Source organism: Silene latifolia, chromosome X (assembly GCF_048544455.1).
Source record: "Silene latifolia isolate original U9 population chromosome X, ASM4854445v1, whole genome shotgun sequence".
Classification (NCBI taxonomy): domain Eukaryota; kingdom Viridiplantae; phylum Streptophyta; class Magnoliopsida; order Caryophyllales; family Caryophyllaceae; genus Silene; species Silene latifolia.
In genome coordinates, this window is record NC_133537.1 from 221508645 (window position 1) to 221580733 (window position 72089).

General features: G+C 39.7%; 3 protein-coding genes and 1 non-coding gene across 4 annotated transcripts; 1 reads left to right on the forward strand and 3 right to left on the reverse strand.

The window, feature by feature from the left end:
• The first annotated feature begins 8171 nt into the window (after positions 1 to 8171).
• LOC141625341 (small nucleolar RNA R71) lies at positions 8172 to 8278 on the forward strand. The gene has a single exon (XR_012535127.1). It is a non-coding gene; the product is annotated as a small nucleolar RNA R71 (small nucleolar RNA).
• Positions 8279 to 15868: 7590 nt separating this feature from the next.
• LOC141619373 (uncharacterized) lies at positions 15869 to 17173 on the reverse strand. The gene has a single exon (XM_074436393.1). The coding sequence runs from the start codon at positions 17171 to 17173 to the stop codon at positions 15869 to 15871; it is 1305 nt and encodes a 434-aa protein (XP_074292494.1).
• Positions 17174 to 49545: 32372 nt separating this feature from the next.
• On the reverse strand, positions 49546 to 50538 carry LOC141619376 (uncharacterized). The gene has a single exon (XM_074436394.1). It carries the CDS (start codon positions 50536 to 50538, stop codon positions 49546 to 49548), a length of 993 nt encoding a protein of 330 aa, XP_074292495.1.
• A 6784-nt stretch (positions 50539 to 57322) lies between these two features.
• Positions 57323 to 57958, reverse strand: LOC141619377 (uncharacterized). The gene has a single exon (XM_074436395.1). It carries the CDS (start codon positions 57956 to 57958, stop codon positions 57323 to 57325), a length of 636 nt encoding a protein of 211 aa, XP_074292496.1.
• Between the last annotated feature and the right edge of the window lie 14131 nt (positions 57959 to 72089).

Below are 72089 nucleotides of genomic sequence, written 5' to 3' on the forward strand. Positions count from 1 at the left end.
AGGATTAGGGTTACTAAGGGCTTAAATGACGATAAAGACCCTAAGAGAAGCTTGATAATTTGCAACTCCCGAGGGACATGCGCTGATTGAGTAGCAACTCCCCAAGGACACGCGCGGATTGGCTTGAAGCATGTTTGGTCCTGTGAGCTAATCCGCTCGGGCTGACTATCAAGACACTCGGATCCTTGATCTGGGACGCTCGTCCTGAGCTCAGGACGCTCGGATCCTGGGACAGGGTTCTTTACTTGTTCTTAGCTCCCTAACAATCCGTGGGGACTGTCTTAGGGACACACGGATCTTTCATCATTACCCAATTCACTTCATTTATTTGCTTAGGCTTCTAGTGTTGGTCTCCTCTTCGATGCTTGGTCATTAGATGCGATCTATTTAGCTCCATTTTGCTCCATAAATGCAAGGCTAGCAATCCTCTTCTACCAAGGAAACAAAACCTCAATAAATATGCAAAATGGGGAACTAAAGATAATAAATGACCCTAATAGATGCTAGAAAGCATGGGAACGAGGTTAATTCGGGGACTAAATGTGCTCAAATATAAGTCACATCAAACATCCCCAAACCAAACCTTTGCTCGTCCCGAGTAAAGAGGTGACTAAAACTATGACCTTTATTTAAACTAACCTATTAATATTGCCGATATGAGACAATTAGCGGGTCTCACTCCACTCCTTCAACTCATAACAAGACACCCATGAGGTAAGATGCCTTCTTGCAAGGCAAGGTGGGGCTTGCCAAAATGGCGATACATCCAATCATTAAGCACACAAAAGCAAGTAATGGATGCATCTTCAAAAGAATAGCCACTTTTATCATCTAAGTGGTGGAAATTATCTAAGAGGGAAGCAATCTAAGGGTACACACTCCATTATAGATATGGTTTTTTCAAATTACTAAGCCTAGGAGGATACCAACAAATCACCTCCAAGTTGTGTCAAGCTAGGGTACCTTTGTCCTCAATTGCTAAATGCTTTCGTCAAGAGTAGACTCCCTATGGTGTTAGAAACACTGTAGGATCGCGGAATTCTCCTTCTTGCCTAGACAAGAAGAAGGGTCGTTCCCTCTCCCCCATGCACAAAAGTGGAATCAATGGAGAAGGGGCTAATATGATTTTGAGTTTCATAGTGGGATTTTGCTTTTGATTTTGTTATTCCCCCCAATTTCTTGTGGCATTTGACATTTTTAAGAACAATTTCTTGCCATTTCTTTGATGTTTGGCATTTTGATACTTGGCAATTTTCAATTTTTGCAATTTTTGAACATTTTTCAAAGTCACCCCAATTTCTAACGAGATTGCTTTTATTGAAGCATAGGAGTTCTTATTTTTGTACTCATCTTTTCTTTGATGCAATTTGTGCAAACTTCTTGATTTTCATTTTGATGCTTGAACTCAAATTAAGAATTTGTGTGCCCATTCCCCTTTTTGTCGACAAAACATAATGATAGAAGTGGAAGATGGTTGCATGGTTTCAAGGATCACCTTGGAATAAACGGTAGCCAAGGAGTTATCACATCACAAGGTACTCTTGACTAGGCCTTAGACCACGGGTTAAAGGATACTAGCATGACACATCCTAGGGTGTTTTGGAGGTATTCTAATGAGCAAAGTCTCAAGAAGAAAAGGTATCTACAAGGGCCTTATATACACTTATCAAGCTTCCCAAATAGATGTTTTCACAAAATTTTCCTAAAATGCAACTACATGTCATGATGCAACTAACATATATACAACCTAATGCAAATACTTCTATCAACTAGTATGCCATATAAACTAAATGCAACTCCTAACAACACATTGGTTTGTACCGCATCAACCAAAATAAAGTCACATTGTCATTAACATATAAAAGGAGGAAGGAGATTCGGAAAGATCATACCATGCGGTCTTCTATTTCCTTCATGCCTCGAATGTGGCATAGTCAATCCAATGTGATAAGAGTGACAAACAAACACAAATATATACAATATATACAACTCTACACTACAAAGGAATGAACATGTTTTTGGATTTTTGAGAAATTTTTCAATTTTTATGAATTTTTCAAGTATTTTTCAATTTTTATCATTTTTTGAATGGAAGGTTAAGTTAGAATTTCCCATCCCCACACTAGTATGGGCATTGTCCTCAATGGCCAATACGATAAGAAATTATGCAATGCAATCTATATGAATATGCATGATTTCTAAACTAGTATGCAAACTATATGACATATATAACAAGTGATGCAATCTAATCTATCTTATATGATGCATGCTTTCGATTGGTCGGAGAGCTAATTTAGATTAACTAGCATCCCTTGTGAGTGAACTTCCCTAAACCGAACAAGACACTATTTCTAGTGCAAAAAGAGGGGAGAGTTCATGCACAAGACAAGAATGCAATGCATGAATTCTAATTATCATTTTGGATTTTGCAAATGGGAACAAAATATTAATCATCACCTATATGTTGCTAAGGTGGAAAAATAGTCCTTAATTTTTACAAGGACGCCGGTAGAATCGAAACAATTAATAATAAACTAAGTTAGGAAGGCATGTAAAATTTTGAACATGAAAAAGTGAGAGGGAATTGAAGAGCATTACCTAAGATATAGTGGATGCCTCTTGCCCGCTCCACCAAGCCCATGAACATCTTCACTAGTTATCATCCTCTCTTCCAAGATCGTCATCCCATTGTGTTCTTGATTCATCACTTTCATAAAAATCTATAAATTCATTACCATCACTATTGACCTCTACCGTGTTGCCACCACTTGACCCCGCTCCTTCTCCATTTTCATTGCTATGTGCTCCACCATTTGCATGTTCCGAATTTGAAAAGAGAATTTCTTTTTGAGCCCAAGAGGGGAGCATTCCCTCTTCATTAATGTGCCCTTGATGAGCCATCCGGTGGAATTGAGGATAAAGAGCATAATAGTTATCCACTCTATCTTCATATTGTTGGCGGTGCAAGGCTTGGAGTAGACCCGTTGCAAAATCATCTCGAGGAAGGATGAAGGGGTTAGGATGATTGTAAGGTTGATATGGAAAGGGGTATGGTGGGATGGTAATCTTTTCCTTTTCATTCACTTGGGGCTCACTTGGTTGTTGTTGAGTGGGAGGTGGGGCTTAGTTTGCTTGTCTTGAATTAGTGGGTACAAGGTAGGATGGCACTCGAGAAAGGGGACCCCTTCTAGGTAAAATTCTTGATAGAGCTTCTATTGGAAGAGAAAGAGGGGTGCTTCCCTTGGTGAGCCACTTGATTCTTTGTTCATAGCCTTCATAAACAATCCAATGGTGTTGTCGGAACATTAGCATTTCACTGATTTTGGTAGGGCCCGGGAGAGGTACATACATGTTGTTGTTGTTGAAATTTGGGTTAAAGAACTTGGCAAGTCTAGTTACTAATTCGCCATTGACAATGTGGATCATTCCACTATCATCTCAATTCCGAAATTGCGCCCACCTCTCAAGGAGTACCAATGTGGCATTGAAATGATAGCCACTCTTTCCTTGTATCTTCAAGTAGGATTCCATAAAGATTAGATCAAGTTCGTTTACGACCGTGGGATTGCGGCGAGCTATGAGAGTGCTTGCTATGAACCGATAGGTAAGCCGGATGATGAGATTTTGAATAAAAGAGGCCGAACAATCTTTGATTTTGGACAAATCGCGACCCATCAATGCTCGCCAAAGCGGTGCTACACTATAGTTCCGGGGTTTTGAGGAACGAGTAGGTGATACATCAAGTCCCAATACATCCGCAAATTCTACAAGGGTCATCATTCTTGTTGTGTTCTCAAGTCGTAATTCAACACAAATCATCTTATTTAAGGTGGAGATTTTCAGGAAACTTAGGAATTCAAGAACTAATGGTCGATATGTAAGCTCATGCATGTGGAATAATGTAGAAAGACCAAAAAGTTCAAAGAGTGCCTCGGTTTGGTGGTATATCCCTAATTTCCTTAATGTCTCATGGCAAACAAACTTTGTTGGGAGAATATTCTTACCTAGGAGACGTTGAAAGACGATTCGTTGTCCATCATTGCAAATTCAATGTTTGAGAACTCATTTAACCTTGAAAGATAGACGATTTCTTCATTTTCCCTTCTCAATGTGTTGAGATGAGAGCTTGAAGAGCTTCATATGACCCTTGTTCTTCTTCTTTCTCTTGGTAAGGTTCCCCTTGCTCTCATCTTGGAAGTAGATCAAGAGTTTTGCTTGTCTAAGATGGAAGATTAATCTTTGTATTGTAGATCGTTTTGAAACCCTAGGTTTTGGGTATTTTTATTTGAAGATACAATTGGGTGTTTTGAGTATTTGGAAGAGGATTCTTTGTTTTATTTAGGAGGAGGGGGTGATGTGTCTTAATGTGTGTGGTGGAAAGAAGGGTTTGTTTTTTAGAATAGAAGAGTGGCACGGGAGGGAGACGGGTGGATTGCTGTCGGCTCGAGCGTCTTCTTTTTTGTAGAGAAATTATACGAGCAGGTAGGGACGCGCGGATCATGGTCGGGACACGCGGATTTCCTTACACGACATTCTGAGAGAGCAAAGCAGGTCTGGGACGCGTGAGTTGGGCTCAGCTCGAGCGGATTTTTATTGAGACGCTCGGATTATATTGGGGACGTACAGATTTTCTTAGAGGACTTTTTCCCACAATTTGAAGCCGTCCAGATCTCACGTCCCGACAGTAGGATGCGCGGATCATCTCTAGAGACGCTCGGATTGCTCTCAGCTCCCACGAGCTCAGGTCTGCTCGTGGGGATCCTCCTTTTTACTCTTCTTTTCCATTTCTTTCATGTATTAACAAGGCTTCTTCCCCAAACTAGAATCGTCATATCTTTCATTCATCAAACAAGATTAGTAACACTCCCTCACTAACTCTCATGCCAAAATCATGCTATAGGGAAATGAAATGCAAATGCAATAAAGTTGAAAAATATAAGTAAGAAGAAGGTGGATTGGGAATTAAAAGGACTGCTGTTTGGAACATTACTTCTGTGGCAAAGCTTGTTGACTGGTTGTACTGTAAAGCTGATAGGCTTTGGATTAGAGGGTAAACCAGGTTCATATCAAGGGAAGGAGTTGGCATGACTACCAACCTCCTGCTGATGTAGCTTGGTCGTGGAAAAATGTCTGTAAATTTAAAGAGCTGATCAAGGATGCTTATGTTGAGGATCAATGGGCTCTTGATAGTAATGGCTTCACTATCAGGCGCTGCTATGAATGGCTAAGACATAGAGCAGCTCCTCAGAATTGGGCACCTGTTGTATGGAACTCATGGAATGTCCCTAAACACTCCCTTATCACATGGATTTCCATGAACAATGGTCTTAATACTAGAGCTAAACTTGCCTCCTTTGGCGACTGTCAAGAACAGCTCTGCTGTATCTTTGAGAGTTCAACTGAAAATCAAGAGCATCTCTTCTTCCAGTGTGAGTATAGTCAGAGAGTCATGCAGGAAATTAAACAGTGGTGTGGCTTTCGTGTTGATGTTACAATGGCAGGCTTGGGAATCACTGGTACTAGCATGAAAAGTCTGAAACAACAGGTGCATTGTCAACTTTGTCTGAAACAACAGGTGCATTGTCAACTTTGGACTTCCTATCATTACCACATTTGGTTTGAAAGGAATAGTGCAAGGTTGAATGCAGTTATTACTCCTCCTATTAAGCTGGCTGAAAGAATAATTGCTGAAGCTAAAACAAGAATATTGAGCAAGATTGGCAGCAACATATGTGGTCAGGATAGAGTTTGGTTGAGAAAATGGAATTGTATGGTAACATGAATGTAATTTTGCTCTTTTTCACGCTTGTTCCTTGGAACATATCCTTGTATATTTATTTTGATTCTTAATATATTTCTTACATTTCACCAAAAAAAAGGTTAGTATATTTACAAGTGGTGATTTAGGGAGGACTCTACCAAACTCTCCTTCTTGTGAGAGGTATCAAGGGGGCAAAGCCAAGGTGTTGTTGATGTTGCTCAACACCTTGTAGAAGTAGTCAAAGGCTTGCTCATTTTCATGATAAAGATCTTGCATAGATCTTTGTGCATCGTTTTCTTCATTGTTGTAGTCCGAGTCAAAGTGATGACAAGGATCAATAAAGCCTTGGTCCAAGGTCATAGCATTTCCAATATAAGGATTGACCAATACTTCAAATTCATGGTCCCATAGACCACAAACTTCGCTTGCTTGTTCCCCAATGATGTCATGAGCTGACAAGAGCAACTCTTCTTTCTTGTTATCATGGCCAATGAGGCCTTCTTCATTACTTATCATAATGGGTGAGCTATTCAAGCTCTCATTGTTGTTAAAAATTTCATGCTCTCCGAATAGAGATACTTGAAGGTCGTCCACTTTCTCCTTCCATATGGGTTATGCTTCTTTACCCATGGCTTGATCTTTGCATAGAGATTCTAACTTCTTCCTATCACTTTCTCGGCTATAGTGATCGACCATGAAGCATGGCTCATGTAATCGGGGAGCTCTCCTTGTTTTGTCAAGATTGAAAGTAATTGTCTCATCCCCTACTTCAAATGTGAGCTCTCCATGTTTCACATCAATTACCGCTCCGGTGGTATGCAAGAAAGGTCTTCCTAAGATGATAGGAATGTTGGAATCCTCCTCCATGTCTACAATGACAAAGTCTACTGGGATGAAGAATTTGCCAATTCTTACGGGCACATCCTCCCATACCCCTAAAGGTATCTTTGTTGATCGATCCGTCATTTGAAGAGTAATTTTGGTGCATTTGAGTTCTCCTATTCCTAGCCTCTTACATACCGAGTATGGCATGACACTTACACTTGCTCCAAGATCATACAATGCTTTGTTGATTGTAGTGTCGCCAATGGTACACGGAATAGAAAAACTTCCCGGATCTTTGAGCTTTGGAGGGGAACTCCCTTGAAGAATAGCACTACTCACTTTGGTAAAGGCAATAGTCTCCAACTTTCGGATGGATTTCTTCTTGGTAAGAATATCCTTCATGTACTTTGCATAAGCCGGAACATGATTGATCAATTCCGTGAATGGGATTGAGACTTCTAAGTTCTTCACAATTTCCATAAACTTTCTAAGTTTCTCATTAAGCTTAGACTTAGCTTCACGACTTGGGAATGGAAGTCTAATCACAATAGGCTCCTTATCATCATTATTAGCCTTTCCTTCATTCTTCTTCTTTGAAAGTTCGTTGGTAGTGGGTTCTTCTTCCTTAGAGTTCTCCACAACTCCTTGCTTGCTACTAGTATCCATAATATTTTCATCAATTGGCCTCTTCGGCCCCTCATATCTTGTACCGCTCTCAAATGGATGGCACTAACCGTCTCATGTCTTGTGGGCGGGTTACCTTGAGGAGGTAATTGCCCTTTTTGTCTATGGGTGCTAGAATATTCTAATTGGGTCATTTGAGTCTCTAACATTTTGGTGTGGGCAAGTATGTTGTTGATGGTGATTTCTTTAGCTTGTCTATCTTTTTGCATTTGGGAGAAGAATTCTTGTTGGTTCTTTTGCATTTGGAGGACCGCTTTTTTAACATCAAAGCTTTGGTCATTGGATTGGTTGTAGGAAGATTGATTTTAATATCCTTGGCTTTGGTTGAAAAAGGGTCTTTGAGCTTGGTTTCTCATTGGAGGTGGAGTGTATGTTGGTTGAGGATTTTGAACATTTTGGCTTTTATATGAGAGATTTGGATGGAATTTGGTACTCATTATAGTAGTTGGAATAAGGGGTACCACTCTTGTATGCTTGGAAAGCATTTACTTGTTCATTTGTTCCCCTACATTCGTTTTGATCATATCCCAAGGTTCCATAACTTTCACATACTCCATTTGGGATTGAGGATGATGCGATCATAGCATTAACATGTTGTTTGGGTGATTTGGAAGCTTCATCAAGCTTAGCCATGGCCTTCTCAAACTTCAAGTTGATGGTGTCGATATGAGCACTTAGTTGAGCACCCAATTGAGTGATAGAATCTACCTCATGCTTTCCTCCTCTAGTGGCCTTTCGAGGCCTGCTATATTGGGAATTATGAACTGCCATCTCTTCGATTTTGGCCCATGTTTGGTTGTCATCAACTTCGGTAAACCTCCCATTGGATCCCATATTAAGCACATTGCGTGAGTCTTCATATAAGCCGTTCTAAAATTGTTGCACAAGGAACCACTCACTAAGTCCATGGTGTGGACAAGAACGACAAGTTTCCTTAAATCTCTCTCATGCTTCATATAATAATTCCTCATCCCTTTGCTTGAACCCGGTGATTTGGGCTCTCAACATATTTGTCTTCTCCGGAGGATAGAATTTCTTGTAGAAGGCAAGTGCTAACTTCTTCCATGAATCAATACCAAGGGTAGCCTTGTCTAGGCTTTTCAACCATTGCTTTGTGGTACCGATCAAGGAAAAAAGAAACAATACCCATCGGACATGGTCTTGAGTAACTCGGTTTGAGAAATTGCATCACAATAATCACAAAAAGTCTCCATATGTAAATGAGGATCTTCACTAGGCATCCCTCCAAATTGACTTCTCTCAACTAATTGTATGAATGCGGATTTGGCAATGAAATTACCGGTTAAATGTGGTGGTGTAGGAGTACCGTTTGGTAGGTTCTCTTCGGTTGGTACGGAATGTGATGAAAATTTAGGCATTGTAGGTTGATTTTGTGGTTGGTTTGGAATTAGGTTATCCTCTCCTTCTCTTGCAAAAGGATTAAAAAACTCAATGTTATTTGGTTGAATGTCCACAATTTCTCCAATACCTATGACTCTTGAAGTACCTCTAGCAACTCTTCTATTGTTGGTTAAGGTCCTTTCAATCTCAAAATCAATAGGTAATTAATTACCTTGTGATCTCCTAGTCATGTAAAATATCAAACAACTAGAAAACAATTAGAACAACCTTGAGGAGATTAACTTCCCCAAGGTAAATAAAGACACAACTAAACACAATTAACGAAAATCAAATCAATTGAACACCGTCCTCGGCAACGGCGCCATTTTTGGTTCTGATATTTATCGTGTTATGCTCGTCGTCAAAGCTATCAACCAAAACAATATTTATATCTCTAAAAACTACTCTTTAGTGGAGTGTTAAGTAATGGTCGGATCCCAAGGAACGGGTATTGATTTAGGATTTCAATTGTAAGTAGTTTATGTCTTAGGGTGTCACAAATTTGGGTTGAGATGAGATGTAATCTAAACTAATCAACAAGATGAATGTAAATTAATGAAAACAAAGTAAACCAATAAAAGGGGTTTGTAAACAATTGATTAAAGGCACTAGGTTGTCATGGGTTCATAAGGGAATCATGGAAGTAGATCATACAAACATGTTCTCAAATAGATACAAGCAACTTATTGTTGTGATGGAATCGAGTTAGTGTATATCTTACAATTCCTAGGAAGATTTAGGTCCCGGAGCCGAGTCGATCAAGACTTTACAACACCTACAAGTCGACTTAGTCTCTTCCTATTCAACTCTATGCATGGTCTAACAATGCTCGAGTTGATTTATATCTTACAAGCCTCATTGAAAAGATAAGAGATGGGTAAAAAATGCAAGGTTTCATAGTCTACCATTTCATCAAACATAACATGTGCATAGGTTGAAATCACAACAACCAAGCAAGTAATTATGAAAACATATTAGATTAAGCATAGACCAATTCCCATGATTACTTCCCCTAATTCCCCATTAACCCTATCTAAAGGACTATTCACTCATGATCAAGCTTAACATGCTAATAAGGTTGTCAATCATACTAACAAAGCAAAACATGATGAACAAATGACGTGGTTAACAATAATTAAGCAAAGGTAAAAAGGGATTATACCTACTTGAGATGATCCAAATAATAAATCAAAGAATAATAGAAGTAAAATTGATGATTGATGGAAGGTTGTCAATCCTCCAATAAACCCCAAATAATCTTCTAATTACCCAACTAAAACTAAGAACAATTGAGAGATTAAGGAAAGATTAAGATGTGATTAATATTGAAATGTGTATTACAACTTTGATTAAGACTAAATTAAGAGATTGATTATGATAAGATCATAATCTATCTAGTACAATAGGGTATTTATACTAAAATTAAGTACAAGGATTAGGATTACTAAGGGCTTAAAAGACGATTAAGACCCTAAGAGAAGTTTCATAATTTGCTACTCCCGAGGGACATGCGCGGATTGAGTAGTAACTCCCCAGGGACACGCGTGGATTGGCTTGAAGCATGCTTGGTCCTGTGAGGTGATCCGCTCGGGCTGACTATCTGGATGCTCGTCCTGAGCTCAGGACGCTCGGATCCTGGGACAGGGTTCTTCTCTTGTTCTTAGCTCCCAAACAATCCGTGGGGACTGTCTTGGATGCACGGATCTTTCATCATTACCCAATTCACTTCATTTATTTGCTTAGCCTTCTAGTGTTGGTCTCCTCTTCGATGCTTGGTCATTAGATGCGATCCATTTAGCTCCATTTTACTCCATAAATGCAAGGCTAGCAATCCTCTCCTACCAAGGACACAAAACCTCAAAGAATATGCAAAATGGGGAACTAAAGATAAGAAATGACCCTAATAGATGCTAGAAAGCATGGGAACGAGGTTAATTCGGGGACTAAGGCCCTGTTCTTTCTGGCTTATTTTCAGCTAACTTCAGTTCAGCTCAGCTCTATTCAGATTCGATTCAGCTCATTCGATTTATTTCAGCTCGATTCGATTCATTCATCTCACTCTATTCGATTGATTCACTCACTCAACTCCATTCGATTCGATTCAGCTCCACTAAATTCAGGCCATTTCAATTTCGAACATCTTAAACTTAATAGTTTTTATTAATATTTTTAATATTATTCATTTATTTATTTATTTTTTATTATAATTATAATTATTTTATTGTTGTTGTTGTTATTATTATTATTATTATTATTAATTTATCATTAATTAATAATCCTCATTATTGTTATCATTTTGAATATTATAGTTATTAAAATCAATAATATTCATATTAATAAAATTAATAATATTACTAATATTATTATTAATATGAATATGAATATTAATATTAATTATTAATAATATGATTAATAACATTGTTAATATTAATATTACTATTATTAATACCTAATTGGTTTTTCATATACGAACTTTAATCTTTCACATAAACTTTTTCATAAACGTTCTAGTTTGTACCCTTTTCACCTAAAACTGAACCAAATAGACTCTTGAATCAATATTTTTCCTTAAACCTTAATTTAATTGCTCAAATGATTTAAAACTTACAAGATGGATTCTAATTTATCAAATAACAAATTAATTTACTTGTTTATCAATTATTAATATTATTTGTTTAATTTTAATTAATCAATCAAATTTTATTTGTTGGTTAAAGATAAAATTAGGGCCGCCTGTCGATTTTTATTTATCTAATTAATAAAATTAGGATTATTGTTGCTTTGTGGTGGCTACCTAATCACTCACATCAGGATGATATATGGCTAGACTTTGAACAATATTCTAGCAAATCGGTGCTCTATTATTTCACCTAATAAAATTGATGGTGTACTGTGGTTCATGGTGGCTACTTAGTTAATCATTCAAATTAGTATAATTACTAGTATTAATCTTAATTTAATAATCATAGTAGTAGTAGTAGTAGTAGTAGTAGTAGTAGTAGTAGTAGTAGTAGTAGTAGTAGTAGTAGTAGTAGTAGTAGTAGTAGTAGTAGTAGTAGTAGTAGTAGTAGTAGTAGTAGTAGTAGTAGTAGTAGTAGTAATAATAATAGTAATAATAATAATAATAATAATAATAATAATAATAATAATAATAATAATAATAATAATAATAATAATAATAATAATAATAATAATAATAATAATACCGATGACGATGGCGATGACGATGACGATGACGATGACGATGACGATGACGATGACGATGACGATGACGATAATAATAATAATAATAATAATAATAATAATAATAATAATAATAATAATAATAATAATAATAATAATAATAATAATAATAATAATAATAATAATAATAATAATAATAATAATAATAATAATAATAATAATAATAATAATAATAATAATAATAATAATAATAATAATAATAATAATAATAATAATAATAATAATAATAATAATCCGCATTTTTATAATAAAAAAACAAATAATATTAATAATAATAATATTAATAATAATAATAATAATAATAATAATAATTTATTATTATTATTATAATATTTAGTATTAGAATTAATATTAATAATATTAATATTAATATTACTTTAGTTCTATTCTGCTCCAATCACTCACTCGGCTATTCAATTGATTGATTGCTCGGCTCCATTGATTGATCCAGTTTAGCTTAGCTCCATTCGATTCAGTCAGCTCGATTGATTATTCTCGCTCCATTTGATTCGTTCGGCTTAGTTATTTCACTTCATTGATTCAAAACTCTAAAAAGCCAGAAAGAACAAGGCCTAAATGTGCTCAAATATGAGTTACATCAAAAGCAAATGTAAACAATTGAACAAAAGCAAACAAACATGGCAACAAACATTTTATAAAGATGAACAATTACTAAGTAACAAAAGGAGATATAAACCATTGAATAAACAAAGCAAATAAAGAAGAGAATTATACCAACAATTAGGAGAAATTGCAACTTTGATTGAATTAAGGAATAAATTCTTCAATATCTTCAAAATACAACCCAATAACTAATTGTAAACAATTGACATTAACTATTACTAAGCTAATTTTGCTAAATAATTAATGTTGATTAAGAAAAGATTAGTGCTTTGATTAAGGAAAGATTGCATAAATTAAGGGAAAGTTTCAGATCTAGGGTTATGTGTCGAATAAAATTAGGAGAGGGGTATTTATAGTTTACAACCATTTAGGTCAAAAATTACAAGAAATTAAAAGTGCGGAAATAGGGGTCTTGGCCGGTCAACCAGCCGCCGGTCTAGGACCGGCTGAAAAGTTCCTGTATTTTTCCGTCCAAAATTAAATAGCAGCTCCATTGGGCCGGTGAACCGGCCGCCGGCTACGGACCGGCTCCTGGAAGGGCTCTCAGCCGGTGGACCGGATGCCGGTCGACCGGCCGGGAGTCCTTTTTCGCCTTCCTTCAATTTTCTTCCCTATGCTTGTTTCTTGAGGTCCTTTGCTAGCTCATTTAGTCCTCTCGGGCTCACACCCTGCAAGGAGAGACATAAAACTCGTAGAACGGGACTAAGGTTGTAAAATGCAAGCTAAAGAGGTCAAAACCGTCTAAATTGGGGACAAAATGCAAAGGGAAGAAGGGGAAATGGTACAAAATAGACACTCATCAAACATCCCCACACTTAACTCTTACTCGTCCTCGAGTAAGTAACCTAAACAGTATCAAGACCCCTATTATTATTAACCATTTGCACACTTTATTCATAATAGCCGAATCGGGTTTAGCTTCACCAGGTGCCCTTTCAACTCGCAATTTGACATTTCATGAGGGGAAATGCCCTATTGTAAGGCAAGTGAGATCTTGCAACAAAAATTTTGATTCAAAATGGTGCTTAATCACCAAATAGAGCAAGAAAATGAGCCATTCAAAAATGTAAATGCACTTGCCTCATTCAAGTGGGATTTCCACAAAAACGGGACAAAAAGGGTCGATAGTGGAGGATCCTGACTCAAGGTCTTACCGGGGTGTCAACTCCCTAATTCTAGCCCAAGTAACCAACATAGACAACACGGATGCCTAAGAAACAAATTCTAGGCGGGAAAGTTGAAGCACGTAGCCATACTCCCAAGGTTGACACGACAACTCAAGATTCGACTCCATATCAAACCTTTGACCAAGAAGGGACCTAAGTTCAACTCTCTGGGTTTCACTAGTCACTCAAATGAAAGAACGGGGTGATTTTTGTGACAACAAGCAACCAAAATCACTCTACTTATATCGACTCGCGAAGTATGCCCGCACTAATATGGTACCTTATCCAATAACCGCAAGAGAAAATGTCAAATGATGCACATGTAAGAGACAACCAGGTTGTAATGGGGCTCGGTTTTGGAGAAAAGGGGTCGGTGCAAGCATCGTTTTATGACATATGGGGCTATCGGTTGAGTAGTCATCACATGTAATCAAGTCACTAAAACCTAACCATGCAAATGAATTCTTCCTCAAAACCTGGCAAAGAGTTCCATTTCTAAAAATTAGTCAACATTTTCAAAACTAACATTCATTTTGCAAATTACAAACCCTTTATTTGACAAAAAAATTGCATATTCTTTTCTTTTTCTTTTTCACTTCATTTTTCTTTTTTTCTATTTGTTTTTTGCTTTCTTTGTTTCTTCTTTCTTTTCCTTTACTTGTATCCTCCTCAACAAAAGCAAAAGCTTGCCAAAAATTAAGCCTCATTTCTCTTTGTAACTTTTATGACCGTACACTTCCAATGAAATGACAAGGCTAATCTCAAAATGGGTGAACAAAAGGGAAACATGATCAAACGAGTGAAAAATAAGCTTATTTGGCAATGAGGGGCTACTTTATTTGAACAACATTGTCTCAACATGCACATCGACACTTCTGCAATAAGGAATGAGCACCATACCTATGCGTATTGAAATAACATACCACGTAAGGAGAACTACTCTCAAGTCCTAATCGGGACCGGTTTGATGGACCGGACATATGAAGGCTATATCCTCACATTTAAGTAGTTATATCTCACCTAGGTCGGGTCTTAGGCTCAATACGGTCTCACAAGGTGGCCGAAACTTGGTCGTTAAGCTAGACTCCCGGGTTTTGCAAGCAAAACCCTAACATGTGTCATCAAGAGGTGCGATCTACCAAGAGGGAGAAGACACGGGCAAAACAAATTATCATCATTGTCAACATATCCCCTCCACATTTAGACCCTCGATGCAAGTATTTACAAACAAGATGCAAAGTGTATGAATGCAAGCTACTCATATTGACAAACTACGTGTATGCAAGCGTGAACAAGTATATACAAGTCTATCTAAATGCAAACAAGTCCTATGACTACCACACGTAATCCACAGACACCAATTATTCCCAAAATAGGGCATCCTCAACAACAAAATCCCATCCTCCTTCATACATAAATGTAAAAGGAAAAGAACGGTAAAGGAGAAAGAAATCGGAAAAAGTATACCGAGCGGGTCTTCAATCTAATAACGTCTCAAATGCGCCCGGGTGCGTCTGTGGACTAGGTTAGACCAACATATATATACAATGCAATGTTTTTTAAATTTTTGAATTTTTATTTTATTTTTAGTCATTTTTTTGAAATTTTTATATCAAATTTACAAATATATATATACAAATATAAACAAATATACACAAAGAGGATATTTCCCTCCCCACACTTGAAATTTAGATTGTCCTCAATGGAACAAAACATAGGGAGTGAATGGGAGAAATAAGGAAACATATTTTTGAGTTTTTGCAATTTTTCGGAAATGAAAAACATATTTTTGTTGTTTTTAAATTTTTTTTTTCTCTTGAAATTAAATAACATGTTTTTTTTTTGCCTCCTCCCCATACTTATTATTTAAAACATCCAATGACAGATGAAGTGTGGTGAGAAGGCAATTTTTTAAATTAAAATAACATATTTTGGATTTTTAAAGTTTTTTCGAAAATAAAGAACATGTTTTTGTGAGATTTTCTTTTTTTTTTGGTGAAATGTAAGATATATATTATGGATCAAAAAAGATATACAAGGGTTATGTTCCAAGGAACAAGCATAAGAAAGCTAGATTACATTCATGTTACCATACAACCCCATTTCTCAACCAAATACTATCCTGAACACATATGAACTTGCCTATCTTACTCAGAATTCTCGTCTAAGCTTCAGCGATTATTCTTTCAGCTAGCTTGATGGGAGGAGTGACAACTGCATTTACCCTTACACTATTCCTTTCCAACCAGACATGATAATGACAGGAAACCCAGAGCTGACAGTGCACCAGTTGCTTCAAACCCTTTATGCTATTGCCAGTTAATGCCAAGCCTGCCATAGTAACATCAATACGAAATCCACACCACTTTTTAACTTCCTGCAAGACTCTTTGACTGTACTCACACTGGAAGAAGAGATGTGCTTGCGTTTCATCTGAACTCTCACAGATACAATAGAGTTGCTCCTGACAATAACCAAAAGATGCAAGTTTAGCTCGAGTATTAAGACCATTGTTCAGGGATATCCAAGTGATGAAGGAGTGTTTAGGGACATTCCATGTGTTCCATACAGCAGGTGCCCAATTCTGAGGAGCAGCTCTATGTCTTAGCCATTCGTAGCAGTTCCTGATAGTGAATCCATGACTATCAGGCGCCCATTGATCCTCTCCATAAGCATTCTTGACCAGTTCTTTAACTTTGCAGACATTTTTCCAAGACCAAGCCACATCAGCAGGAGGAAGATAGTCATGCCAATTCCTTCCCTTGATATGGACCTGATTTACCCATCTAATCCAAAGCCTATCAGCTTTACGGTACAACCAGTCTACTAACTTTGCAACAGAAGCAATGTTCCAGGTAGCAGTTCTTTTAATCCCAAATCCACCTTCTTCTTTGGGAAGAGTGACCCTATCCCAACCTACAGATGGTACTCTATGATAGTCAGCTGCCCCATCCCAGAGGTAGTTCCTGCAAACTGTCTCAATGCGCTTCACAATACATTTTGGAATAAGGAATATGCCTGACCAATAGTTATGAAGAGTATTCAGCACAGAGCTCACCAATACAAGTCTGCCTGCATGAGACAAATTCTTAGCACCCAAACTACGGATTCTGTTAACCATCTTCTCCACCAGTATGTTGCATTCAATTTTAGTCAATCTGGTAGCTTGAACAGGGACCCCCAGGTATCCAAATGGCATAGAACCTTCAATAAACCCTGTGACCTGCCTTGTGTCATCTTTAATAGCTTGAGTAACTCTACTATAGTATACCTCAGATTTGGAACTATTCATGGATAGTCCAGAAGCTTTAGAGAAGGAGGAGAAAGCTCTCATCATCAACATTATAGATTGGACATTACCCTTACAAAACATCAACAAGTCATCAGCAAACATAAGGTGATTCAATTTGATATTCTTGCAAAGAGGATGGTACTGGAAAGGCCACATATCAGTAGCATATTGCAGCATTCTGGTTAAATACTCCATACACAAGGCAAAGATAAGAGGTGAAATGCATGAGCTATCCTATATGCAATATGGAAGATACGATGCAAATTACTCTATATGAATGCAATTTCTATATGTGACAATATTTTGCAAAATTGAAATCTAATGCAAGCTTATATGAATGCAACTAAATGAGTAATTATGCTAAGTATATTATAAATTATCTAAATGCATACGAGAAAATAAATATGAATGAGAGAGTTTGGATTAGAGGGATCATACTTGTGTTTTGGATTTTCAAGTAGGGAGCAAAATACAAGGCTCAATCGAGATCCGAGCCATAATCCACGCGTTCCTCATCCTCTTGTTCATCATCATCAACAAATTTTCCTTTCCCACGGCCTCCATCATAAAAGCCGCCAAAACCTTGGTATCCACCATCACCATGTCCACGATTTCCTCCATACCTACTATCAACATCATATCCACTACCTTCTTCAGCATAGCCACTATCATGATCAACATACCCACTTCTGCCATAGCCATTACCACTTCCACCAAAGCCACTACCTTCTACATCAAAGCCACTACCACTTCCACCATAGCCACTGATAGGCTATCGCACACCTATGCAAAGATAAATTCCCTAAATACAAATAAATGTAGTAATAGGGGTCGAACCACAAGGAAACGGAAGTTTGCTAAACAAGTTGCTACGGATTGAATTCTATCGAGGTCGGTTTATCGGTTGTTGGTTGGTTGGTTGGTTGGTTGGTTGGTTATGCAAATAAAATGAAGACAATAATAAAGAAATAGTCTAGGGAGGTCGGGTCACACATGCAAATTATGTAAATGCTTAAATTAAACATAGGAGTTGATAAATCATTAATTGTTTAGGCTTAGAGACACCCACCTCACGATATTAGTGTCAACCATAGACCGGGTCCTAGAGAAACTCTCATTTATGACTAGGTCGTCCTACTACACATGCTTAGTCTAATCCGATTCCGTGCCTCTCGACTTATAGAACGAATTAACAAACTTAATCAATGAATAAGGCCTTTAAACAAAGATTAAATGTGATGATACAAACATCTGATAGAAACAATGAAACGATATTATAACATCCTTGTTCAACGATTGCAAGAACTACTTATGCATGGTTTCCCTTATTCCCTAGACAATTGAATTACTTATGCATAATGAAAACTAATCTAATGACAAATGAAATGATAAAGATAAACATACTAAGGAGTAACAAAATAATACTAGAAATGAAATTACCTTGACAATGGAAATAGAACTTGAATATAGAAGAACAAATACTTGAAATGGAAATTGTAAATGAACTTGTAGTATAAATTGAAATGCTTTAAAGAAATTGTTTATAACATAAAGGAAATGATAAAGGGAAACTTAATCTAAACTAAGAACTAAAATGAGAGTATAAAAGTGGTGTAGAAGGTATGTAAGAAGTGTCTAAGAGATCCAGGATCAACACCCTTTAAATAGGAGTGAAGGGAGTAACGTAAACAATCAAGAGGGGGCTAACCCCGCTCGGGGTCGTGATGTTTCTAGCTTTTTCTCTTTAATCCGTGATTAGTTAGCATAAGAATCCAATATTGATGTTTAATGCCTTGTTTAATCACCCGGTTAAGCTCTTCAATTGGCATCCTAAGCTCACTAAGCATCCAATGTTTCCACCTTAGTTGGACTTCAAATCTTGGGCTTGACTTTGCATAAGACTTTATTTTGCATTTTCATTATAATCCATATCTTTATGCATGCAAATCCATGTAGCACTTCAATGTTGGTCCAACTCATGCTCCACACTTAGTCTTGTATACTAGCTCTTGCAAATTTGTTAGAAATAAGCTCCTAAAAACTCAAGTTCCTACAAAATGTGACAAACCATGCAAAGACAACTAGAACACAATATTAGCTCATAAAACCACTAGATTAGTGCAAATGACATATATATTAGAGCTAAAGTAGGGGGTTAAAATGTATAGAAAATGGACTTATCAGCCACCGTGATCTTCATAACCACCTTGATTTCCTTGACCACCATATAAAGCATCAACATCGATGGTGGGGTTGTGCCCTCCCGAACCCGACCCCCCTTGGTCATGATACCCCGCTCTGGAACCACCATAATCGCCTCCAAGGTTGTAGTCATACCCTCCAATAGTTTGGAAGGAAAGGGCACTATAGTAGTCGGGTCGTAAGTTAAGCCCTCCATGAACACCCGGACGGGTGTACCTTCCGTTTGGCAAGTTGAAGCACGAAGGAAAAGGGCCATCGGGCGGTACCATGCTATGTGAAGCATAGTCTTCATAGACCGGGTAGTTTCCTAAGGCTTGGTCCACATAAAACCTATCAATCTTTTGGTGGGCACGGCCCAAAGAGTCGTCGACTTGCTCAAAGCGGGAGTCAACGTGGGTGCGAAAGTCATCAAGTGAGGTTTGCACCTTCCCGATCCCGAGGTTCATACGCTCCATAAGCTCAATAACTCGGGGATCCATGGTTTGGTCTTGAGGTGGTTGGCCAGATGTAGAGGTACCGGTATTAGGAGGGGCATCATAGGTGAAACATGATTGGGTTGGCCCTTGGGCATTTCTTCCGTAAGAGAGAGCACTACGGGCTAGTTGTCAGGTCATTGGTGTTAGATTCATTAATCACATTAATTTACATATTCATATATGAATTAATTTATTTAGTCATAAAATAAATGTTAGATCTTATGCATGCAAACTAAAACTGGATAAGAGAAGAAATCGTCTTTCTTACTTTGGGATTTCGGATATAAGGGCACCAACAAGATCTCCTTCTTGTTAGTTCTTGAGCTTCCTTATAATGGATGAACAAAAGGTCCAAAATAGAACCTCTCCCAAAAGTGAATACCCAAGGAAACCTCTTAATAACTAATATTCCCTCCTAGTCTGAGTGTTGGTTCCTCTTTCCATTTTCATGCTAGTCGGGTGTTGGTTCCTCTTTCCTTTTTTGGTAAGTTTTGTGTGGTCCAAATTCAATTCCATGTGGGGTAGGGTGTTTTGTGTGGTCCAAATTCACTTCCATAATTTTGGTGGTCAAACCAACACTCAGACTAGGAGGGAGTATTATTTTGTACTAGAAATAATACAACTTAAAATTTGACACAAAATAAATTGTATTTCTCTAAAAGTTTCATAAGATGTAGAGAGAATAGTTATTTCTTACACTAGAAATTTTTATAATCAAAAATGAATGAATAATGGAGAGGAAAAACCCTTGGCTTTTTACCATGCAAAACCGGTTGGAGGGGAGGAGAGTGCCCAATGCATGAGCTAGTTTTTCTACCCAAGAAAGAATAGGTATGCAATGTTAGAAATCTATATCTCATTACTAGGCATATTCATATATGTGATGATTTAATTTAGTCATAAAATTAAATGTTGATCTTATGCATGCAAACAATAAAAGGAATAAGAAAGAAATCATCATCTTACATTGAAGATTTCGGATTATTTGGGCACAAGTGAGTTCTTCTACTCACTTGTTCTTGAGCTTCCTTAAGTGGATGAACAAGGATTCAAGTAGAGAATCCTTCCCAAGGATTAATACCCAAAGTAACAACTTAATAAAATTAATATTATTATTACTAGAACAATATTAATTTTGTATAAAATTGACCAAAATATTATTTTGTTCCCTCAATATTTCGGTTAAGAGAAAGGGAGAAAGAGGAAGATTTTATCTCACTAAAAACTCTTATTTTAGTTGTATGTTGAAAATGAATAATACACTAATGTTTTTTTAGGTAGTGTATATGGTAAAAATTAAGGAGAAAAACCCATGGTTTTCTCCTCTTAAAACCGGGTGGAATGGGGAAGGAAATGGCCAATGCATGCACAAGGTTGTCTTCACAAGAGCAAGTAGGGTTGCATGGCTAGGTTTAGGAAGAAATGATTATGTTTACCACTAACATAATAAACATAATATATTCCTAATATCACCCCTAATTTCGGTCATTTAGAGATAAAATGGATTCCATTTTATCTTTGTCAATTTGTCAATTTGTCACATGTCACATGTCATGTAAAAATATTATGTATTTTTTAACACATTAAAAATCAACGCATTAATAAAAATACGTCATATACAAAATTGACTTAGTAATTCATAATTACTTGTACCAAAATATTTTACCAAATATAAATCACAACATCTTGTATTTATAATAAATTTATTCATTCAAATGCAATTGTTTCCTTAAACAATAATTTCATCTAAGTAATAAAACAATTCGATTACTTAGACCCTATCTTATTTAATCAAATTACAATGAGACACGTAAATATTACTTCCAAAATCGTCCGTCAATTTTAAGTAATTTAATTAACCCGTATCGTCATACGATCAATTAAATGATCAATTAAGAGTGTTACCCTTTAGGTATGACCTAAGGGGATCAACTGATCACCACCGTCTCACGACAGTAATGTCAAACTCTAGTCAGCCAATCATTACCGATATGTGTGGACCAGTAAAATATTACTTCCCAATTGTATTCTTTAAAATGAGACTTAAACATGTGATCATCATGATCAACAGTTGTGATCGCATCATTGTCGGAGGACACATATTCCAACAATCTCCCACTTGTCCTCGACAAGTGTGCGTCACCAATTCTCTTGTCCTATTACTATCTCCCACTCAATGCAAAGTGTCTTTCAGGTCGTACTTGCAAGTGATCATATCGAGAGTGGTTTCCTCGATCTGGAGAATAACTGATTGACCGGATTTATCTACCATGGATATCTTCCGAGCGTGGCCACGCATTTCCAGTTCATTACTCCTCGAGTGGCCCTGAGATATTGTTATAACCCTGACTAGGGGTGGACAATTCATATCACACTCATTCCCTTCGACTAGCCACAGCCATCATAACCCAAAATATGCCCATTTGACCCCATTTACGAAGGTCGTAGTAACACAAATCAAAGTTAATCTGAAACTGTGTCATCTTAGGCGAATAGTCTTTAGTCAAAAGAATCGACTCATTAGAATACTATAGTAGCTCTCGCCATGACCAGGCTATATAAATTTGCCAGAACTCTATAAGCGGTCATAAGGCCCGACAAAGTGTTCCTAACAGTCTGCCTATGTGATCGACTAGTCATTCTCATATGACTCCATAGCACTTGAACTTGTCATCAATCGCATCACGCTCTAGTCACTTCGAGACATCACCTCATGTAAGCAACTATGGGCGAATACAATGCTAATCTGTGTTCACTTTAACGGGGTTCAATTGTCTCTACAACCCGTTTGGATGTAACAAAGTATAAGGTGAGTTAATAATAACTCAAACGACAAATGTTGACATCACATCTGGGTAGTCAATACGGTATTACAACCTTGTGATGCATATCGTAAGTGTGTAAACACTTGTTGATTGTGATAGAAGTTTTTGACATACCATTTGTCCATGTGTTCAAACTTCTTTTATCGCATTTCCCTTTACGTTCATGTTATCTCTCATAGCATGAACCTCACCAAGTACACATATAAGTTCCCAACCTCAGTTTGGGTTCTTTATCTTGAAAGAACTTCCCTGTTGATTATCACATAACCAATGAATTTGTGGTGAATGATATAACTTGCACTGATCAAGTACTCCACCCACTCACAATGCACTAGGTAAATGTTTTGTAGAGTCTTGTAACAATTTTCAAGATGATTAGCCTAGCACTTCTCACAAGTCCTAGCATATTAGCAAATATTAGTTTTGAGTAACTTCTTACTTCAACTAAGTATCTTTCCTAACCTTTTATTTCTCCTTTTAGCTTGAAAAGCTTAGGATTTTCATAAATCCTTACGCGTGTTCGAACTTTAATATGTGCAACCCTTGACACATAACAGAGTGTTCTGTCCAACACTGAAATCACTCATCGGATTCTCCTCGAGAATTCATGACGATTCTTCTATGGCTTGCCAATGATCCATCATGCTCTTATGCATATGATCCATTATTGGACATGTGCATGATTATTCTAATGGCGGAAACATTAGTAACTAATAATCATGTGATCAACCATTCTTAGGTTCAATGAATGACCATGACTACTAATGGTAATTCCATTTTCATCGACATGAATAACCTATGTTTCTCGTTGATTCGATGTGTATATCTCAATACCTATCCAACATCTCATGATGTGATTGGATTCATCATAGTCCATTTTCATCCAGAATTGAAAACTCAAATACTTCTTTGTAAAAGAAGGTATTAGCTCGTCATTCTCAATGAGTAATGAGTTATAAACTTTTACAAGATGATTGCTCCCACTAAATTCCATGTCTTCACATGATAATTTTCAACTCCCACTTAATTCCACATGTTTCGCTATTGACTACTCAATTGAAACATTTCAAGAATTGAAATGTATTTTTCTTTGCCAAGTTATTAAGATAAAACCATATATGTTCCTAGCATATCCTTTCAAAATACCTATTTTGAAAAAGTTTCAATCTTAACCTTATCGAAAGAGATTTTAATCTCTAACTCATTCATTTTAAAATGATGCGTAGCAATGTCATTGTTTAAATATGAATAATATCTAATATACGTCCTTTTCAAAATACTCTTTTCGGAAAGAGGTTTAACCATATCATTTTCATAATGAGGTTAAGTAATGACATTAGCGTGGTTAACAATTAACTTAGCTCTTGTGTATATCGGCATATCAACATTTATTTTCTAGGATGCAACTTTGAATCATTTAGGCTCTTAAGTAAATATCAATATTGATACTACTGGTCAAATGTTGTTCATAAACTTAGTCAAAACTTATAGTTAAGACTTTAAATTAGTCATTCTCATTCCAAAACTTTCTTTTGGTCTTCTCGTGTAGTTATCTTGAGAACATATTCTTTTGATTACTTCACTTGGTCTCTTTTGTCATGTAGATATCATCTATTCGAGACCATAGATCTCATCTATTCGAGTATACTATCTGTATAGGTATACAAATCATTGTTTCTTGCGTAGATCTCATTTACACAAGTACACAAATTTTGCTTGGTGTTCTTTGTGTCTTTATTTTCTCCCACTCTATCTTTAGAATGAATACACTAGAGATTCAAAGATAGCTTATGAGACACAAATAATGATTTTTGAAGTATAAGGAGGAATATCTCATAGGTTGACTAATTGTTTTAGATTTGATAAGTGTACTTGGTGATTAACATTCCTTTAAGAGAGTTCATCAACTCAATGCCACTTTATAATTGATCATATACAAGCCTTAAGCTTGTGGACATATAATGAATCCCATCATTATAGTTGTCTATTAGATCACTTTAAGTGAATGATCATATGTTTCTATGAGCAAGCGGATAAAGACGAATTTTAGAACAAGGATAAAAACGATAAAACGGGTGACTTGGGTTGCAAACCAAGCCACCATTATCCAAAATACAACCATTATCCAAAATACATTTCCATGTCGAACACGGAAATCAAAAGGTTCTAAAATCCGAAACATAATTAAAATAAGAAAATAAAAAGCGAAGCTTCATAGAAGTTATTCCTAACTTCTTGATGGTTTCTCAAGCTTGCTTTTCTTTTCCCTTGTCCTTGCTTGGTGGAGGCCCTATTTACAATAAAAAGGGGATAAATTATCACAACTTTATATCACAATACCATAGTTGAATTAGAAACATAAAAGAAAGGATAGTCATTTACCTACAAGAGTGATCTTTCCAGACTTAATGTCACCAAGGTATTTGGAACAATTTCTTTTCCAATGTCCAACACCATTACAATAATGGCATTTATCAAGAGGACCCTTCTTGATTTTGGAAGTGCTAGCTTCATAAGACTCAGCTTTGGTGAAAGTGGGAGCATGCTTCTTACTTTTCTTCCCATTCTTCTTGAACTTCCCCTTGCTTTTGGTGCTAATGTTAAGCACATCCTTAGGTGGGTTAACATTTAACCCCATGTCTCTTTCGGCTTGTACAAGTAACTTGTGCAACTCTTCAAGAGACACGTCCTTGTCTTGCATGTTAAAATTCACCCGGAATTGAACATACGCTTTGACTTTGGATAAGGAGTGTAGAATCCTATCTACAATGAGTTCTTTGGGGATTTCAACTTTTTGAATCTTCAAAGTCTCGACTAGCTCCATTAATTTGAGCACGTGAGGGCTAACCTTTTGGCCCTCTTTGAAGTCGAGATCAAAGAATGCCGCGGCCGCCTCATATTGGACGATCCACGGAGTTTGTGAAAACATTGTCACAAGCTTGGAATAGATTTCATTAGCGGTGCCCATCTTAAAGGCTCTCCTTTGGAGATTCGCCTCTGTAACATTTCGTGTTTATGTAGTCTAGTAGTGTGTTTGACCGTGTTAGTTATACGAGATGTCTTTTATATTTTCGTATGACATGTTTGGTACGGGAGCGAACTTCGGGACGAAGTTCTTTTTAAGGGGGGAAGACTGTAATACCCCGTATTTTATTATCGTTTGGGCGAGTTTTATTATTTAATGGTGACGTAAAGGTAATGATAAAAGCGTAAAAATAATTGTTTAATTTATATCGCGAGATGAGTCGGGTTTATAATTGAGTGGCATTTTTGGGTCGAGGGGTCATAACCCATTTACCCACTTATTACCCATTTACCCACCTACCATTTTACCTCACCAAACCCTAAAAACAAACCCTAATACACCTTTAAAACCCTATTCCCCTCCCTACCGTCATTTTGACATCACAAACATCAACCCCTTTTTCCTTTCACGTTCAAGCATTATACACGGCCAAAGAGAGCACGCCGGTGAGTGTGGAGGGAGTAGGGTCTGCCAAGAGTCCAGGGGAGTCGTTGCTAGGGGTCGAGGGCGGTTGTACTGGTCGGAAAAGCTCAGGTCGACGGCCGTCACAGGTAAGGTTCCCTGTTTTCATTTCTGTCACACTGTTTTGTTTCGAGTTGTGCGTCTTTTAGGGACTGTTGTGGTGGTCGTGGGGTTGTGGGATGTGTTGCTGGTGTAGAGTCGAGTCGGGTGGTGGTGGTTAGAGTGGTGGTCATCGCTGGTGGTGGTTGCAGTGGTGGTGTTTAGGTGTCGGGGTTGGTGGGCGTTTTGGTTGCATTTCAGACATAGGGTAAAGGGGTGGCACCACCGTGGACTCGGGGGAGGTCGAATCGGTGGTGCCACGTGTGTCAGAGTCGCCGTGCGACGGTGGTGGCAATGGTGGTGGTTGGTAAGGTGGCAGGGGAGTGTCGTGGTGGCTGTCGGGTTAAAAAAATTCATGGCGTTTTGGTGGCGGCTGGGTGTGAACAGGGGGTGTTGGTGGTGGTGGCTCTGACCGCCGGCGTGGGTCGACCACGTTGGTGGTGGTGGGAGGTGACCAGGCCAGACCTGGTGTCAGGCCTGGTGGTCGGCGGTGAGGGTTGGTGGCTGACGGGGAGAGTTGAGGCGGGTTGAAGAGGGGGTGTTTGGAAGTCGGGTTGGATTCTTGTATTTTGGGTCTTTTGTTGCGATTTTTATTTTAATGAGTCGGGAATATGTATATTTCCATTATTTACATTATTAGTTTAATTATTGAGATAATATTAAGTTGCGGTGACGGAATAATGTATTTAAGTTTTGAGTCGGGATTCTATTTCGGGAAGGTTACTATTTTTAGTAACCTGTTATTTTAGGAAACTTTCTATTTTGGGTAACTTATATTTTTAGTAATTTCTAAATTGGGGAAGTTTCTACTTATGGTAACTTTTGATTATGGGAACGGGATTAGTAAGAGAATTAATTATGTTATATATATATATGTTTAGGTGGCGAGTTTCGGGTGGAGTACTTCTGATCTGCAGTTAGCTTATCACCGCTATTTGAGGTAGGGGAATACACTGGACTTGATATAATACTATGTGACTGGATTGACTAAATCGGTGGTTTACATGTTATAATATGATTGCCTGATTTCTTTTCGTTAAGTACTATTGTTGAACTGCTGTTTTATTATCACATTGGAGTTGGTGGAGGTGGTGATGATGACATTGTGATAAGGCCGGGCGGGTTCTGCGGCAGACTTGCCCTGGTGTCCTCAACGGAGCCGAAATGATCGGCTACGGTCGATATTTATAGTCTACCGGGGATCGGTATGGCTGGGTTGTCCGGGTTGTGAGTTGTGATGGCGGTGTTGATGATGGAGGAGTATGTGTTTTTATGTTACTGTTAATTGTGTTACCTACTCAGCTTCGTGGCTGACCCCGTGTATTCGTGTACGCCTGTGATGATCCAATTATTGGGGAGCAGATTGACAGTATTCGAGACCGATGGGAGCTGGCGGGAAGAGAGCTTGGATGACCGACTTAGTGCCTAGCCCACCTTAGTCTTTTTAGTAGTTTTATCGGACTTATGTTTTGGTCGTATTTGGAGACTTTGTTTTACTTTCGATTGTTATTTCACTATAAACATTATAATAAAGTATCGTGTTTCTTTCCTTTGTTATCTACTGCCTCGGGTTTCCGAGATGGTAACACCATCATTTATCTGAGGAGTCCTAGTTCAGGTCCTTAAATAAATGGGGGTGTTACAAAGTGGTATCAGAGCGAACGATCCTCAGGCCTAAACCAATGAATCTAATGAATGTAGGAAGAGTCAAATAAAATGAACCCCGGGATAGAACCGTTAGGAGCACACTAAAGGCAAGGGATGAGTTAGGGGCCCCCTCACACCGAACCATCGGCCCTCTCGGTTTGACCCGGTACCTTGAGATCATACGAGAGAAAAGGGTAGAGTAGGAAAGTTGTGTGATATTGAACATGAAAGAACTATTCCATGATGTGAAGAATTAGGCAAGGTGATATCTTTGTTAGTATAAGTATACATGTGTTCAATTGTGATTCGAGGCAAGAATTGGCATGATAATGAAGTAAAATATTTATATATATGATGCTTAAGATTTTTAAGATGGATGTTATGCCTAGTGATATGCGGTTATGTGATCCCTGAACCATGTTAGCTAGATATGTAGGGTAGGGGATGATTAGGATTGACTAAGTAATTCTAGTGTTGCAGGGGACATCACTAACTCTCTTAATTTTTATAGACATGCCTCCGAGAAGGGATACCGCTGCTAATGAAATCCAAGCGGAGTTGGATAGGCTCCGAGCTGAGAATGAGGCCCTAAAGGCCAAACGATTGGATCCGGGAAAGATGAGTACCATTGTGGCAAGGCACAACCCCACAATATTCACTGGAGAGGGGGAACCACGATTCTTTGGGGAATGGTGTAGAGAATTCACCAACTGTTTGAACTATTAGCATGTCCCAGGAAGAGCTGCAGGTGGATCAAGCGCCCACTATCTTAGGGCCACATGCAGGTGGATCGGTGGACCGGGAACAAGGTGGAGATACGAGAGGTTGCTAGGGATCTTGAGACGGGACATGTATCTTGGTTGGAATTTCAAGAGCTTTTGAAGAATGAGTTTATGCCCGAGTTCCAAAAAGCCAAACTAAGGGAGGAGTTTGACACCTTCAAGATGACAGAAGATATGACAGTGGAGACTTATCATCGGAAATTTCGACAGTTATCCTCATACACCGATGACTTTGGGCAGAATGAAGCTATGTTGGCTATGAGGTTTGAGCGGGGGCTCACTATGGACATCAATAAGAGGCTCTGGCGGCTCCACCCACTACTGTTCAGGACATTTACTTGAGGGCTGGTGTCTTCGAGAGGCTCTTTAAGCAGATCAAGGCGGATAAGAAAGGCAAGGCCGAGAAAAGAAAGCCGGAGACCACAAGCGATAATACGGGGCAAAGAAGCGTAGTTCGGGCAGATATGGTGGGTACTCCACTAACGGTGCCCCGGGGGTGTGAGAGCTCGAGTGGAGGCGGCTTCGGGGGCACCGGCGGGGAGGTAGTTTGCGGGGCTTACTTGTTTTGGCTGTGGAAAGACAGACACAAGAGGTTTGAATGCCGATCATCCGGGGCGAATCGGGCCCGCGGATATAGGGCACCTATGTCCGGGGTTCAAAGTGGCTCTCGTTCGGTGGGGTCTGGTATACAGCTTATCGCACACCTATGTCCGGCTATGGGGGAGGTGCGAGGTCCGGAGCTAGTAACGATTTACTGTGGAAGCTACAACAACTACCGAACCGTAATCAGCAGAGCCAACAGAGTGGGAGCACCAACTTTCAGAAGACTGCAAATGAAGGGAACAAACAATCTGGAGCAGCTTCTTCAAGTCAGAGTGGGGCTAAGTCCAGTGGCAAGCTTTATATCTGCGGAACATGCCAGAGTCTTAAACCTTAAGTCATATGATAGAGTTGTTGATTCGGTAGTGGTACCTTCAGGGGAGTCGGTGTCTTGTGATAGAGTCTACACTGGGGTACCAATTTAGATCGGAGAGGTTGTGTTTCACTGTGACCTTATAGAATTTCCCTTGGGGGGTTTTGAGGTGATTCTGGGGATGGACTGGTTAGGGAAGTACAAGGCTTTTATCGACTGCTATCAGAATAAAATCTCTTTGAGGGGACCTAAGGGAACTAGAGTGTCTTATAAGGGGTATGTGGTCAAGCCAAGAGTCAAATTCATATCTGTTAACACCCTAAAGTCGAGTCTGAGGAAAGGGGATCAGTTAATCTTGTGCCAGATGTGGGATAGTGAGTCGGAGACCCCTAAGGTGTCTGAGATTCCAGTGGTGAGGGAGTTCGAGAATGTATTTCCGGAGGACATTCTAGGGTTACCACCGAAAAGAGAAGTGGATTTTTCCATTGATCTAAAGCGGGAATGGGCCGATTTCTAAACCACCTTACCGTATGGGCCGAAAGAGATGGAGGAATTAAAGAAGCGAGTTGGATGAGCTAGCGAGAGAAAGGTTACATACGGCCTAGTGTCTCACCTTGGGAGCACCCGTGTTGTTTGTCAAGAAGAAAGATGGAAGCTTGAGACTTTGCGTGGATTACCGTGAGTTGAACAATGTGACCATCAAGAACCGTTATCCTTTGCCAAGGATCGATGATTTGTTCGATCAATTGAGTGGAGCCGGAGTTTTCTCTAAGATCGATTTGAGGTCGCTATCACCGATTGAGAATTAAGAACGAGGATATACCTAAGACCGCTTTCAGAACAAGATATGGGCACTATGAGTTCGTGGTCATGCCATTCGGGTTGACTAATGCGCGGCCGATGTTCATGGACTTGATGAATCGAGTGTTCAGTCCATACCTGGACAAGTTCGTGGTTGTGTTCATCGATGATATCCTGGTATACTCCAAGAATGAGGAGGAACATGAGGAACATTTGAGGTTAGTACTGAAAACCTTGGAGGAGAACCAGCTATATGCCAAGCTGAGCAAGTGCGAGTTCTGGTTGAAGAAAGTTGCTTTTCTGGGCCACGTGATCTCCAAGGAAGGGGTGTCGGTCGATCCTAGTAAGATTGAGGTAGTGACGAGATGGCAGAGTCCTAAGAATGTGGGTGAGATCCGAAGCTTCTTGGGGCTAGCAGGTTATTACCGAAGATTTGTCAAGGACTTCTCAAAGATCGCAAAGCCATTGACGTCCTTAATGCGGAAGGAGAACAGGTTTGTTTGGGATGAGAGTTGTGAGGAGGCGTTTCTAACCCTCAAAGAACGACTCGCTACAGCTCCTATCCTTGCACTACCAGATGGGAATGATAATTTCGAGGTGTATACCGATGCTTCCAAGAAGGGTCTGGGGTGCGTATTGATGCAAAACGGGAAGGTAATCGCTTACGCTTCTCGACAGTTGAAGACCTATGAGGAGAATTACCCTACTCATGATCTAGAGTTGGAAATTTGTGGTGTTTGCGCTCAAACTATGGTGACACTATCTTTATGGGGCTACCTTCAAAGTGTTTTCCGATCACAAGAGCTTAAAGTACATTTACACACAGAAGGAGTTGAACATGAGACAGAGGAGATGGATTGAATTGATTGGCGACTATGACATGGAGATACTTTATCATGAGGGGAAAGCGAATGTCGTAGCCGATGCCTTAAGCAGGAAATCCATCCATGCTTTGAACAGTGCTAGATCTAGAGTGAGGATGCATAATGAGTCATGGGGATGGGAATCCACGTGATTCGGCAAGGAGAGACTCTTGGGGACTTGACCGTTGAGCCGGAGTTATATGAGGAGATCAGAGAGCTACAGAAAGCCGATGCTAGAATTCAGAAGTGGCGCAGAACAGTAGAACAAGCAGAATCTGGGGTTGATTCCAGGTTTGTTATCCATGCTGATGGTAGTCTGAGGTTTGAGGGACGGTGGTGTGTTCCGGATAATGATGAGCTGAAGAGGAAGATTCTTACTGAGGCACATGCCACGCCATACTCGGTTCATCCTGGGGGAGATAAGTTATACAAGGACCTCAAGATGACCTTTTGGTGGCCGAATATGAAGAGGGAAGTTCCGAGTTCGTAGCTCGATGCTTGACATGCCGTAGAGTGAAGGGTGAACATAAGAGACCGCAAGGGAAGGTTCAACCATTAGATGTGCCGGAGTGGAAGTGGGAAAGCATTTCCATGGATTTCATCGTTGGGTTGCCTCGAACTCAGAGAGGTAACAATATGATTTGGGTGATCGTGGATAGGCTAACCAAGTCGGCTCACTTTATCCCCATGAAGGATACTTGGAGTAAAGCTGAGTTGGCCAAGGCTTATGTTCAGTATGTGGTGAAGCTGCATGGTGTACCCAAGGACATCATTTCCGATAGAGACTCCAGGTTTCTATCCAAATTCTCAGCGCGAAGTTACGAGTCACTAATGGGTACTCGATTAAAGATGAGCACCGCTTTTCATCCAGCTACGAGATGGTCGACGGAGAGGACTATTCGGACACTCGAGGACATGTTGAGGGCTTGTGTTTTGGAGTTCGGCGGGTCTTGGGAGGATAGACTGGGGTTGATTGAGTTTTCATACAACAACAGTTACCACGCTAGTATTGGGATGGCTCCATTTGAGGCTCGTATGGCGAAGAAGTGTAGGAGTCTGTGTGTTGGGATGATCGAGCCGATGCGGTAGTTTTGGGACCGAGAGATGATTCGGGAGATGGTTGAACAGTGCGAGATCATTCGAGAAGATGAGGGCGCCCAGGACCGGAGAAGAGCTATCGACGCTAGGAGAAGCGACATTTCTTTCCAGGTGGGGAGAAAGTACTTCTTAGAGTGTCTCCGATGAAGGGAGTGATGAGATTCGGGAAGCGGGGGGAAAGTTGAGCCGAGAAGTTTATTGGGCCATATGAGATCCTGGATAGAGTTGGAGAAGTGGCATATCGGCTAGCTCTACTACCAGCTTTAGCCAGGGTACATAATGTCTTCCATGTTTCTCAGTTGCGGAGATATTTGAGTGACCCTTCGCATATTTTGAGCCATGATGTGGTCGAGGTGGACGAGCAGCTGACTTACATCGAGACGCCTAAGGAGATCTTGGACAGGAAGGTTAGAAAGACCAGGCACGGAGAGACTGCTTTAGTGAAAGTGTTGTGGACTAATCATAAAGCAGAGGAGGCTACCTGGGAAACCGAGGCCGCGATGAGAGAGAGTTATCCGCATCTGTTCACTTGAGGTAAGTTACGGGACGTAACTTTCTTTTTAGGAGGGTAGAATGTAACATTTCGTGTTTATGTAGTCTAGTAGTGTGTTTGACCGTGTTAGTTATACGAGATGTCTTTTATATTTTCGTATGACATGTTTGGTACGGGAGCGAACTTCGGGACGAAGTTCTTTTTAAGGAGGCTACCTGGGAAATTTCTAATCTGGAAATTTCGATTCACATGAGTAAGTTGTTGTTTTGATGCTTTTAATTGTTGAAATATGATTCATATGCCTCCTTTTTCGTGCTTGTTGGTGATTATATGCTGTAAATTAGATTAGAAATTGCAATAGTTGAACCCGAAATTTCTAGGGTTTCCAAATTAAAATCGATTTTTGGTTGTTTTATAATGATTAGATAGTAAAATTGAGCCTTAGTTATGGTTTATATCATGTTGGAGGATAGATTTTGATGATTTCACCCTTAGAAAGTCGCCTTAAAACTCCGTCTTAAAAGTGCCTTAAATGGAAATTAGTGAATTATAATTGAAAAATTGGTGTCGTAATTAACAGTATAAGCATGAATTGAACTTCAATATGTTAATGGAAACGATGATTGATGAATATATGCCGAAATTCTCACAGCTGTAAAGACCGTCTGAAAAATTTGATTGAGTTAATTTGCATAATAGTGAAGGGTGATATTGGTTGGTCATGAATTATTCATTCCCTTGAATTAGTAACATGTAACTAGCAATGTACTAGAATCACCCTTAGAAGCATGATAGGGTGTTCACATTAGCTGAACATATGCGGCCATCATGATAACTATTGTCACCACTGTGTCTTATGAGTAGTAATAATATGAACTTGTGTGTTGAAATCGTAGAAACTGCTAATGAACTTGTATACTTATTTTCATACCCAAAGTAACAACGTGAAATATGTGCTTCACATGCTGAGAATGGTTGGAAAATTTGGTGTATACCTAGCTGAGCAACTAAGTTTGATAACATGATTTATGTGCTTCAAATATGGAATTGGTTGATGAATTAGCAAACTTACTAAGTATATAGAACCTAAATTACATGAAGTATATGCTTTCATGTTTATATAAATTGTTTGAACATATGTCTAAAGCAGATGCCGAGACTAAACCTTGGAACCCGTCAGAGTAAACGGGGAAGGGTTGATCCACTTGAGAGGGGGGAGGCTAGTGGACCGGTAGTACCCGCAGTTTCTGAGTACCCTTCTGTTGTTTTTGTTGACTTTAAGCAAAGGGAGCGTTTTGTAGCTTTACAAAAACGCAAGATGAGACCCACAAAGTGTATTGACACCGGTGTGTTAGAAGAGTTGGAAATAGAGACGGATGTCCGTCATATATTCGAGACCTTGGGTTTTTCTTGGTTTGTACGGGTTGAGGAAGCACACTTACCCTTTCCTTACCCTAGAATTCATGAGTTCATTTAACTATGACCCATGGGTCGATTTGTTGAGTTGATTGATGAATACCAGTTTCTTGTTAACCATGGATTTGTTTGCCTCTCACCTTGGGTTGGCCAAGCCTCCCAAGGACTCCATCACCGACATTCCCGCTGAGTGCGGCGTCACGCCGCCTCATGCTTGCTTAATCGGGAAGCAAGCTCCCACCGCAAGCAATATGCTGATTAATGACGTTCAGCACATCACCTTGAGAATCTTCCTCCGTTCTCTTTCAAACCTCCTCTATGATAGAAAGGATATCAGTAAGTTGAACAACCATGAGGTCTTACTTTTGATGTCGTACCTGAACCCGGAGCGGACCAAGAAAGTGGTCTTCAATGCTCCTTCCATAGTTTGTGCTGCTCTTGCCTTAATGGCTTCTTCTAATTCTCGATACCTGAGTGGTGGTGCCATTGCCACTCGGTTAGCTGAAAAGCTAACCTCCTTTGAGGCTTCTTCGGCGCACGTGCCACTTGCTACCCCGGTGCCTACCATGGATCGTGAATACTACCTCGACCTGAAGTGGTTGAGAACCTTGACCGACGGCAGCCTAGCATGGAGAGTGTATGGCATGAGTTGGATGAAGATTCCAGCTCCTGAGCACCTCCCAGCCATAGAGCCCTTAGAGCCGGCAGTGGTGACGGTGGATGGGGACGACGACGAGGAGGAGGAGGAGGAGGAGGATGAGGATACACCCCGCCAGCTGCAGACCTATCTCATTGATGGTACCATCCTTCAGGAGATGCCGGAGCCGACGAAGGGCGAAAATGCGGAAGTCCAGAGGGTGGAGAGACCCAGAGTGGTGAGGGGACCTCGTCGAGTGAGGGAGAGGGCCTCGGGGACTAGGCCACAGCCGGAGGCGCCGCAGCAGCAGCAGCAGCCTTTCCCGTACTACCCCTATCTTGATACCCCGGAGACACGGTCCAGCTACTTGTCGGAGAGAGTGTCATCTACTTTGACACTCCGGAACATGCATGAGATGGCGTACACTCAGGGGATAGGGACCGAGGGACCGCATCCAGTTTGGTGGAGTGGAGTAGGAGACTACTCGGGGGTTTTCCATTCCTACGGGGTGGATCAGTCGACGTGGGGGACACCTCAGTCCTTCCCTTACGGTGGTTTGACCCCGTGGTACTCGGGTTCAGCAGCAGGAGCGGGAGGGGATGCGGGGATTGGGTCATCGGGGGCAGGTACCTCGGGCGGTGGTGGTGATGAGACGATGTTCGAGCAGCAGCAGCAGGAGGAGTGATACTCCTTGTTTCTATCTTCATTCATGTTTGTTAGTAGTAGTTGGCTCTAGATGTGGATATTGTTGTCAGACTTTAGCGGTTGGTTCTCCCTAAACTTTGTTAGATTTGTATTGATGGCCATAAGGCCGGATTTAGTACTTTGGCAGGTAACAGGATGTTAGAAGTCGGGGAAGTCGTCCCGACTTGATCTTTATGAGACTAAGATATGCATTACATGATCCGTCGCAGTTTACAAAACATCTCGACTGTAGGTACTAGATAGAGTACCTCGTACTCTATCAAGTAGTCATGGAATTAGAAAAGGAAAAGCTTCGACTGAGGCCACTCGATCGAGTAGCCAAAGCACTCGATCGAGTAGCATGGCACTCGATCGAGTACCTATAGTTACTCGATCGAGTAGCACTGTTACAGGGGGTTTTGAAAATTAAAAATGTTCAAATGTTTATAATTGCAAGTCTATTGTTTCATATGATTATTAGTGCGTAGTAACACCTTTGGACAGTTAAATTCATGTGTTGGAAGTCGTGTTTGAAGTTTTATAAGCATGTTGGTCACAACTAGTAAGGCGGTAATAATTTCTTGTTACTTTTATTTTGTATACGCCTCATTACGATCTATTTATCGGAGTCGTAGCTTCTCATACATTTGTGCATACCATGTTAATATATGTTATCAACGGTGCCTCCTTACTCCGGTGGCGTGTGTACGAGGTTAAGTTAGCGAGTGTACAATTAGTGAGTAATGTCCATAATAATGTGGTTTTCACCCGTGTTTAGATACTCATAATGAGTAATACGTGTTGATATTTGGGGGGTGAACTTCGGGGACGAAGTTCCTTTTTAGAGGGGAAGAGTAATGTCGCGAAATAAAAAGGTTGTTTGAATGATGTTTTGCTCGGTTATAATGTTGTAGGTAATTGTTATAATGTGGTCGGTATCGTGAAAAAAAAAAAAAAAAAAAAAAAAAAAAAAAAATGTAACGACCATTTTCTTTGGTTCTTTAAAGTGAGTGTGATCGTATCTGAATCACGTTACCAAGTAATATGGTGGCATTAGTTGTACCACGTGAAAGTTGATACGAGACATGTTTTAGATCAATAGTTTGATAGTCGATGTTGTATGTTCGGAGATCGTGTGTGACGATTCGCATTGCGAGTTGGATGCTTTATATGTATAAGATAACCGTTGTCTGGGATAAAGCTTACATGATAGTGGCAAGAATCGATAGGTATAAATGTGGACGGTGATGATGATGACATGGGGGGGGAATGGCATTTACAAGAGTAGTGGTTTGGCCGGGAAGTTTGGTAAGGTTGTGTTGGTTCCGTGTCGAGAGCGGGAGAGGTGAGTTGAACTTCGGGGACGAAGTTCTTTTTAAGGAGGGAAGACTGTAATACCCGCCCTTTTAGGGACCCTTTGACCATCCTTGACTGTCCTTGGGAACGGGAGTAGTCTTAGAAAAGTATGCTAAAACCTGTTTGAGCTGCGTGTAAATGAGGTACTCGATAGAGTAGAGGCTACTCGATCGAGTAGCTAGGGCACTCGATCGAGTAGGGGGTTACTCGATCGAGTATGTTGGGTACTCGATCGAGTGCCTGGTTTTCAGCGGGGGGTTATATATCGCGTTTTGTTAAATCCGCAAATCACTTTCGCCACTTTCCTCCTATCCTTCAGCCGCCTCTTTCCCTTCCCTTCACCTCAAAACCTCCATGGATGCCTCTTGGAAGGTTCTTGTGCCTTAAGAGCGCCTCTTGAGTCGGGTAGCGGTCTTTGCTTTGAGTTTCCCCTAGTAGGTATGTCATAATCATCATCCGTGCCTTTGTCTCTATAGTTAGGGTTTGCTTGTAGTAATAGATATTTGTATGGTGGTTATAGGCTTTGCTTGGTCGCTGGCTATGTTATCTATCAGCGTGGATTGGTTGCGGTTGCTTAAAGGTAGGTTCGCCTACTCAGTCTCTGTAGACGGTCTAGTGTGTCGGTCGTTGTGATAATATTGTGGTTGCTTGACATGGTAGTTGTATTGTGTTGTGGTTGTGGTTGTGATCGTTGTTGATGGTTCTCGAGGTGCGTCCTCGGCTGAGTGGAGTCACTTGCGGGAGTGGCTTCACGCCCTAGTTTCGCCCTTCGTGGAACCCGCCACGGAAGGGGATGTGCACATTAATGAGCAGGGTTATCGCTCGGTGTGATGAGCGGGGCTTAGGTGGGAGCGGCTGCGGTCCCCCACTGGCAGGGCTGGTCCAGTGGACAGTCAGTGACAGGTTCGGTTGGTTTGTCGAGGTTGTGGTTGAGACTAATGTCATTGTTTGTATTGTTGTTTGTGGTTGCTATTGCCTTATCTTGTCTCAGTACTGACCTTGTGTGGTTGTTTGTTTGTTATGTGTCTGCCGTGATCCCTTATGGTGAGCAGTCGGTCTTAGCAGGTGTTGATGTCGTTGATAGCTGAGGTCCGGGCAGGGATGAGTCTTCACGAGATATGGTGGTCATAACGAGTAGTTTTTGAGTTGTGCCTTTATGTTGTATTTTGGTTTGAATCACTTGTAAATTTACGTAATAGTTCTTTGATTGACGTTTGATAATTACTCTCCTCGGGCAACCGAGATGGTAACGCCCTTATATGCTAAGGAAGGCCTAGTTAAGGCTCCTCTGAATATCGGGGTGTTACAGCTAATTTGAGTTGGGCATCCCAATCGGAGAAATTTGACCCATTATTTTCAAGTTTACAACGATCCATGAAGGATCGGAGCCATGAGGCATTAGCGAGAGGTGTGGCGTTAGTGATAGGAGTAGCCATTTGTTATGAGAATTAAAAGCGGTCTACAAAACAAAATATAGAAGGAATAAAACATATGTCGTTTTCAAAATAATAATACTCGTAAAATAAATTTAAACAAGTTTTATTGCATTTATCTAGTGACCTCTACCCAACTTGATAAATGATTCCAATACCCAAATTCATATTAATTTAGGCATCGGTAAAGCCGAAAAACAACCCTTATCAATATAACTCGGTAGATTAACCTTTTAATCGATTCTACTTTTAGAACTCTTGGTCGATAAATTTACATTAAAATTTATCTTTAGCCCGAAACACATCCGGCAACCGTCGAGAATACTTTCGTTGAGTTCAACCCAAATTTCGAATAAATGTGTCCATGATCCAAACTTACATCAACTTGGGCATCGGTAAAGCCGAAAACAACCCTCATCTTTATAAATTCGGTGGGTAGACATTTATCACCCACTTCCCCTACGTAACAAGGTTTGTACGGTAAAGCGAGTGCACTCCCTCACGAAATAGGTTTTCATGGTTTCTACTTTTTGGTAAGGCTATGTCTCAATTGATTATTTTAGCGAGAGGTCATGTCAATTTATTATCTATCACGTTTTAAGTGAACTAAAGCGGTGAACTACGATAATTCTAATTGACACGGTCGATAAACTCGATTAAAATGACAATGCATGTTTTAGTTATGGCGATTTAGCGATGCATGCAACATATAAATAAAATGCAAAACATAAAATAAATCCTAGTATGGCCTTCCTAAAATAGAAAATCTAATTAACTATTACATATTCGGAAACCAACACCATTGGTCCCTTGAACTTTGGTTATGGCACGCATCTCGAGGTAACACCGTCTTTATGTATCGCCTTCTTGAGTGACACCGTCTTCATGGAACTCCGGAATTATTAAATTACATAACAAATTACATAACTTCCTATTATACATTTGTAATTAAAATAAAATAAATCTATTAAATTACAAAACGGTGATACGAGATCACAATAAATTACAACTGAATCGATATTCCCATACATTTCGGGTAATATCAATTAAAATAAAGGCCATACTAAGTAAAAATTACATAATTCAAAATTACATAAAATAAAATTATGACAATCATAAATAAAATGCAGCATTATAATATGTATGAACATGCCCAATTTTATGCTAAATCGCCTTTAAGGAGCCAATATCGTATATTAAACGGTTTTTACGGATTTGCGTGATTCAACCTTTTAAAATCACAATAAATTACATAAAATCATATCTATGCACAAGTTAATTACCCTAACCAACTTAGGACTCAAAATTAGTCTCCGCTAACTATTTGACTATAATTAACTAATATTTGTTAAAATTGTTCATTAATGGACCCAAAATTACAATAAAATGCTATAAACTTCAAATAAATCATAAAAATTCAAATAAATTTGAAATTTGAAATTTAAACTCATGCACATTCTGTAAAAATACCATGAGACTCATAATGTTCAAAAACTTAGGTTAAAAATTTCGAAATTTATCCGGAAAAACAAAGTTGCGGTTTATCTGTTTTAACAAATATAATCATAAAAACATGAGAAAAATTATATTTATCAACTTTTCAATTTTAGATCTGAAATAGGTAATAAAATGCAACATGTGACGTTTTTCCTTAGTCATGGAGTATGTTTTAGCAATTATTCACTAATTAAGTCACTATTTATGCTATTTTTCATCAAAAATTCATAAATCATGCATAAAGACTTCAATATAGCCTATTATTTTATACACATCTTGTAAAATTGCATTTGACAACATACTAAATTTCTACGACCAGATTCGAAATTTATCTCATATTAACCTATTTTTCATCTAAATCCGATTTTTATCATGAAAAATCCATATTTCGAGCATAAAAACTCCACAAATTCTGAAAATTTACAGGTCATCTAAAAATAATACAAGTGATAACATATCCAAAAACCACTTGAAAATTCGAAGTTTAGCTAATTTTAGTCCGAAAATGACATTTTAATCATAAAATCACATTATTAATGCCGTTATTATATAAGATGAACAATAAAAATCCATAAATTAACCAAAATATCCTAAATACATTTTAGGATCAGAAACTTTAACATGCATAATTTATTTCGTGATATATCATAATAACACAAATTTACAAGTTTTATACGTTAATCGTATAACTCGAAAAAACTATAACCGATTTGCATGCAAACAACCAAGGCTCTAATACCGCTTGTTAGAAATCTATATCTCATTACTAGATATATTCATATATGTGATGATTTAATTTAGTCATAAAATTAAATGTTGATCTTATGCATGCAAACAATAAAAGGAATAAGAAAGAAATCATCATCTTACATTGAAGATTTCGGATTATTTGGGCACAAGTGAGTTCTCCTACTCACTTGTTCTTGAGCTTCCTTAAGTGGATGAACAAGGATTCAAGTAGAGAATCCCTCCCAAGGATTAATACCCAAAGTAACAACTTAATAAAATTAATATTATTATTACTAGAACAATATTAATTTTGTATAAAATTGACCAAAATATTATTTTGTTCCCTCAATATTTCGGTTAAGAGAAAGGGAGAAAGAGGAAGATTTTATCTCACTAAAAACTCTTATTTTAGTTGTATGTTGAAAATGAATAATACACTAATGTTTTTTTAGGTAGTGTATATGGTAAAAATTAAGGAGAAAAACCCATGGTTTTCTCCTCTTAAAACCGGGGGGAATGGGGAGGGAAATGGCCAATGCATGCACAAGGTTGTCTTCACAAGAGCAAGTAGGGTTGCATGGCTAGGTTTAGGAAGAAATGATTATGTTTACCACTAACATAATCAACATAATATATTCCTAATATCACCCCTAATTTCAGTCATTTAGAGATAAAATGGATTCCATTTTATCTTTGTCAATTTGTCACATGTCACATGTCATGTAAAAATATTATGTCTTTTTTAACACATTAAAAATCAACGCATTAATAAAAATACGTCATATACAAAATTGACTTAGTAATTCATAATTACTTGTACCAAAATATTTTACCAAATATAAATCACAACATCTTGTATTTATAATAAATTTATTCATTCAAATGCAATTGTTTCCTTAAACAATAATTTCATCTAAGTAATAAAACAATTCGATTACTTAGACCCTATCTTATTTAATCAAATTACAATGAGACACGTAAATATTACTTCCAAAATCGTCCGTCAATTTTAAGTAATTTAATTAACCCGTATCGTCATACGATCAATTAAATGATCAATTAAGAGTGTTACCCTTTAGGTATGACCTAAGGGGATCAACTGATCACCACCGTCTCACGACAGTAATGTGAAACTCTAGTCAGTCAATCATTACCGATATGTGTGGACCAGTTGACAGTAAAATATTACTTCCCAATTGTATTCTTTAAAATGAGACTTAAACATGTGATCATCATGATCAACAGTTGTGATCGCATCATTGTCGGAGGACACATATTCCAACATGCAAGGCTACTAGTTAGTTTTAATCATTGTGTTTTCCACTTAAAATAAAAACACAATATAAACCTTATACTCCCTCCATATTTTCGGCACATATGACATAAAATGGAAGGTCCATTTTATTTTGTCTTTTGTCAATTGTGACATATGTGACATGTTACTTGACTTGTGAAATTGTAATGTATTTTTAACATATTAAAAATCAACATACTCATAAAATATGTCATATACAAAATCGACTAGTAATTCATAATTACTTGTGCCAAAACGGTTTATCAAATTATAAATTACAACGTCTTGTATTTATAATAAATCATTCATTCAATTTCAATTTCAATTGTTTCGTAAACAATAATTTTATCTAAGTAATAAAACAATTCGATTACTTAGGCCGTATCTAACTTAATCGAATTACAATAAGACACGTTAATTTTACTCACAAGATCATCCGTCAATTTTAAGCAATTTAATTAACTCGTATCGGCATACGATTAATTAAATAATCAATTAAGAGTATTTCCCTATAGGTATGACCTAAGGGGATCAACTGATCACCACCGTCGCACGACAGTAATGTCAAAGTCTAGTCAGCCAATCATTACCGATATGTGTGGACCAGTTGACTGTAAAATATTACATCCCGCATGTATTCTTAAAATGAGATTTAAACATGTGATCATCATGATCGACAGTTGTGATCGCATTATTGTCGGAGGACACATATTCCAACAATCTCCCACTTGTCCTCGACAAGTGTGCGTCACCAATTCTCTTGTCCTATTACTATCTCCCACTCAATGCAAGGTGTCTTTCAGGTCGTACTTGTAAGTGATCATATCGAGAGTGGTTTCCTCGATCTGGAGAATAACTGATTGACCGGGATTATCTACCATAGATATTTTCCGAGCGTGGCCACGTATTTTCAGTTCATTACTCCTCGAGTGGCCCTGAGATATTGTTATAACCCTAACAAGGGGTGGACAATTCCTACCGCACTTATTCCCTTCGACTAGCCATAGCCATCATAACCCAAAATATGTCCATTTGACCCCATTTATGAAGGTCATGGTAACATAAATCAAAGTTAATCTGAAACTGTGCCACCTTAGGCGAACAGTCTTTAGTTAAAAGAATCGACTCATTAGAATACTATAGTATCTCTCGCCACGACCAGGCTATATAAATTTGCCAGAACTCTATAAGCGGTCATTAGCCCGACAAAGTGTTCCTAACAGTCTGCCTATGTGATCGACTAGTCATCTCACATGACTCCATGACACTTGAACTTGTCATCAATCGCATCACACTCTAGTCACTTCGAGACGTCACCTCATGTAAGTGACTATGGGCAAATATAATGCTAATCCGTGTTCACTTTAACGGGGTTCAATTGTCTCTACAACCCGTTTGGATGTAACAAAGTATAAGGTGAGTTAATAATAATTCAAACGAGAAATGTCGACATCACATTCGGGTAGTCAATACCATATTACAACCTTGTGATGTATATTGTAAGTGTGTAAACACTAGTTACTCGCAACATGTGTTTAACACACCATTGTGTCCATGTGTTCAAACTCTTGAATTGCATTTTCCTTTATTATCATGTTTGTCTCACATAGCATGAATCTTACCAAGTACATATCTAGTTTCCCAAACTAGGTACAGGTTCTTTACTTTGAGAGAACTTTCTTGTTGTTTATCACATAACAAACGAATTATGGTGGATGACATAACTCATACTAATCAAATGTTCTTCCAACTCATAATGTACTAGGTATATGTTTTGTAGGATCTTGCAACAATTGTCAAGATGATTAGCCTAGCGCTTCTTATAAGTCCTAGCAATTTTGAAAATACTAGTTTTGAGTAACTTCTTACTATAACCAAGTAACTTCTCAAACTTCTTATTTCTCCTTTTAGCTTAAACAGCTTAGGATTTTCATAAATCCTTACGCGTTTTCGAACTTCAATATGTGCAACTTCTCGTCACATAACAAAGTGTTCTGTCAAACACTAGAATAGCTCATTAATTCTTCTCGAGAATTCATGACGATTCTTCTATGGCTTACCAATGACTCATCATGCTCTTAAGCATATGATTCATTATAGGACGTGTGCATGATTATTCTAATGGCGGAAACATTAGTAATCTTTAATCATGTGATCAATCATTCTTAGGTTCAATGAATGACCATGACTGCTTATGGTAATTCCATTTTCATCGATATGAATAACCTACGTTTCTCGTTGATCTGATGTGCATATCTCAATGCCTATCCAACATCCCATGATGTGATTGGATTCATCTTAGTCGATTTTTATCCAGAATTGAAAACTCAAATACTTCTTTGTGAAAGATAGTACTAGCTCGTCATTCTCAATGAGTAATGAGTTATAAATTTTACAAGATGATTTCTCCCACTAAATTTCATGTCTTCACATGATAATTTCAAACTCCCACTCAATTCCACATGTTTTGTATTTGACTACTCAATCGAAACATTTCAAGAATTGAAATCAATTTTGCTTTGCCAAGTTGTTAAGATAAAACCATATATGTTCCCAACATATCTTTTCAAAATACCTATTTCGAAAAGGTTTCAACTTTAAACTTATGGAAAGAGATTTTAATCTCTAACTCATTCATTTTTATAATGATGCGTAGCAATGTCATTATTTAAAAGTGAAATCCCATTTAATTCACGTCCTTCAAAATACCCCTTTTGGAAGGAGGTTTAACCATTTCATTTTCATAATGAGGTTAAGTAATGACACTAGCGTGGTTAGCAATTAACTTAGCTTTTGTAGACATCGGCATATCTTTCTTTGCAACTTTTAGTCATAAATCTCATTTATATTCAAGGATGCAACTTTGTTTCGTTTAGGCTCTTAAGTAAATATCAATATTGAAACTCTATTTATATCTAGGTCATAAACTAGCAAAATCTCTTGTTGAGACTTATCTATAGTCATTTTCTTTCAAAACTTTCTTTTGGTCTCCTCGTGTAGTTACCTTAAGAACATATTCTTTTGATTACTTCACTTGGTCTCTTTTGTCATGTAGATCTCATCTATTCGAGACCATAGATCTCATCTATTCATGTATACTATCTATTTAGGTATACAAATCATTCTTTCTTTCGTAGATCTCATTTACTCAAGCATACAAATTATTCTTTGTATTCTTTGTGTCTTCATTTTTCTCCCACTCTATCTTTAGAATAAATACACTACATATTCAAAGATAGCTTATGAGACACAAATAATGATTTGAAGTAGAAGGAGGATTATCTCACAGATTAACTAATAGGTTTGATGAGTGTACTTGGTAATTGACATTCTTTTAGGAGAATTCATCAACTCAATATCACTTTATAATTGATCATACACAAGCCTCAAGCTTGTGGACATATAATGAATCCCATCATTATAATTGTCTATTGGATCACTTTAAGTAGATGATCATATGTTTCTATGTGCAAGCATATAAAGATGAAGTTTTAGAACAAACGAATACGATAATAGGGGTGACTTGGGTTGCAAGCCAAGCCACCATAATCCAAAATACAACCATTGTTTAGAAAGGATCAAACATTTCCATGTCGAACACGGAAATCAAAATAGTTCTAAAATTCATAACATTAAAATAAAGACAATAATAAAATCCAAGCTTCATTGGTAGCTACTCCTAGCTCCTTCATGATTTCTCAAGCTTTCTTCTCTTTTCCTTTTGTCTTTGCTTGGAGGAGGCCCTATTTACAATAAAAAGGGGATACATTATCACAACGTTGTATCAAAATACCATAGTTGAATTAGAAACATAAAAGAAAGGATAGTCATTTACCTACTGGAGTGATCTTTCCAGCTTTGATGTCACCAAGATACTTGGAACAATTCCTCTTCCAATGTCCAACACCATTACAATAATGGCATTTATCAAGAGTACCCTTGTTGGTTTTGAAAGTGCTAGCTTCAAAAGTCTTAGCCTTGGTGGACATGGGAGCTTGCCTCTTACCCTTTTTCCCATTCTTTTTGAACTTCCCCTTGCTCTTAGTGCTTATATTAAGCACATCCTTAGGTGGGTTAACATTTAGCCCCATGTCTCTTTCGGCTTGCACAAGTAACTTGTGTAACTCTTCAAGAGACACGTCCTTGTCTTGCATATTGAAATTCACCCGGAATTGTACATATGCCTTGACTTTGGATAAGGAGTGAAGAATCCTATCTGCAATGAGTTCCTTGGGGATTTCAACCTTTTGAAGTTTCTATGTCTCGACTAGCTCCAACAATTTGAGCACGTGAGGGCTAACCTTTTGGCCCTCCTTAAAATCGAGATCAAAGAATGCCGAGGCCGCCTCATATTGGACGATCCTCGGTGTTTGTGAGAACATTGTCACAAGTTTGGAATAGATTTCATTAGCGTTGCCCATTTTAAAGGCTCTCCTTTGGAGATCCGCCTCCATAGCAAAAATCAACACATTTTTCATAGCGGCGGACTCTTTGTGGTAAGCCTCATATGCTTCCCTAGTGGCGGCACTCGACCTAGCATTAGGTTCGGGTGGAGAGGCCTCGGTGAGGTAACGAAGCTTGTCGTCACCTTGAGCGGCTAATTTGAGTTGGGCATCCCAATCGGAGAAATTTGACCCATTCTTTTCAAGTTTACAACGATCCATGAAGGATCGGAGCCATGAAACATTAGTGAGAGTGGTGGTGTTGGTGTTCAGTGCGGCCATTTGTTATGAGAAATAAAAGTGATCTACAAAACAAAAATAGAAGGAATAAAAGACTTGTCGTTTTGTAAAATAATAATAATACTCGTAAATTTTAATTTAAACAAGTTTTATTGCATTTATCTAGTGACCCCTACCCAACTTGATAAATGATTCCAAGATCCAAATTCATATTAACTTGGGCACGGTAGGGCCGATTCATCCCTTATCAATATAACTCGGTGGATTAATGCTTTAATCGATTCTACTTTTAGAAGTCTTGGTCGATAAAATTACATTAATATTTATCTTTAGCCCAAAACACATTCGGCAATGGTCGAGAATACTTTTGTTGAGTTCAACCAAAATTTCGAATAAATGTGTCCATGATCCAAATCCACATCAACTTGGTCACGGTAGGGCCGATTCATCCCTTATCAACATGAATTCGGTGGATAGACATTTATCACCCACTTCCCCTATGTAACAAGGTTTGTACCCTGGTATGGCCGAGCGCACTCCCTCATGAAATAGGTTTTCATGGTTTCTACTTTTTGGTAAGGCTATGTCTCAATTGTTTATTTTAGCGAGAGTTCATGTCAATTTATTATCTATCACGTTTTAAGTGAACTAAAGCGGTGAACTACGATAATTGTAATTGACACGGTCGATAAAATCGATTTAAAATGCATTTTTAGTTATGGCGATTTAGCGATGCATGCAACATATAAATAAAATGCAAAGCATAAAAATAAAATCCTAGTATGGTATTCCTAAAATAGTAAATCTAATAAACTATTACAAATTCGGAAACTAACTCCTTTGGTTCCTTGAACTTCGGTCTTGGCACACACTTCAAGGCAACACTTTCTTTGATGGACCGCCTTCTCGAATGGCACCGTCTTCAAGGAACTCCGGAATAATTAAATTACAAAATGAATTACATAACTTTTTTTTTTTTTTGGTGAAATGTGAGATTATATTAAAATCAAATAATAAGTTTAATTACAAGAGGATATCAAGCACCATTAACCATAAAGAGCCTTAGCTAACCAAAACAGTATGCATACACTTCTTTTTGCCTACACATGCTGCTAGCACACTCCTAGGACACCCCATTTTTCCAGCAATTTCTTCTCAGTACTCGAAACAGGCTTCATGAGCTTCCTTCTGATTCTACTCTTTACATCCTCAATGATTTGTTCAGCTACTTTTTCTGGCTTAAGCAACACTTGTTTCATTCTGGCACTATTCCTTTGCATCCATACCTGATAATAGCTTGCAGTTATCATCAGGAATCGAACTTTCTGCTTCAGGCTTCCTTTAGATGACAGCATTCCCATGCTCCTGTTAGTCTGCAGTGGGAATCCACACCAGTTCTCCATCTGGTGTATTACTTTCTGATTGTATCTGCAATCAAAAAATAGATGTTCCTGTGTTTCAACATCAATGCCACAGATCAAGCAGCAATCATCTGTACAGTAGCCTATTTTACAAAGTTTTTCCTTCACATTCAAACCATTATTCATGATGATCCAAGCAATAATGGTATGTTTGGGTATGTTCCATTTGTTCCAAACCAGAGGCACCCAATCTTGCTTAGGCTGTTTAATCCTAAGCCAATCATATCCACTTCTTATGGAATACCCTTTAACATCAGCAGTCCACTGTCCATCAGAGTATCCATTTTTCATCATTTCTTTGACTTTGCATATGTTCTTCCACGACCAAGCAGCATCAGCAGGAGGGACATACTCATGCCAATCCCTTCCTTTTAAATATACTTGATTGACCCATCTAATCCACAGTCTATCAGCCTTCCCATAAATCCAGTCCACCAGTTTGGCCACTGTTGTATAATTCCATAGCTGTGCTTTCTTAATTCCCAGACCTCCCTCTTCTTTAGGCAGTGTAAGCTTATCCCAAGCAATAAGTGGGACTCTGTGATATTCAGCACTGCCATCCCATAAATAATTTCTGCAAATGCCCTCAATTCTCTTGATAATGCTCTTTGGTAACAGAAAAATGCTTGCCCAATATGAGTAGAGAGTATTAAGAACTGAATTGATGAGTACTACTCTACCTGCATAGGAGAGTTTTCTTGCCCCAAGGCTCCTTATTCTTCCTACCATCTTCTCTGCTATAGTATTGCATTCAGTCTTAGTCAGTCTACCTGCTTTGATGGGGACTCCAAGATATCTAAATGGCATAGCACCCTCCACAAACCCTGTAGCCTGTTGTATGTCCTCTTTAAGCTGTTGCCCAACTCCATTGTAATAGACCTCAGATTTAGAGCTGTTCATAGACAGGCCAGAAGCTCTAGAAAAGGATGAGAAAGCCCTGAGTAACAGTATTATAGAAGTAGCATTGCCCTTACAAAACATTAACAGGTCGTCTGCAAACATCAGGTGATTCAATTTGGATGCCTTACAAAGAGGATGGTATTGGAATGGCCATCTAGCCACAGCATAATTAATCATTCTGGTAAGGTAGTCCATGCATATGGTAAAAATAAGAGGAGAGATAGGGTCCCCTTGCCTCAACCCTCTTTTACCTTTAAAATAACCAAAACTACCACCATTGAGACATAAAGAGAAGGATGTGGATCTTATGCAAGTCATAACTTTATGAGTAAATTCAGAAGGAAATTTCAGGCCCTGAAATAATTGCTCAACAAAATCCCACTCCACTGTATCATAAGCTTTCTGGAGGTCAATTTTAAACAAACATCTTGGTGACACAGCATTCCTGTTATACATCTTGACAATGTCCTGACAAATAAGTACATTCTCTATAATAGATCTTCCTTTAATAAAGGCTCCTTGATTGTCACTTATGAGATCAGGCAAAACTTGAGACAGCCTATTACATAGTAATTTAGATATTACCTTGTAAATCATATTACATCATGCAATAGGTCGAAATTGTTTGACAGTGGTTGGCCTCTCACATTTTGGTATGAGAGTAATGTTAGTGGCATTTATCTGGTTTAGAAGCTTACCAGTGGAGAAGAAATCTTTGATAGCATCACACACATCTTCTCCTATAACATCCCAACTGTCCTTGAAAAATGCACTTGTGTATCCATCAGGCCCTGGAGACTTATCAATTGGAGTGTCAAAGAAGATTTTTTTTGATTTCAGCATTAGTGACAGGTGCATTTAACAACAGTGCATGGTCCTGAGTACAGAATTTCCCCTCATTTAGAACACACTGTCTCACTTGCTCAGTAGGTTTATTGCTGCCTAGGAGAGTTTGATAATAGTCAAGAAAGGCATTTTGGATGGTCTGGCTCTCAGTACATACATTACCATATTGATCTTCAATCTGAATCACCTTATTCATATTAATTCTCTTCTTGATGGCTCCATGAAAGTATGCAGTGTTACTGTCACCCTCTTCTAGCCACTGGGACTTGGCTTTCTGACTCAGGAAGCTGTCTCTTGCCACACTCAACTTCTTAAGATCAGCAGCAGCTTGAAATTCCTTCTGCATCAGTTCAGTATTGTGGATATCAGTGGCTAACTGTTTCTGCAACTCCTGGAGTCTGGTTTCTGCGATTAGAGTGTTGTTAACAATATCAGGATAGCAACTCCTATTCAGTGCCTTCAAAGCAGGTTTTAGAGCTTTCAGTTTCTTAATGACAGCAAACATTTTATGCCCTGGGTAGTTTTTGTTCCATTGTTCAGTAACTGTGGGTATAAAATCGTCTACTTTGCCCCACATATTGTAGTACTTAAAACTAGCTCTCCTGCCACCCCCTATCTCATAGTTGCCCACAGTACACGGGCAATGATCAAATAAACCCTCCGGGTGGAAGTGTGCCATCATATTAGGGAACTGATTCATCCACTCCTGATTAACCATGAACCTGTTCAACCGACTAAACACTCTTGTAAGTGGTTCCTGTTTGTTGGTCCATGTGTAGTACGCTCCAGTAGCAGCAATATCAGTGACACCACAGGTAGCAATACAGTCCAAAAATTCATCCATATCAGCCTGTCTGGTGTTAGCACCCAGTCTTTCATTAGGATCAATAACAGTGTTAAAATCTCCTGCCAAAGCCCAAGCCCCACCGCATTGACCGCTATCTTGTCTAACTCTCGCCATAGGTCTCTTCTTCCAATACCATCATTGTAAGCATACACCATTGTGAACCAAAACTGTTACTTAGATATCCTAGCAGTTACTCGTGTATGAATAAACTGTGCATCATATTGACACACCATGACATCAAAGAGATTAGGCTTCCAGAGAATCCATACACGTCCTCCTTTATGCAAACTACTATTAGTTGTGACACACCATCCATCTAACATAGTGCTAGAGATGTTGCTCACATTTTTTGCATTTATTTTGGTCTCAATCAATCCAAACAGACCAATATCTTTATTATGTATAAACCATTTCACCGTTTTTTGTTTATTTACATTATTCAAACCACGAACATTCCAAAATCCTATGTTATTCATTAATAATATTGGAATGAGGGGTAACGTTTTGGCCAATGCCAACTTTTGGAATTACTTCACCTTCCACAAGAGCTCAGAGGAACCGGTCTTATGGGGAGTTCTTTGGTGTGGATGTTTGATCGATAGTAATACGTGCAGGAGAAGAAAAAGGGGTGCATTCAGGAGATTTCACCGCTTTCTGATCGGGTTGTACAAAGTGGTCCAATGACTACAAAGCTTTGGCTTCCAGACTTGCTGTACTGGTTTAGGCACTTGCTTATTTGTTGCAGGTTTCCTGCAAGTATTCATTTCATGCCCTATTCCTTTACATTTGGTACACACTGATGGTTTCCATTCATATTCAATCCCCACATAGATCATCTTGCCAGACTCATCTAAAAATCTCACTTTAGATGGGAATGGTTGGCCAACATGAAGCTCAATCATTACACGTGCAAAACCCAGTCTGGTTTTGTCCACTGTAGCTTGATCCGCTTTCTGGAATTTGCCTACCAGGCCTGCTATGGCAGGCAAACATTTACCCCAGAATTTGAGGGGTAGATCATGAATCCTTATCCATGCAGGCACTTTTTTGACATCCTCCTTCATTAACTCAACATTCACGTCCCAGGGTCGAATTATCAGGGGCTTGTTATCAAACATAAAATGACCTGCCTGCAATATGGCTTCCCTATCCTTGCTATGCTTGAATCGTACTAGAAATATCCCATTTGGCATAAAGGATATCCTGTCTACATTGTGCTTCTGCCATATTCGATGAATAAAGCCTTGCAAAACCTCCCATGGAGGATTTGCTCCTAGAACAAAGCAGTACACCGCATTGTTCCAGAATTCAATTTCTTCTTTTGTGTCTTCTGTGGTGAACTGCAAGATATTTTCAGTATTCTCTTCTTCCTCAGAAACCACGACACGCTTTCTTCCTCGTTGTGTGACCCATGCATTATCTTCAATATCTGTTTCTGTCACATCTTCTACTATAACTTCCTCAACCGGTTGATTATCATCAACCTCATCAAACTGTAGTCCAGGGATACCATTAATTTCCTGCATAGTTTTTGTTTTTATCACATCTTCCTCTTGTGGTCCCGTTTTCTTAGTTTTCTCCTTACTATTTGTACTTTTCCTTGCTGATTTCATCTTTTGAAGCCTACTAGATTGCTTATGCTTCGTCTTGCTAGATGAATTACGTGCCATTGATGAGAAATCAAGCTGAAAAGTACGTGAAAAGTAGGCTACTTAGGGTTTTTCCGCTAGGGTTCATAATCGCCTCCTTTAGGTTCAATTGGTCTTTTTCCTTTCGGTAATTCCACAACTTATTTGGATTTTTTGGGTTTTTCGTATTTGGGGTTTTAAAGTAAAAATAAATCTATTAAATTACAAAACGGTGATACGAGATCACAATAATTACAACCGAATCGATATTCCCATACATTTCGGGTAATACCAATTAAAACTAAGGCCATACTAAGTAAAAATTACATAATTCAAAATTACATAAAATTAAAATATGACAATCATAAATAAATTGCAGCATTATAATATGTATGAACATGCTAGATTTATGCTAAATCGCCTTTTAAGAGCCAATATCATATATTAATTGGTTTTTACGGATTTGCGTGATTTAACTTATTAAAATCACAATAATTACATAAATTCTTATTTATGTACAAGTTAATTACCCTAACCATCTTAGGACTCAAAATGAGTCTCCACTAACATTTTGACAATAATTAAACTTGATTTCTTAATATTGTTCATAAATGGACCCAAAATACAAAATTATGCTATAAACTTCAAATTAAATTATAAAAATTTCAAATAATTTCGAAATTTGAAATTAACACTCATGAACATTCTAGAAAAATACCATGACACTCATAATGTTCAAAACTTAGGTTAAAAATTTCGAAAATTTATCGAGAAAAACAATGTTGCGGTTTATCGGTTTTAAGAATTATGACCATAAAAATATGAGAAAAATTATACTTATCAACTTTTCACTTTTAGATCTGAAACATATGATAAAATGCAACATGTGACATTTTTCATTAGTCATGAAGTATGTTTTATCATTATTTCTAATTATAGTCACTATTTATGTGATTTTTCATCAAAAATTCATAAATCATGCATAAAGACTTCATTATAGCCAAATATTTTACACACATCTTGTAAAACTGCATGTGACAACATACTAAATTTCCATGACCAGATTCGAAATATAACTCATAATAACCTATTTACCCATTTAAATACGATTTTAACTTGAAAAATCCATATTTCGAGCAAAACAATTCATTTTATCATTACAATTTATAGGCTATCAGTAGATAATATATGTAAAAACATATCCAAAAACCACTGAAAAATTCGAAGTTTAGCTATTTTTCGTCCAAAAATGACATTTTTATCATAAAAATCACATTTTAATGCCAATATTATATAAAATGTACTATAAAATCCATAAATAAACCAAAATGTCCTAAAACTCACTTAGGACCAGAAACGTTTAACATGCAATGTTATTTTAAGGTTTATCTTCATAAATCAAAATTAATTAGTTTTGTATGTTAATCATATAACTCGGAAAAACTATAAACCGAATTGCATGCAAACAACCTAAGGCTCATTATACCGCTTGTTAGATTCATTAATCACATTAATTTACATATTCATATATGAATTAATTTATTTAGTCATAAAATAAATGTTAGATCTTATGCATGCAAACTAAAACTAGATAAGAGAAGAAATCGTCTTTCTTACTTTGGGATTTCGGATATAAGAGTACCAACAAGATCTCCTTCTTGTTAGTTCTTGAGCTTCCTTATAATGGATGAACAAAAGGTCCAAAATAGAACCTCTCCCAAAAGTGAATACCCAAGGAAACCTCTTAATAACTAATACTATTTTGTACTAGAAATAATACAAGTCTTACTTAAAATTTGACACAAAATAAATTGTATTTTCTCTTGAATATTTTGGTCAAGAGAGGAGCTTTTGTGAGGTTTTTATTTCTATAAATGTTTTATAAGATGTAGAGAGAATAGTTATTTCTTACACTAGAAATTTTTATCATCAAAAATGAATGAATAATGGAGAGGAAAAACCCTTGGCTTTTTACCATGCAAAACCGGTTGAAGGGGAGGAGAGTGCCCAATGCATGAGCTAGTTTTTCTACCCAAGAAAGAATAGGTATGCAAGGTAACTAGTTAGTTTTAATCATTGTGTTTTCCACTTAAAATAAAAACACAATATAAACCTTATACTCCCTCCATATTTTCGGCACATATGACATAAAATGGAAGGTCCATTTTATTTTGTCTTTTGTCAATTGTGACATATGTGACATGTTGCTTGACTTGTGAAATGGTAATGTATTTATAACATATTAAAAATCAACATACTCATAAAATATGTCATATGAAAAATCGACTAGTAATTCGTAATTACTTGTGCCAAAACGGTTTATCAAATTATAAATTACAACGTCTTGTATTTATAATAAATCATTCATTCAATTTCAATTTCAATTGTTTCGTAAACAATAATTTTATCTAAGTAATAAAACAATTCGATTACTTAGACCGTATCTAACTTAATCGAATTACAATAAGACACGTTAATTTTACTCACAAGATCATCCGTCAATTTTAAGCAATTTAATTAACTCGTATCGGCATACTATTAATTAAATAATCAATTAAGAGTATTTCTCTATAGGTATGACCTAAGGGGATCAACTGATCACCACCGTCGCACCACAGTAATGTCAAACTCTAGTCAGCCAATCATTACCGATATGTGTGGACCAGTTGACTGTAAAATATTACATCCCACATGTATTCTTAAAATGAGATTTAAACATGTGATCATCATGATCGACAGTTGTGATCGCATTATTGTCGGAGGACACATATTCCAACAATTGGAGGGGTAGTTTGGGCTAGTGGAAGGAGATACCTCTCTTGGGTAAGGTCGCGGGCGTTTGGGAGAGCAATGGAGGTCAAACATTTCCGGATCAATAGGTAAGTTTTCTTATCATCCCAATAGTACCTTATAAAGTCAAGTGAGGTTAAGTGGTCATTGTTTATGGTACTGATTCCCTCAACCGGCCGATGCCACGACTCTACAAAACCCACCGTACTTTTGGCAATTTGGGTGATCAAACCCCCTATCACGATTGGTGAATTATTGCGGATATTGTTTCCAATCTTTTGCATGTGAAGGATCATCAAGTGGGCAATGTTAATTTGGTAGTCTTTGGGTTGTTGCCTAAGATAGCTTTCAAGTATATAAAGCTCATCGGAGCGCATATTGTGAGGCTCATGCCTCCCAAATACGGTCCACCCCATAGAGCGGTGCCAAGTTCGGATGATTAGGCTATGGATGTGACTCTCTTTCATTTTCGGCTCATCATCGGTACTCTCACCCGAAATTGCTTTCCACAACTCTTCTTGATTAAACCTCGTCGGGGGAAGATGGCTCCCCGTACATGGCAACCCATACATGTTACCAAAACTTTCAAGGGTAATTTCTACCGTCTTGTTCATTAACCGGAAATATATACTAGTTATTTTACTTGTATTCTTATTCTTTTCCAGTTCAAGGGAGCACAAAAATTCAAGTGTGATTCTTTCAAAAGTTTGGCGACGTAAATTGTACATTGCCCCCATCCCGACCCCATTGAATAATTTCTCACATTCGGTGTCCCACCCAAGTCTTCTCAAAGTATTGCGACAAATGAATCTAATAGGAATAATGTCACTAGATTTAAGGTGAGCAAACCTTACCATGTGCGCTTCGGTAATGAAAATCACCTCCGGAAAGGATGGGACAGGTGCCACCACGGTTCTACTAGAGCTAGCCTCGGCCCTAGCTCGCTTGCTTGGTACCATCTTTGACAAATAGTTACCTTACCTTGTTAACCCAAGTTAAAACCCAAATTTTCCCACCAAATGGTTTAAAAGGACAAATAAACCTTAAACAAACAATACTAGAGTATAGAACTTACCCGAAAGATGAAGTCGAATTTTTGGATTTTGCTAACCCTAGATTTGGAAGTGATAATTTTTGATATTTTTGGTGTTTTTATGTTGATGGGGTTTGGAGTGATGATATATGGTTAAAAGGTAGTTTTTCTTCATAAGATTGATGATTTGATGATGATTTTGAGGATTTGTGGTTGAGTTGGTGAGGAGAAATAATGGTGTTTGTGTTTAGGAGAGAGAGAGAGAGAGAGAAAGAGAGAGAGAGAGAGAGAGAGAGAGAGAGAGAGAGAGAGAGAGAGAGAGAGAGAGAGAGAGAGAGAGAGAGAGAGAGAGAGAAAGTGATTTTTAGAAAGTGAAAATAAAATGAGTGGTGAAGAGGAGAAAAGCTCATCCGGTCAGTGGGTCTGGGCCGATTGTGGACCGGCTCAGAGCCCATGGTTATTTTTTTTTATTTTTGCAATTTTTTGGCCTTGAGAATCAGCGGGTTCTGGGCCGGTCACCAACCGGCCGACCGGCTCAGACTCCCCCCTTTTTTCGGGAAAAAATTTCTAAGGAAGAAAAGTGACTCTCAGCCGGCCGACCGGCTGGGAGTCCTTCCAAGAAGTTTCCGCCAATTTGTCATAAAAAGGAACTCTCAGCCGGTAGACCGGCTGCCGGCCGGCCGGCTGGGAGTCCTTTGCACTTGAATTCTTCATCAAATTGCACCAAAGTTACAGCAGTTTTCTAGCCGGTCATGGACTGTCCGCCGGTCTACCGGCTGGAACTCCTCTTTCACATTTTTTCAAATTTTGCTCACTTGAATTATGTCCAAAAGTTCCAGCGGGTTTTAAGCCTGTCCTAGGCAGGCTGCCTGTCCATAGGCTCAAAACCATTTTGGGCACATCTTATGTTTCAAACATCAATCATTTACCGAAGACGGATCATTTCAAAAATCAACTCTCCCAAACACAATTTCACCATGAGAACTTCTCCTAAATTCCAACGGCAACTCCAAGTGATGATAAACCCGAGTAACCCAAGTAACTCCCATGCACCTACACTAACATGAATGCAATATTTACAAAAAATGGTGGTTCTTGAGAAACTCCACCAAACCTATTCATTGCTCAAGAACTTTTAACTTGTCTCCTCCTCGGGAAGGGGTTCCCCGAGGTAGAGCACTTCAATAGGACCCTTGCCATCTCCTTCGTAGTAATGCTTCACTCGTTGCCCATTAACTTTGAAGGTTCTTCCTTCCTCACTCCAAAGTTCAAAGGCACCGTAACAAGATATGTCCATCACTTTGAAGGGTCCCAACCACCTTGATCTAAGCTTGCCTGGGAATACCTTCACTTTGAAATTGAAAAGGAGAACAAGGTCTCCTACATCGATATCTTTCTTCACAATTTTGGCATCATGTCATTTCTTCATTTGATCCTTGTAAATTTTTTAGCTCTCATAAGCTTTCAACCTCAATTCTTCTAGTTCATTCATTTGAAGGAATCGAACTTCTCCGGCGGCATCAAAATCAAAATTCATTTCTTTAAGAGCCCACCAAGACTTGTGCTCCAACTCAACGGGCAAATGACAAGCCTTGCCATACACAAGCTTGTAGGGTGTGGTTCCCAAAGGTGTTTTGTATGCCGTGCGGAGAACCCATAAGACATCCGGCAATTTTTGTGACCAATCTTTCCGATTTTTGCTTATCACCTTTTCGAGTATTGCCTTGATTTGCCGGTTAGACACTTCCACTTTCCCACTAGTTTGTGGATGGTAGGCAAGGGCGGTCTTATGCCTCACTCCGTGATTTTCCAACAATGACTTGAACGTGCTCTTTCGGAAATGGGAGCCACCATCACTTATCACAACTCGTGGAGTTCCGAACCGGGGGAAGATTGTGCTTTTGAACATCTTCATCATAACCTTGGAGTCACTGGTTTGTGATGCAACCGCCTCTATCCACTTCGAAACATAGTCCACGGCGACTAAAATGTATTCATTGTCGCATGAGTTGGAAAATGGTCCCATGAAGTCTATGCCCCAACAATCGAATAGCTCAATTTCAAGGATGTTGTAAAGGGGCATCTCGTTTCTCTTTCCGATGTTGCCGGTGCGTTGACACGCATCACATAATTTTACCAAGTAGTGAATATCTTTGAACATAGAGGGCCAATAGAATCCGCCTTGGAGGATCTTGGCAATGGTTCATGAAGTGGCCAAGTGTCCTCCATAGGCCGAATTTTGTACTCGATCAACGATTTCCATGCCCTCTTCTCTAGACACGCACCTCCGGAACATCCCATCCCCACACTTACGGAACAAGTGGGGATCATTCCAAAAATATCTCTTGGCGTCATGCCTCAATTTCCTCCTCTCTCTTGAGTCTAGCTCATCTGGTATAAACTCATTTACCAAGTAGTTAGCAAGGTCCGCGAACCATGGAGTTGTGGTGCTAACTCCCATAAGACTATCTTCTCTTAGCCATTCATTAATCGGCCCACTTCCATCTTGAATTCCATGATCTTCAACGGTTAATCGAGATAGGTGGTTGGCCACCACGTTCTCGGTTCCCGCCTTGTCCTTGATCTCCAAGTCAAAATCTTGAAGCAATAAAACCCACCTCAAGAGCCTTGGCTTGGCATCCTTTTTCACCATGATTTGCCTTAAAGTGGTGTGATCGGTATACACCACCACCTTAGAGCCAACCAAATATTGCCGGAATTTCTCAATAGCATGAACTACAGCCAATATCTCCTTCTCCGTAGTTGAATAGTTGCATTGGGCTTGGTCAAGAGTTTTGCTAGTGTAGTAGATGACGTGGTGTCTTTTGTCAACTACTTGGCCTAAAATCGCGCCCACCGCAAAATCCGACGCATCACACATAATCTCGAATTGAAGATTCCAATTCGGAGCCCGAATTATAGGAGCCGAGACCAAAGCTTCCTATGGAATGACTCAAGACAAACTTCATCAAACACAAAAGGCACATCTTTGAGGAGAAGTGAGGTTAATGGCTTTGCAATCTTTGAAAAATCTTTAATGAATAGCCTATAAAATCCGGCGTGGCCAAAAAAACTCCTTACCCCCTTCACATTTGAGGGAGGTGATAAATTTTCTATGACCGCCACTTTGGCTCCATCAACTTCAATGCCCCTCTTGGAGATAACGTGACCGAGCACAATACCTTCTTCAACCATGAAATGGCATTTTTCCCAATTTAAAACTAGATTGTGCTCTTCACATCTCTTCAAAACATTTGTCAAATTAACAAGTTCATGGTCAAAGGAGTCTCCATGGACATTAAAGTCGTCCATGAAGACCTCCATGCTCTTTTCAAGAAAATCCGAGAAAATGGCCATCATACATCTTTGAAAGGTGTCGGGTGCGTTACACAACCCAAATGGCATTCTCCGGTAACTTAATCCTCCGGATGGATTGGGATTTGGAAAAATCCGGAGTATCCATTAAGAAAACAATAGTAAGCATGCCCCGCTAGCCTTTCTAACATTTGATCGATGAAGGGGATGGGGAAGTGGTCTTTGAGGGTGGCGGCATTTAGTTTTCTATAATCAATGCACATCCGCCACCCGGCCACCGGACGAGTAGGTATGTGAGTCTCATCCTCTTGTTCCACCATAGTTACCCAACCTTTATTGGGTACTGCATGGACGGGACTCACCCACTTACTATCGGTGATTTGGAAAATAATCCCCACTTCAAGCAATTCTAAGACCTCATTTTTCACAACCTCGGCCATCTTGGGGTTTATTCGTCGTAGACCTTCAACCTTAGGTTAACTTCACTCCTTTAACACGATCCTATGCATGCACAAATTTGGGCTTAGTCCCTTGATGTCCTCAATGCTATACCCTAGTGAGCTCTTGTGGGCTTTCAAGACTTTCAAAAGTTTTATCTCTTGAGCCTGACTTAGGTTAGCATTAATAATCACGGGATAAAACTCTCTCTCACCAAGAAAGACATACTTGAGTGAGGGAGGTAGAGGTTTGAGTTGTACCTTTGGAGGGAGAAGTCCCTCCACCTTCTTCAAAAGTGCATCATCGACCTCATGGTCTTCCTTCATTTCCTCATCATGTAGGGAGATTTGGAAGGCTTCTTCCATCTCCGACTCTTCCCGAGCCACCGATTCAACTACTTCATCAATCACTTCAATAGTGCATACTGTAGATACCCAATATCTGCTGAAACTCCGACAAACACCCGATGATTATCGGACTACAACATGTTTTGGAATCGCGGCGTTTGATCGACAGTTTGTGTACAACTTTACGTCGGAAAACTTAAAACAGTTTCGAAAATAAAACATCTCAAAACATTTCAAAAATACCTGGAGTGTTTAATGCACGACGACGGGGTCGCAATGACACTAACTAGAGTCAAAACCGACACCGAACCAAAAACCGACTTAGAAATTCAAATCCCGACTCCAACAACGAGTCAAACTGAGTCAACCATCGAAAACAAAACATTTCAAACCTTCTACCTTAAGTTTTCCAGGATTTATGTTTGGTCAAGTACCAAACATATGACTACAAAACCTAGGACAGAACAAATCATGATTGCGTTTGTGTGAAAGCGACAACTTACCTCGAAGACCCGCGACGTGGCTCACGCCTCTTTGAGCAGCCCAGGTGGCCACGTCGCTCAAAACTCACACAACCACTCATTTCCCTATAAATACCCTTCAAATGCCCCCCATTTGAGAGTTACGCGAGTGTCCGCCCCCTCTTTTCTCCCTTAAAATTCTCGACTTGACTTCTTAAGTCACAATCCGACGCGTATTTACGACCTACCGATCGTAAATACAAGCCTTACACATTGTTTGGTACCGTCATCGTGCATTAAATCACTTGACCGACCACTTCGACCACTACACCGTCACTAATATTAAAACACTCTTTTTACTTACCAAAACGGTTTTAAACCGAGTTTTTTCCGACCAAACGAGTTGTTACACTTACGTCGGTCACTCGCCATAACCAAACATGTAAGTATGAGGGTGTAAAAATCCTCCTTTTATCATGTTTTCATTTGTTTCATGACTATAACATGCTAAAACGTGCATAACATGAACCGAAACATGGGATAAATGAGCCAAAACTGATTTTTGGCTCGAGAGAAGCCCCTTGGTTGGTTTCACGGCTTGCCCGCGCCTAAATGGGGTGTTGGTCGTCGAGATCAACCGTGTTTGTTCTCGTCTTTCCCCTTTAATTCATTTTCATATTTGTAATCGGTTTTTACCATTTCAAATATTTTCAAACCCTTTTTATTTTATTTCATTTGTTTTAACCATAAAACATTTTTCACCCTTGGTTCCTCATAGCATGACGGTTAAATCCGTGTTTCGGTGATAATATTTGGTTAATGACATTTAAAAGGCATTTAATAGCCTTTTATTTCATTTCTTTACATTTTGGGGGGTATTTTAAAGCCTTTCATCATTTCTTCACATTTTCGAAACAAATATATTAGTCACCAACACAAAGTCATCCTTGGTTCTACATACCATGCCGGATTTTAACCCGGGTACGGTGATGAGTATCGACTAATCATAGTCAAATGAACTTAAAACAATTATTTCATAATCACTTTCAAAACTATTCATGTCAAGTCCAACCCGACACCGAATATTATCAAAATAATGATGATTATTCGAGTCTAGTTCTTCAAATCCACAAATGCGGTCTAAACGACCCTTTCAAACCAAATCGGGTTTAAATACCCATTTCTCAACACGTTTTATAACGTTTCCTAAATGGTCAGCATACGGCATATAACCGTAGGGTGACCCGCGCCTCAAACAGGACCTTCAATTCTCATTTTCAAAACCAGGGGGAGGCCCCTTATATCGCCGGCTGGCTCGCGCCTCATGTAATCGTCTGGTACAGGGCATGTTCCCTTTCCAGCATTAGTCTAGGACGATCCCGACTCCGATTAGCCCGGATATAGGATGGATCAGAAGACTATTTGTTTATTCCAAAATCGTATTTGCAAAATGCCTTACTAAGACAAATGGATCACGTTATGCACCCTAAACCTAATATGGTAAATAGATGTTTAATATCCGTCTTGCATGCAAATCAACCATTAATCCAACCCGACATCTTATACTTGATACTTGGATTAAATCAACCGACTTAGAAAGCTCTCACATGTTAGGTTTAAATTATTGGATGCGCATTCATGCATTTAAACCGTTTTATCAACTTTTGCATTCAACCAACCAAGATCGATCGGTAGAGGCCGCTACCGCGGGCGGGATTGGGTGTATGATTAAAGGGCTTCCCAATACGTACCTTCACCTCTTACTCAGAAACTTTGGATAGTGGATGACCTTATCCAGGGCATACGAGAGTCATTCTAGAGATAGGATGCTAAAGAGGGACGATTTCCTTATCTTTAGTACCTATGTCAAACGCTGCTTTGTGCTTCGATTTGACCGAGGTATAAACTGGATTTCGAACGGGTTCCAAGCATCCCACAAATGCTTGATGGCGACTCTGAACATCTCTAATCGTTTCGAGACCCTTACCGAGACGAAACCGACCGATCTAAAACGATCCGGTCGAAAGCATTTTTACGCCGCCGAGCGTGGCTTTCAAAAGACCACTGCATGTCCACGGATCGAAGTGGGCTTGCAGATGGGCCATTTCCACAGATTGGCGACTCCGCTAGGGAAAACTAGGACACTTACGTCTTTGTGATCCCTAGATGGTAAGACTCGAACGAGGTCTTGGTTGGAATGCATTAATTGATATTACGGTCACGGTCAGGTTCCTTGTCCAGGCCCATAACCTAACCCTTTTCGACCAGTTGGTTCGTCTCGTCGGCGTGAGTTTTCTCATCCCCACGTTTCGAATCCTGATTGAGTCAAGCATACCGTTGACATCACACATTTCTGTTTCATCAAAGAGCTTTCATCACTTTCGAGCACGAGGCTAGGGCACCCTCCTTACACATTTTGTTTGGATTGGTATCCCTCTCACAAATCGGGGTTTGATCGCTTGGTGTGTAACCCACCCTTTTAAGCCAAAACCCGTGTCAGCATAATGCATAATATAATGAACTGTGAGTGCTTATGTGCTACTTAATCATAAGTCCTTCTGTGTTATTTTCAAAACTTTCAAAAAACACCCTTTTGCGCCGCTATAATGGCCGTTTCAAACCTCGGTCTTTCGCCGACCGTTGCACGCCTTTCTAGGCCGTCATAATGACGATTTTCAAACCCGGTTTTTATAACCATTTCAACACGCCTTTCTAGGCTGTCGTAATGGCGATTTTCAAACCCGGTTTTTATAACCATTTCAACACGCCTTTCTAGGCCGTCGTAATGATGATTTTCAAACCCGGTTTTCATAACCATCTCAACACGCCTTTCTAGGCCGTCATAATGACGATTTTCAAACCCGGTTTTTATAGCCATTTCAACACGCCTTTATAGGCCGTCGTAATGACGATTTTCAAACCCGGGTTTTATAACCATTTCAACACGCCTTTCTAGGCCGTCGTAATGCCGATTTTCAAACCCGGTTTTTCACAACCATTTCGAATCACCTTTTTACGCCGTTATATTCGCCGCGTCTAGACACGGACTTTAACCCGTTTCGCGCCGACAATGGCTCTTTCAAAACCCGAGAAAAGCACGCACCCTTTTCTCGAGACACTCTCGAGATCCCGAGGACCATGCACCGTCCCCGAGACCTCTTCAAACATTTGAAACTCGATTTTCAAAACATACAATTTTGAATTTCAAAACCGTCTTGGGAGGCAATACACTGTTTTCCGATCCGATTCAAACTCAAACCGTCTTTTGCAAATAAACTTAAGATAACCCTTTCAACTGATCGACTTGCGGAGATCTCTATCTTCGGAAGCCGTCCACAAAGTGACAAATGAATCTTTTTGAAAATTTCTATTTTCGAAAACTTCAGTCCACCATTCCAATTTCGCCTCGTGTCTACCGAGTCGAAGCAAACGTACTTATGGGTCTTTACTTATGAGTCGTCTCACCACGAGACCCGTCCAATGGTGTCATGCTGTTATGTTGGACTCGTGTCAAAAGTTCGGTCAACACCGTCACGTCATAAATCGAGTCAGCACCGAGGAACCATACTCGGTCACCCTCGTCTTGTTGAGTCTGACCTTTGTTTCGTCCTTTGTGTTGTCTGCATTCAGTCTTCGAACCGTGTCGGATTGAGTTGTAATGTGAGCCATTTTTCTGCCTCAGAGCCATGGCCCCGTCTTCAACTTCGTCTGTCAACCACAAAAACAATGATAACAACAGAGATGTCACGACTGGTCAGCTAGCCAGCCTGCTTACCGCTCTTAAGGTCACCTTGGATCGCGTCGAAACCCGTATCGACGCCCTAGAAAACAAAGAAACTGGAGAACATAACGCTCCGCCTCTGACTGAAACTGAGAAGAGGCTAAAGCTCTTGGAAGAACAGCTCCTAGCCCGGGGTAACAATATCCATCTTGAGAACAACCGAAGGTTCGAGCCTGTTGGGGATCAATTACCCGACAACTTTACCCTGACTGACGTACCTAAGTTCAAAGGAGTGGAGGACCCGCTCAATCATATCTGTGCCTTCAAAGACTACATGGCCATTAAAAGGGTCAAACAGGAACTTTTCACCCGGATCTTTCCATCCTCTTTGGAACCAATCCCTCGCCAGCGGTATTACTCCCTCGATCCGAAAACCTTACCACTTGGGATGAGGTCGCAGTCGAATTTGCTAAACAATACGCTGACAATGTTGAAATCCAAGCCAATACCCGTACTCTTGAGGTTCTAACCCAGAACGATAAGGAAGGGTTCACCGAGTTCTTAACCCGTTGGAGGAGGTTGAGTACTCAATTGGTCATTAAACTGAGTGAATCAACTTTGGTGGAAAAGTTCGTCAACAATCTATGCCCAGTGTATGCCAACTTACTATGGTATCAAAATATCAAGACCTTCCAGGATCTGCAAATTCTGGGGACACGCATTGAAGATGACCTCCGGAAGGGTGTCTTGGCCAAGACTACTGGCAGAGGCTACCAAGGATCCACCTCAACCGGATCTCGTACCTACAGCCAAACAAACAAAATCGATGAGGTCAACCTCGTTGAACCATCTGCTAAGAGAGCTGAGCGCTCCCAGAGAGTGTTCACTAATATAGGGTCAACTTACGCAAGTGCTCTGAAGAGGCTCATGGACCAGGGAAAGTTACAACCAATCGGACCCACCCCGAATCCGACCGATGCTAAGAAGTTCCGGTTCTGGAACTCCAATGCCTACTGTCAGTACCATCAAGGGAAGGGGCGTGATACTGAAACCTGCTTCAAACTCAAACACATCATCCAAGACATGATTGAAAAAGGGGATTTGCCTTTTCCCCCCACCGACTAAGCCAAACAACAAAACAAACCCTCTGGGAATCCACGCCATCTCCGACGATGAGCCAACTCTGGACTGCTCACACCTCATCCTGCCAGTTGATGACGAGGTGAATGCTTTGGAGAAAGATCCCTCAGACGGGGTGTTTGTGTTCAGTGCTGCCACTATGCTCACTATGTTCCAACAGGTTGAGAAACCCATAGCCAGCCTCTCCGAGAGGATCACCCGACTTGACGATGCCTACCGTCGACTTATCTTCAATCCTCCGCCACCACGCCCGAGGGAAAACCCCCCGAGCGCCCAAAACTACCCACACCAGGACGGATTGCTCCCCCAACCATTCTGGCATGCACCTCACAATAATCAACCCAACAAAAACTAGCCCCACAAAAATTACCCTCACAAAAATATCCCTCACAAAAACTACTCACCAAGGAATACCCCTCCAAGGTGCCTTCGAGATTCTGAAATCAACGGAATCTGGAGAGACGATGTTGAAGATGTTTACCTTGTCCCAGAGAAAGAGAAACGGGCGAAAGAGATCGGTCACCTTACCCGGTCCGGACGCCTCTATCAGAATCCGAGCAATCCAACGGTCGTTCCAACGACAAATGACCAAGTCGTCCTAGAGGTAGACACTCAACCGAGGGCTCCGGAGAATTCAATCCTCAAACAGCTTCAGAAGGCAAAAGCCGAGATCTCAATCTGGCAACTGATCGCAACGTCCTTTGAGCATCGACAGGCTTTGCTACGGGCCTTGGGAAAATTAACCGTGCCCTCCACCTCTTCCTCTGAAGAAATAGTGGCACATATGACAAGGGACGCCCCTGACTTAAACAACCCAGTCGTCTTTTCTGACGAAGATATCCCTCCCTTCGGAGCCAATCATAACCTTGCCCTGTACATTACCGTACAATGTCTCAAGAAGAATGTGCCCATGGTCCTTGTGGATGACGGATCCGTGGTGAATGTCATTCCCCTCAAGACTGCTCACAAGCTGGGTATTAAGAAAGCTGATTTGGTCCCGACAAATCAAGGATTACGCGCCTACGACGGCACTCGTCGCAAGGTCGCAGGGCTCATCACTCTGACCGTCGCAACCGGACCGCTGGAAAGACAAACCAGTTTTCAAGTGGTCGACATCGACGCCTCTTTCAATATGCTCTTGGGACGTCCCTGGATTCACGTCGTCAAGGCGGTTACCTCAACTCTCCACCAGAAGATCAGGGTCCCCTTCAACGGGAAAACAATCACAATTCCTGCTTCCCCGATCAAAGCTGTCATGAGAAAGGGAATAGCCTCCCAGGCCATTGAGGAAGATGATAATGAAATATGGGGATTCCAAGCTGTGAATGCCATAATTGATGAATCAACACCCTTTGATTGTGACCCGTTTGCCAACCTCACAGTCAACCGCATCATGATGCGCCAGGGTTACTTCCCGGGTTTGCCCCTCAATCCACTGAAGAGCACCTTACCTCCCTTGAAACAGGCTAAGGTCCTCAACATTCCCTTCGGGCTGGGATTTGAACCTATCGTTGAAGATATCCAAGAGATGAACCTCGTAGTCCAAAAACGCAAGAAGCACGGAGTTATTCTCCGTCCCTATCATCTGACCCTCAACGGATACTTTGTCCCCTAGGGAGAATCAGAGCTCTACCATGGCTTTCCGGAGCCGACCTAAGACTCCGTGGCCAAGGCTAGGTACCCGGGTGTCGAAGTCTTCCAGGACTGCTACTTCATCCCCAACAACACCGAAGTTGCTTCAACCGAGTCTAAGCCATCGTCATGCCTCGACGGACAAGTTGTCACTCTCCTCTTTGGGGAAGATAACATTAAGCACCTCAACTATGAGACATGCCTGGACCCCTCGGAAAGACAACAGCTCATTGACCTCCTCCACGAATACAAGGACGTATTCACCTGGTCTTACAGAGACATGCCTGGGATTGACAGGGAAATTGCAGAGCACCGGATACCCATTAAGCCCGGAGCTAAACCCGTGAAGCAGAGGCTACGCCGGATGCGTTCTGAATGGGCCCTAAAAATCAAGGAAGAAGTGGATAAGCAGTTCAAGGCTGGTTTCATCAAAGTGTCTGAATACTCTGATTGGGTGGCCAACATTGTGCCCGTACCAAAGAAAGACGGAAGAATTCGGGTTTGCGTCGACTTCAGGGATCTGAACAAGGCGAGTCCAAAGGACTACTTCCCTTTGCCACATGTTGACATTCTGGTGGACAACACCGCCGAACATGCCCCCCTATCATTCATGGACGGGTATGCTGGGTACAACCAGATTAAAATGGCTGAGGAAGACATGCACAAGACAGCATTCACTACACAGTGGGGTACATATTGCTACACGGTCATGCCCTTCGGTCTTATCAACGCCGGGGATACTTATCAAAGAACCGCTACCACTCTCCTACATGATATGATGCACAAGGAGGTAGAGGTGTATGTCGATGACATGATCGTCAAATCAAAAGAACGGGATGGCCACATCGGCGCCCTTCGGAAATTCTTCGCCCGTCTGCGGAAATATAACATGAGACTAAATCCTCAGAAGTGTGCATTCGGGGTCACCTCCGGAAAACTCTTGGGACATGTCGTCAGCAAAAGAGGCATTGAGATTGATCCAACCAAAATCAAAGCCCTTCAGCAAATGCCTCGGCCTAGGAACGAGAAGGAGATTCGGGGATTTCTCGGCCACATCCAATACATCAGCCGCTTCATTGCCAAGCTTACCATGATTTGTGAACCGATATTCAAGAAGCTTCGCACCTCCGATCACACCGATTGGGACGACGATTGTCAAAAGGCCTTCGACAGGATAAAGGAAATCCTATCCAAACCTCCTGTCCTCATGCCACCTCAACCGGGGATCCCTTTATCCCTATATCTGACTGTTACCAACACAGCCATGGGAGCAATGTTAGCGCAAACAGTCGACGGCGAAGAACGAGCCATCTACTACATCAGCAAAAAGTTCATTGAGTACGAGACGAGGTATACCCAACTGGAGAAGACATGTCTTGCCCTAATATGGTCAACAAAGAAGCTGCGGCATTACATGCTCAGCTACACAGTCCACATCTGCTCCAAGATGTAGGGTTGTTCACTCAGTGGTCCGGACCAAAGACCAGACCGGACCGGACCATTTGGTCCAGACCAAACCGGACCGAATTTTGTTTGGTCCGGTCCACGGTCCACCTATTTACTCTACTTTTGTCTTCGGTCCGGTCCTGGACCAACCCGAATGGACCGCGGACAGAACCATGGACCGAAGTTATGTAATAAAAAAAATTTAAAATTTGTAATATTATTGATTTTATTTTCTACTTTGTTTACACGTATTATAAGATGTGTAATTATGTAGTTAAATCTTGTATGAAAATAATGTTGTTTATTTTGATCATTACGAACTTCTCGAGTTCTAGTTTTATTTGGTAAAACATGTCAATGACAATAATATTTGGTCCATTTGGTCCGGTCCGGTCCGGTCCGGTCCACGTGTTTTTGTGGTCCAGACCGGACCGGACGAATATTAATATGGTCTGGTCCTCAGTCCACCTCTTAACCCTTATTTGGTCTTCGGTCCAGAGAGTTTGGTCCGGTCCGGTCCTGGACCAATGAACACCCCTACCAAGATAGACCCGGTCAAATACATCTTCGAAAAACCCGTACTAAACGGAAGGCTGTCTAGGTGGACGCTCATGCTGTCTGAGTTTGATCTCAAGTTTGTACCCCTCAAGGTTATCAAGGGAAGAGCAGTTACCGATTTCCTAGCAGAGAACCCCGTTAACGAGGATCCAACGACTGACACGTGGTCACTTCCTGACAAAGACATCCTTTGTGCCGATTCCGACGCATGGGACCTATACTTCGACGGTGCATCTAATCTGAGAGGCTTCGGGGTAGGAATCCTTCTAATATCACCAGAGGGAGAACATGTTCCGATCTCGATCAAACTAGACTTTGTCGTCACCAACAATGCCGCTGAATATGAAGCATGCCTCATCGGCCTACAAGCAGCCATCACACTTGGCATCAAGAGACTGAGGGTCCACGGCGATTCCTCGCTCATCATCAATCAGGTGTCCGGATCATGGAAAATCTGATCCGACAGCTTAGCTCCCTACCGAGCAAAGATCAATCAAGAGGCCGAGTTCTTTGACTAAGTCGACTACTTCCATCAGCCACGTGAGGAAAATCAATTTGCCGATGCCCTGGCAAAGCTTGCTGCACTCGTCAACATACCTGACGACATGACATCGATGCCCCTATGTGTCGAGAGAAGGAGCGAGCCAGCCCACATTTGTGCCATCATCGACGACAAGGAAAGCCATGATGAACCTTGATACCAAGCCATCCTCAACTACAAAACCAAAAACGAATTCCCTCCAAAGAGGACAAAGAGCCATACGCTTACTTGCATCACAATTCGTGATGAACCAAGATCAACTATACAAAAGAACACCCCAAGGAATTCTCCTCCTTTGCATTGACCATCACAAAGCCAAAAACGTAATGAGAGAGGTCCACGATGGAGAATGTGGCCCTCACATGAGCGGAATGATGCTTACTCGAAAAATCACACGGCTAGGCTACTACTGGACCACCATGGGAGCCGACTGTCGTAACTACGTCAAACATTGCCACAATTGCCAAATCTTCTCCAACATACAACACATACCAGCATCCCTTTTATACACCATGACGTCACCCTAGCCTTTCTCAACCTGGGGCATCGACATCATCGGGAAAGTCAACTCGGTAGGCACCAAGGGGCATTGCTTCGTCCTCGTCGCCATCGACTACTTCACCAAATAGGTGGAAGCACAGTCATATGCAGTCTTAACCGCCAAACAAGTGGCCAAGTTCATTCAAAACAACATCATCTGCCGGTATGGGGTACCCCATGAAATCATCAGCGATCAAGGCTCACACTTCCGGGCGGAAACTCAAGCTTTGCTGGAAAAATACAAAATCAAACGACATCGATCATCCCCCTACCGTCCCCAAACCAACGGAGCGGTGGAGGCAGCGAACAAAACTCTTGTCACCATTATCAAGAAAATGCAAGACAATTACCGTGATTGGCCGAGCAAACTCCCATTCATCAGCCAATCATCAGCCATCTTGTCTATGAGCCACAATGAAAAGGACAAGCCGGCCACATCGGCCGCCTCTCCTCCTCTACAGAAGCATCCTCCACCACCGCCTCAAATCTGGCAGCCTTCTCGGTCACTAAAGCTCCTCCAGGATCATCCTCCTCCTCCAGTACCTCAACAACAGACCACATAGGTCCCAAATGGTACCCTGCGATCAAAAGAATAAACAAAGAAACGTCAGCCGAAATTTCGGCATTACGACGGCATAAAATGGACAAGTCCAAAAAAAAAACACAACCTGCAAAACAAAACAAGGGCAATCCTGCCCAAAATCCAACCAAACAAAACCATTCACAAAAAAAAAACAAAAACAAAAAACGCACAAAAAAACGACTCGCCCATCTTTTCAAGCAAAAGACGAGTCAAAACCACCACAAAAAACGGCATTTCAAGACCCATACAAGGTCTGCCAACGAACCAAAAATACATTCCTAAGGCAATGGGAAATTTTTGCTATGGCTCGAAAAGGCAATTCATACGCCAATTTGAGCACAAATCGGTCAAAAATTCAAAAACGACCGCAAAAAAAGGCAAACGTGATTTTATCACACCTCAAGGTGACCTAAACTACCAATAAGGTCCATTTCAAGGCAAACTGACTCAATTTAAGCCCAAACAGGCGCCTATTTTGTTAGACATAAGACCGTCACAAAAGGCAAAAATTCCAATTTTGCCCACAATACCCAACAAAGGTCCGCAATGGCAAATACGGTCTTTCCCGACTACAATGCAACCTAGTGGGACCCATTATCCAAGCAAATAAACTTGGCATTGTGAGATGAGACGGTTTCTCACCTCACTCACGTTTTTCGAGCATAGGGAGCGGGAACGGGGACCAAAATGCGAACTAAAAGCACCCCTATACTCCTAAACAGGCTTCTAACCTAATGCAATCGTCAATTTCACTCGAAATGGGCTCAATCAAAAACGCCCATATCGATTTTCTAGGGTAAAGGATCGCCCTAATTCAATTAAGTTAAAGATCAACAAAAACAAATGGATTCGAGAGGAAATGCATACCTTGGGACGACATTATTGTTGATGGTACGAATGGAAGCTAGCAAAAATCCAACAATGTCGAGTTTTTGCGGGTTTTTATGTCGAAGGTTGAAGATGAATGAGGAATGACGAGCAGCCAAACCTCGCGTCTTTTTACAGAAAAAAGAGAAGCCCCTTTGGTTCGCCAGGTGGCTCGCGCCTCAATCAGGCGTCCCTTACTCTTTCAGCGAATTTTGGGCTTTGGCCCAATTTCCACATAACAAACTTCAAATTTTCATTGACGATATCAAAAATCGTCATTCTCTCAGAGGCAAAAACAAATAGTGAAAATTTAACTTCGCTATTTTTGAAAATTTCAAACAAACGGCGATCAAAACCGCCAATTTCAGAAATAATAGTGAAAATCCAGAATTCACTATTTTCTTCAATCTTCAAAAATAACAGTGAAAATTCAAAATTCACTATTTCTTCAAATTTCAAACGGCGATCAAAACCGCCAATAATAGTGAAAATCCAAAATTCACTATTATCTTCAATTTTCAAAAATAATAGTGAAAATTCAAAATTCACTAATTTCTTCAATTTTCAAAAATAATAGTGAAGATTCCAAATTCACTATTTCCATCACACGTCAACGGCGGCACAT

Bases quoted from the DNA above. Each gene is read 5' to 3' on its own strand.
- LOC141619373 (XM_074436393.1), bottom strand. From the start codon at position 17,173: ATGCTGCAATATGCTACTGATATGTGGCCTTTCCAGTACCATCCTCTT.
- LOC141619376 (XM_074436394.1), bottom strand. From the start codon at position 50,538: ATGGCGAGAGTTAGACAAGATAGCGGTCAATGCGGTGGGGCTTGGGCT.
- LOC141619377 (XM_074436395.1), bottom strand. From the start codon at position 57,958: ATGCCCCTTTACAACATCCTTGAAATTGAGCTATTCGATTGTTGGGGC.